At 43.7% G+C, this 67,963-nt stretch overlaps 5 protein-coding genes and 1 long non-coding RNA gene across 11 annotated transcripts in view; 5 read left to right on the plus strand and 1 right to left on the minus strand.

Moving 5' to 3' along the window:
* Window positions 1-13,724: 13,724 nt before the first annotated feature.
* LOC142959645 (cytochrome P450 2G1-like) lies at window positions 13,725-19,174 on the plus strand. Its single transcript, XM_076101022.1, has 9 exons — window positions 13,725-13,895; window positions 14,065-14,227; window positions 14,357-14,506; window positions 16,352-16,512; window positions 16,594-16,770; window positions 17,029-17,170; window positions 17,242-17,429; window positions 18,569-18,710; window positions 18,908-19,174. Exons 1-9 carry the CDS (start codon window positions 13,725-13,727, stop codon window positions 19,087-19,089), a joined length of 1,476 nt encoding a protein of 491 aa, XP_075957137.1. The 3' UTR covers window positions 19,090-19,174.
* A 1,380-nt stretch (window positions 19,175-20,554) lies between these two features.
* LOC142959644 (cytochrome P450 2F3-like) lies at window positions 20,555-26,017 on the plus strand. The gene is made up of 9 exons (XM_076101021.1): window positions 20,555-20,860; window positions 21,354-21,516; window positions 21,859-22,008; window positions 22,632-22,792; window positions 23,296-23,472; window positions 23,755-23,896; window positions 24,153-24,340; window positions 24,418-24,559; window positions 24,721-26,017. The coding sequence occupies exons 1-9, from the start codon at window positions 20,690-20,692 to the stop codon at window positions 24,903-24,905; spliced, it is 1,479 nt and encodes a 492-aa protein (XP_075957136.1). The 5' UTR covers window positions 20,555-20,689; the 3' UTR covers window positions 24,906-26,017.
* A 150-nt stretch (window positions 26,018-26,167) lies between these two features.
* On the minus strand, window positions 26,168-40,469 carry LOC142959647 (cyclin-dependent kinase-like 1). Of its 6 annotated transcripts, XM_076101025.1 has the most exons (12): window positions 34,142-40,460; window positions 32,725-32,833; window positions 32,192-32,483; window positions 31,773-31,960; window positions 31,234-31,355; window positions 30,236-30,308; window positions 28,921-29,011; window positions 28,409-28,609; window positions 27,064-27,146; window positions 26,918-26,974; window positions 26,679-26,828; window positions 26,168-26,511 (listed from the first exon to the last, which is right to left on the minus strand). In XM_076101025.1, the coding sequence occupies exons 4-12, from the start codon at window positions 31,938-31,940 to the stop codon at window positions 26,416-26,418; spliced, it is 1,041 nt and encodes a 346-aa protein (XP_075957140.1). In that variant the 5' UTR covers window positions 31,941-31,960; window positions 32,192-32,483; window positions 32,725-32,833; window positions 34,142-40,460; the 3' UTR covers window positions 26,168-26,415. The 6 variants fall into 6 exon arrangements, with proteins under 6 accessions (XP_075957140.1, XP_075957144.1, XP_075957141.1 ...); XM_076101029.1 differs by having other exon boundaries at window positions 31,234-31,352; window positions 32,192-32,833; window positions 34,142-40,469; XM_076101026.1 differs by lacking the exon at window positions 32,725-32,833.
* Window positions 36,160-46,808, plus strand: tgfb1a (transforming growth factor, beta 1a). Its single transcript, XM_076101023.1, has 6 exons — window positions 36,160-38,092; window positions 42,645-42,935; window positions 43,100-43,334; window positions 43,679-43,829; window positions 45,390-45,500; window positions 45,620-46,808. Exons 1-6 carry the CDS (start codon window positions 37,762-37,764, stop codon window positions 45,665-45,667), a joined length of 1,167 nt encoding a protein of 388 aa, XP_075957138.1. The 5' UTR covers window positions 36,160-37,761; the 3' UTR covers window positions 45,668-46,808.
* Window positions 38,100-41,930, plus strand: LOC142959649 (uncharacterized). Its single transcript, XR_012956230.1, has 2 exons — window positions 38,100-41,537; window positions 41,774-41,930. It is a non-coding gene; the product is annotated as an uncharacterized LOC142959649 (long non-coding RNA).
* A 15,854-nt stretch (window positions 46,809-62,662) lies between the features above and the next one.
* ppp5c (protein phosphatase 5, catalytic subunit) overlaps window positions 62,663-67,963 on the plus strand; it is an 8,876-nt gene continuing 3,575 nt past the window's right edge. Inside the window, exons 1-8 of the mRNA XM_076100198.1 lie at window positions 62,663-62,759; window positions 64,468-64,709; window positions 65,299-65,446; window positions 65,586-65,707; window positions 65,798-65,863; window positions 66,058-66,156; window positions 66,655-66,760; window positions 66,991-67,133. Of these exons, the coding sequence (XP_075956313.1) occupies window positions 62,663-62,759; window positions 64,468-64,709; window positions 65,299-65,446; window positions 65,586-65,707; window positions 65,798-65,863; window positions 66,058-66,156; window positions 66,655-66,760; window positions 66,991-67,133 (1,023 nt within the window). The remainder of the gene's footprint in view (window positions 62,760-64,467; window positions 64,710-65,298; window positions 65,447-65,585; window positions 65,708-65,797; window positions 65,864-66,057; window positions 66,157-66,654; window positions 66,761-66,990; window positions 67,134-67,963) is intronic.

Consider the following 67,963-nt stretch of genomic DNA (forward strand, 5'->3'; position numbering starts at 1 on the left):
CACTAAACGTCCCCCAGAAAGAAAACGCGCACAATAAAAAAAAAAAAGCGCTCCGAACTTTTCGGCCGCTGATAAACTTCACCAAATCTATTTCTAGCAAACCGAGGGAGTATTTTTTTAAACAGTGTTTCCCGCAGTCTGTCGTCCTCTCGTCTCCTGCCCCACCGACTCCCTCAGACATTCCCTCTCTCCCTTCTTCAAACAGGATTCAAATTCCTCAACTCAAAGTTCTTTCCACCCTCCTCCTCCTCCTCCTCCTACTCCTCCTCCTCCTGAGTCTCCCTCCTTTTTCTCAGGGGGTGTGAGAAACCCTGCGGCATGCTGATTGTCTCAGCACAATCCTCCCCATTCGCTTTTTTAATTACACACTGGATCTCCTGAAGTTGTGAAATAGCGCAGTTTATCACCCCGTTTTCCGCTGGAAAACAAAGTCCGTGTGTCAGTCTGCGGCAAAGACGGACCTGCGCACTGTCCGTGTGTGGATCAACAAAATAATAGGTACCATTAAGTCATGGCAGAGGAGCCATTATTCTTGAGAATAAATGAGACAAACTGAGTTAAAATCTGTCATCATATTCTTTTAAAGTGCAGTAACTTCATTTGTTTTCAGCCATGTTTAATTCATTCATCCTCACATTACACAGGTTTATTTCTGGGTCATTTGGTTTCAATACCTGTATGTTGTTAACTCTGTTTGTATTTGTGTCTTGACACTGAATTCATATTTGTGCATGATTTCCTCTGCTTTTGTCATTATTCTACATATTTGACATCCTGTTTATGCTCAAAACGGTTTGATTGATTTTAATTTTTCATGTATAAAACAAAAGATTAAATGAGTGAAATCAAATGGCTCCTCAAGTCCTTGAAAGATACTGGCTTAATACACTGGCTGATAAGAACCTCTGCCTTCCAATGAGTTTCACCCATTGGCCTAGAAACTGTCAGGTCACTTTGTTTAAAATGGTCCAACCTTTATTACAGTCTTATTTACAGTGATGGAGGCTGGGGGAAATGTATAACAGTAAAGTAATAGGAATGATAATCAAACTATTCTGTTTGCATTTGCAACCCCACATAACCAGAATGAGAATGAGTTTGAGTTAGATCTACAGTTTCAGCCATAACAGACGGAAGCATCGTCAGCTGTAGTCTAAATAAAAGCAGGCTGTCCCCAATGATTCACATCAGCAGAGGTTAGCTCGCTGTGTTGTTGTAGACTGTGATGTCTGAGGTGATTGTGTGAGTTTGGATGGAGGTGGCGCAGCGAGAGTTCACATACCATTCATGAATAATTGATTTGCTGCGTAGATTCCTGTTTTTTCCCATGAAAACGATGGGAGGTTCCGGGACTCAGGTTGCGAAGACCTGGGTCCCACTGGCCCTTTAAGAGTGGCTCTGTGGACAGTGTTGTGTTCCCAGGGTCTTTAATGGAGACAAGAGAGGGAGACTGAGAAAGACCCCATTGTACATGCTCTCTTTTCAATGGGAGCTTGAGCAATGGTGCTCTCACTGCTCCCAGATAGAAGCAGAGAGAGAGAGAGAGAGAGAGAGAGAGAGAGAGAGAGAGAGAGAGAGAGAGAGAGAGAGAGAGAGAGAGAGAGAGAGAGAGAGAGAGGGAGAGGCAGAGGCAGGGAGGGGAGGGAAGAGGGTCACCGAGGGGGTCCTGTACAAGAAAGAGGGGTGTTCTACTCTGAAACACAATGTTTTTGGGCTGGATGGGCCTGGAAGGAGTGAGTGTTTGGGTTTTGAGGGGGATGGGCATCGGCTCTGCAGCACCGCTGTGTTTAGGTTTTTAGGCCACACCGAAATCCAGCAAACCTGTTTTCACCGAACAGACGGACTTAAAGACTTAGGGACTTTTGGGTAAAGTGGATTAACAGAGTTTATTGCTTTCAGTTTTAAAACCAACAAGTCATATGGGCACCAGTTATTATGTTCTCTCACAAGGGCAGACTCTCGTCATTAGTCTGCGCCTCCTGCTGAACAAAACAACCTGTTGGTGTAGAAGACTCCCTATTGGCTGGCAGACATGGGAAACACCTTCCTCCTGCTCTCCCAGCTACACATGCTAACAATGAGCTAACACCTTCCTCTTCTTCTTCATCGTCTTCATGCTGCAGCTTCCATTCTACGGACTACAATGACACGTGACCGGCTAAACTTTACAGGGGCTCTTCTGCCCCCTGCTGGTGACACATGCAAAGCCTTCATGCTACAAATTAGACCAAACACTCCCTGGCAGAAATGACAATAACTAAGTAAATACACAGTTACATTAAAACTAATTCACTTTTGTACGGAGTTCAAAAAAATTCATATAAATATGTGTATGGATAGAAAATGGGAACATAATAACAATCATTTAGAGTATACTTTAAAGCGGGGTGGGGGGGCATATATAGAACAATACAAGTAGTCACAGACAAAAATATAGTGGATGCATGTTTTTCAAACTGTGTTTCTACACTAGAAAACCACATGTGCCATAGAAAACGACTTTTTTGTTAAAATAAATAAACAGTTTAATGTCACAGTAGTTTATTGGTGTGAGGTCACAGTGACCTTTGACCGCCAAATTCGAATCAGGTCAACATTCAGTGGAAGTGGATGTGTGTGCCAACTTTGAGGGAATTCCCTCAAGGTGTTCCCGTGATATTGCCAACATGAGGTCAGAGTGACCTTGACCTTCTACTTTGGACCAATACAAATCTGACCACTCCAGGTGGACGTTTGTGCTAAATTTGAAGGAAGTCCGTCCAGGGCGTTCCTGAGATAACTCGTTCTCAAGAATGAAGCGGGTGGACTGATGGACGACCCAAGAACATAATGCAGTCAAAAAATAAAAACATTTTAGATCATTTCTGTCCGATTTTGGACATTAGGTGTGTTTGTGAAAAAAAGGGTTTTACAGACTTTTGTGTACATTTTTTGTTGTTTTTCAAACCCTGCTCTCACCAGACATTATGTCTGGCGTGTGTGTGTACGTGTGACATGTTGATAGATATTGGGCAGCATGATGTGCCCCGTCTCCTTCTCCTATTGCAGCATTTCTCTTTTCAGAATCGGAATCAGAATCAGCTTTATTGGCCATGTATGCGTGCGCATACATGGAATTTGACTCCGGTTACACATTACTCTCATCGTACATACACACATAAAATATATACAATAAACAAGAGAAATATAAAAAACAAGGACATTAAAGACAACAAAGTAGAACAGAGAAACTAAGCAGAAACATTTAACATTTAAGATGTACAATATAAATATATATGAGCATAAAGAACATAAAGAACAACAACAATGACAATGGACAATGGATTCGGGATATTAGTGCAGAAGGTGGTAATAGTGCAAATGAAGATGCAACATGTCTGATTAATTGTTCATCAGAGTGACGGCCAGTGGAAAGAAGCTGTTCCTGTGTCTGGTGGTTTTGGCGTACAGAGCTCTGTAGCGCCTACCAGAGGGGAGGAGTTGGAACAGCTTGTGTCCAGGGTGTGAGCATCCAGGTATTCCTCATCAATGTCTTTCCACATGTCGCCATGGACCTTTTTTTCCTTCAAGGTTTGTCATAGCAATGATGACTCTTTTTAGTGACAATGGCATAAATAGCTCAAAACCTGTCTTGATGTCACTGACTCTCGTCTCAGCAAACCTTGTGATTCCAGGGGTCATTTTGATGACATTTGCAGCAGCTGCCCTGCCATGTACATCATGAGGTACTGAGCTCCAACACATCTTACCATTTTTGGACTTGAATCTTTCAGCGGGAGCAGCTTCACCACCGGTGACCTCATCAGACTCATCAGATGTGTCTGTGTCTTCTGGATGATACTCCACATTGTCTTCCTCCTCAGAAACCTGCTCATCCGTATCGCTATGCTGCTCTATGTCCTCTCCCTCATTTTCACCAAAAATATGATCCAGAACTTGTCTCACTGGAAATCTTTTTATTTTTGCATGCTGAAAATTGGAGATGTGCACTCTGCAAGTCTATACTGAATTGACCTCACATGTCTGGACATGCCCGTCTTCGTTTGTTTTGTTTTTGTGCAGGTATACTGGATAACCAGGCAAAATGAGAATCCCCTAAAGCTCACATGATTGGGAGAGGAGCTGGCTGTCAGTGTGTTGGCTGACGGTGCACTTATGATTTCAGTTTTGGCTCTAATTATTGCTTTATAATCTTATTTTTATAACTGGGTCGAAACCGACCCTAACAACACAAAGGTCATAATTTCAACCAGAGCATTTTATAATTTAGTGAAAAAAAATGTTTTTGTTTTATTTTGTTGAAATAGAGGTTCCTGACAAAGTCAAAAAGTCTTGATGCAATAAACACATTTTTTGTGGTTCTTTTAAGCATTTAAAACCTAAAACGGGTCGTTGCCGACCCTAACACAAGAGGAATGTTGTATGTTGTCTGTATTTTGGCAGTTCTTTGCTGAGGTTCGCTCTGTTGAAGTCCCCAAGAACAATGAGCAAGGAGTCCGGATGTTTGTGCTCCATGTTGGTGATCTGCTCAGCCAGGTGTTGGAGAGCCTCACTCACAGGCCTGAGGTGGGATGTAAACACCGACCAGAATGAGTGAGGAAAACTCCCGCGGGGAATAAAATGGTTTGCAGTCTATTAAAAGTGTTTCCAAGTGAGGGCTGCATGATTCCTTTAACACTGTGACATCAGTACACCAACCTTCGTTAATATAAAAGCAGATTTTTAAATTAGAGTTGAACAATGTACCTTATTTCATTGGATGTTTTACATCGTCGGGAGGAAGTGCATTTCTGTCTCAACCAGCTGACATGTTTTCTTTTGTTTCATTCATATTATTATTTTGCTACTCACCTCTCCTCTCACTTCAGATCACTTCACTTCCCGCCTTTGTGTGTGTGTGTGTGTGTGTGTGTGTTTTCCCGCCGGTTTTGATTGGCTGCCCCGCCCTGACTAGTTTCACCTGCCCCTCGTTAGCACTGCACTGTCTGGACCTCCTGCGCACCTGTTCCCACTTCCCCAGTCAGTCATTCACTTTGTTCTTTGGCCTCTGTGTTCTCCCACAGAAATTATTTTCTGCAATAAGCCAAAATCCAAAAGAAAAAGTCCATTTGCTTTCTGTCGAAGACACTTCCGGGGGGTGGCCTTGGGAAATATGTTATAATAGGCGGCACTTTTATGTCCCAAACCCTGAAGAAAATAAACTGGGTTAAAGTAAAGCTTCCATGAAATCAAGCTCCAAAGTAGACGATCTTGAGGTATGTCGCTTCTGTATCAATCCCATTCAGCGACCTCAGTGAAGATTTCCTTCTGGTCTGTTGGTGTTTCTCCTAGATCCCTCGTGTTACATAATGTTATCCTCATTGTGATGAACAAGCGCATGCCAACACAATGAGTGGCGTTTAATCCCGCTTGGATCCATGATTTAAAAAATGTGTTAATATCTTGGCGGTTGCTGCTTGTGTGAGGGCATATGTATCCCAGGTCTGAGTAGATTACAAATCTTGGTTGGGCCTATCCAGCGCACTGCAACAACAGCCCTCCAGCTGTGCAGCAATAATAATCCCTCTGTTTTAATCTGCTTGAGCAGGGAGGTGACCCTTGCCCTGGTCTGAAGGCCGTCCAAGGTCCTGTAGATATACTGGGACAAAACGGTTTGATGGCAGTTTAATGATAAGTTATTACGAATCGCCCATATGTCACACGCAAGACCGCAAACAGAGGCTTAAAGATCTGTGCATGCTTTTCCTAAGAGAGGAGCCGAATCGGGGGAAGAGTCTAGCGTGACATCTGGCGATGGCCGCCGTGAAAGTCATAGTGATCTCTGCGGTGGGATTTATCCATCTGTTATGACTAGTTTGGCTTTTACGCTCGTATGATGTTCATGTGTGCATAAGCGGGGACGGTTCCAATTCCAGTCACAACAGCACGGGTTTAAGGAAGGAAGGCCTAAATAGTGGGGATTATTATCCCTCTCTCTCTCTCTCTCTCTCTCTCTCTCTCTCTGTCTCTCCACCACCCCCCCCCCCCCCTACCCCTCTTTCTTTCTCACCCTATTTTCAGCATCAAATGCTCTGCCTGTCATTTAGTCCCTGTTGCTGCGATGAACACAAGCATGAGCGCGGCAGGCATCCATCGGGGCTTCCTCAGGAAATACGGTAAGCCTGCTTTGACTCCCTCATCGGTGTGCAGTTCTCGGCCTTCAACAACGGGCCATTGTTGTTTGCTTCATGTTTGTGCTCATTCCATAACATTCATTTTGTTTTGTTGTACCGTTAAATGTAGGTTACTGAAATGCACAGTGTTGTTGTTTTTTAATACTCTCCCTATCCGCCTATGTTTTGTTTCTATTAGACATCTGGTTCAGCTGTGTTTGCAGTGTACGCTTGTGTGTTTTTATACTGTGCAACACAAGCAGACAGCTAAAGATCAGTTGCCGTTATTTGGTCGAGAATTTTGATCAGAAATGGACATAAAGAAAAAACAACAACTTCTCTTCCAACATCGACAGCCAAAATGAAAACAAATTATGACACTTTTTGAAGGACGTCATCTTCAGTTGACAAAATTACACTTTTAGACTTGTGCTTGTTATATTTCCCCCCCATGGACTAATACATATTTGGTATTTATTCCTCGAAGAACAAACAATGAGTGAAGAGGAATACTGCCTCAGATCAACACTCCAACTGGAAGAGGAGTGATATCATCGCTCCCAGATGTGTATTTTTCTTTTTAACAGAATGACAAGATGTTCGCTTACAAAGCCAAGTCAGACTGCAGGACTCAGCCAACGTCTCATGTCTTTGTGCTTATGTCACATCTGTTTCATATCTCCATCGGTTTCATTTGATAGTGGCGTCATGGGGGCTCAGGGGACAGAGGCAGAAGATACAGCTTTCTAGCAATGTCAGCAGTTCAGATTGAAAAAACAAAAATCGTTCTCTCTTAACTGTGGACTTCTAATAGTGAAATACTAAACTCACCTGTTCATCTCTAATCCTCTGTGTGGAGGAATAAAGCAGATCTCCCCCGATCATCAACGTGCGCTGCCCATCTATTACCGTTATCACACCATGGACGGCTGTCTGGGACACTTACAGTCTAACGGCAGCGTGTGTGTCCTGTCCTGAGAACTCTCAGTATGTTTTAAAAACAGAGGCTTTTCATTTTATTGCTACAAGTTAACGTTGCCCTAAATGGTCTGGAAACAAGGAGATTTACATTATGATTATTGACATAATGCTCTGTGCTCTATACAGTTTACATTTCTGCACTTATTTTGGATTTCAGGCTGTGTAGTTGCTTTTTCCTATTCCTATTTGTCATTTTCATATTCAAGTTTACGTTCAAGCAACACTATGTTTGCTACAGATTATTTCCTGCTAAAGAAGCACCTCTTGTCCAGTGTTAAACAACTGCTATTTTATAAATGCTAAGTTCAGTTGTTGACAGAGATGGGATCATTCAGTTCTGAGGTCATGTTTTTGAGGCTGTGGTTTGTGCTGTTGTGTTTTTGTATTAATTTGCACTGTATTGAACACAATGTGTATTCATAATGATGTTTTGTCATTATAGAGTGCAGTCAAGCAGCAGGTAAACAATCACAAAGTCTCCACTATGCTATGCTGACATAGGGCAGGCTTCTGTAAAATGGGCAGTCATTTCAAAGACGACTGATCATGTTCTTGGATGGAAATGTTGCTGTGTCGCTCGGTGTCTCGGTGTAGTGAACATGGTCAAAATGATACCAAACACACTGCATGCCAGCATTAGCATCTAGCTCAAAGCACAACTGTGGAAGCCTCTGTCAAAATGTTCACATCACCTTTCATCCACAGCTTATCTTCTGTCGCTCTTACCATAAATCACCCAAGATAACACAAGCAAAAAAAACGAACAATAAAACGGCCTCTGTTTCTCTTCTGTGTCCGCAGGGGGCTTCATGTTTAAGCAGTGGAAGGAGAAGTACCTCGTGCTGACCCTGGAGGGGAGCCTGCTGGTGTGCCGCGACGCAGAGTCCCCCCCGGACCAGGTGGTCGCACTGCAGACCAACTGCGAGTCCATTGCAGAGGGCCGGGAAATCCTCGACCTGCCCAGGTTGCCTCCAGGGGGCAGGAGGGACTGCTGCTTCGCCCTCATCCTGCCGCAGAACAAGTTCCTGCTGCTTCTCACTGAAAACCCAGAGGTCTGCAAGTGAGTCTCTCTCTCTGTCATACAAACACATACACACACACACACACACACACACACACACACACACACACACACACACACACACACAGGATTCATGTCCTTTGCCCCGTTCGTCATCAGACGTTAACAACACATGGTGTCAAGCTGGAAGGTCTCCTTTGTCCCCCTCACTATCAGACATGTTTACTGCACAGGGCTATCAGATTGGGGACAATACTGCATCTTCTCTTGTGTCTCCATAAAGACTCTGCAGGTCTGGATCTGGTTCAAACATAATGACTCCCACTTTTTTTACCTTTCACAGTCTGTGGCTGAATTTGATCAGGAAAGTGAGAGAGGTGAGTCGGCAGTTTCGACTCGACTCTTGTCCTCCTGCGTGCTGTCGCCTCATTCAGCCTCGTCATTGTCCCAACACCTCACCTCTCATTTCTAGCAGTGTTTCTACATACGTTTCTAAGAATATCTGAAAAACAATGTTAACAACACATGTAATATCTACTGTTCTTATTCATATTCTCTAGGGCGTCATGTCACCCCTGACCCTGCAGAGACAGCGCAGCATCACCCCCTGCATCACCGACAGAGACCCGCTGCCCGACTCCTCCAGCGACAAAGACCCCGGGTCGCCCAGGGTCAGCGAGGGCACCCCTCCTCTGTCTCGAGTCACGGAGCGGGGAGGCTCCTTCAAAGACAGAGGCCAAAGCCAAGGTCCGCCATCAGGTCATCCAGATGTAATGACTCCCAACATAGAGCTGCATGAGGGGGTGTAGTATGGTGGCTGAGAGAGCTCAATGCACATGCGTCATTTTAGAGGGAGAAAAAAAAGCAAACGAAGAGAACAACTGAAACAACTCAAAGGTTGCATTTAGGGGGGGAAAGTGCTACATGTAAATAAAACATGAGCAAATTAAGAAACACATTCAACGATTTGGCGACATTCACGGCATAAAGAAAAACACAGAAGTGTACAAGGACTAGTAAAAGACTATTATTATTATTATTATCACCATTATACTATTATCTTTTTATTTATTTACTTTTTAACTTCTTTATTTAAAAGGCTTTTCACTCTTCACCTGCCGCTCTTAGCTCTCTGTCTCTGTCTGACAAAGAACTGCAGAGTGGGGGTTGAAATCATTTTGATGAATGATGTGATATGATGAATACAGACACTATTGGAAAGTGGCTTGTTATTTTCTGATGAACTAATATATAATGGCTGATATTAGTGTTTATGTTGAGTCCAAAGAGATAGCTTGCTGCTACTTGATCCCACACGCACATCCTTCCTTGAGGACCAAGTGTCTCAGGTTAAAGGGGAATGGCTCACAAAGTCTGGATAAATCACTAATTTGGTGTTTTTTATAATAATTTTTAAAAAATGTATCCGGTATATCCGGTAATATATATTGCTCATAATTGTTTCAAATTACTTCTACAGTGGGTGGACCCCGGCGGCCCCTGCGCAGCGTCTCCGGGGCCCCCCCTCACCGCGCGTCGGATTGCCTTCGCCACGGCAACAGCAGCGACGCCCGGGCGGTGAGGGCGGTGTGCCTGCTGATGGGAGGGGCGGCGGCCTCCTCCGCCCTGGGCTACCTCAACTCCTGCTCCCCGTCCTCCCCCCTTGCCAGCAGAGCCTCGGAGATTGCCCACGGCGCGGGGGGCTTCTCCGAGCTCCCCGCGGGAGGCTCCTTCCATGCCTGCAGCCAGGACGTCGACTCCCCCCACTTCAACAGCTTCGACTTCGAGGGGGACTCCGACTTTGATGCATTTGACTGTGGAGGATTTGCTTTTTAGTTTTAGACACGAAAGAGAGAGAGAGAGAGAGAGAGAGAGAGAGAGAGAGAGAGAGAGAGAGAGAGAGAGACTGTTTGAGAAACCCTTTCTTCTAATCCTTTTGTGGTATTACATTTTATAACACAAGGGCATCAAGTAATCACTCGTTTGTTATCGACGCCTCAAATAAATGAATGAAGGTGTTCTTCCTGGCCTTATGCCCATGCTCCTCAGGTAATCATTCATGACCTTGACTCTTGAGCACTGTCTGTGTTGTATCAGTCTTTCCATGCCACAGGACGGCTGAGGGAGCAGAGTAATGATTCCAGACACCACACAGATGTTAGTGACAGATGTTGGTGAGGCTGTGTTTCTCCGCTCATTGTCTCTCATCGCTGTGTTCATTTTCTACTGTATATTTTGTTTTGTTTTTTAAAATTTGACCTCTGTGAATATTCTCTCCTCATCATTCTCTCCATTTCATTGGCACTTTGCTTTTGCCCCGCTTTCAGAAATGACCCCCATTACCCACCGTCTGCTCATAACCTGAAATGCATTCCAAAGGTGAGCTCTAAATAAATCCTGCTGTCACCATGACCGTGCATTTTTTTTTTCTTGTGTATGTGAGTCCACTCTCGGTACCCACCGTCTGCTCATAACCTGAAATGCATTCCAAAGGTGAGCTCTAAATAAATCCTGCTGTCACCATGACCGTGCATTTTTTTTTTCTTGTGTATGTGAGTCCACTCTCGGTTTTTACACCGGGATGGGCGATATGTGCTGAGATCAACATTCTGCTCACAAACCACTGAGTGAAAGATGGAGCAAGCCTTCTTGTTGTCTTCCTTTGTCAGATACAAGAGAATATTTCCCCTCCTACAATGAATATTTCTGCTTAGAAGTCATTTTTGATCACCACGTACATCACTTGTGTATATCATATGATTCCTGTTATGCAAAGCCTTGTTGCTCAATACTTGCATGATTGCCAACAAGGCCAAACAGCCAACTACCCTGCTTGCCCCAACCCTGAAAGGAACACGTTGTGTGGGTTTGTAAATTCATGTTGGAGAATCTGCACAACTAAAGCACGGGTGGGTGTTGCGCCTCTGTCTTTAAAGCTTTAAAATGAATTCAAATCTAGTTGATATTGTGCTCAGATTCTTATATATTCTCACTTCAAATAATTAACCAAAACCTATGCTACACCTCAGTACACCTCTCACAACATGTCGTGCTCCTACCCACTTCCTGTTAAATGTATTTAGCTGTGCGTTATTGACTTATGAATTAATCACGAGATAGGCCTAAACAAACACATTTGTTCCTACTATTCAAGACATCTAATGATATTAACTTCTTCTTGCTGTTCTAACATCACAGAATACTGGAATCTCTGGTTGGTTGTTTGCTTCGATATGAATCAGCTATAATGAGCTTGGAACCGCAGCACTGTTTAATAAATCCTATTTTCTACATTAGAAACACTTGTGCAGAAGGATTTAGGGAAATAAACGCTGCAGGCACGAGTCCCAAAACTGGAAATGAGTCAGCATTTTTGCACTTAACCGTGAATTTTAAAGCTTTTATGTGTCTTAAAAGAGGCGGTTTCCAAGAAGTGTCTCAATGAGACGACAAAACATCATCATTAGAACACAAGTCCGCCTTTTAGTTTAGCGGTGGTGACGTGAAGTCATGCGACTGTGCTGTAGTTCCTTCATAGCCTTATAACATTAGCTTTTTACTTCTGAAAGTGGAGTTCATTTGTTAGGATTATTTTGCTGAAATAGCTTGTAAGTATGAAGAACTTGTGTTCGCCACAAAGCTTATTTTCTGCAATAATCCAAAATCCAATGGTAAAAATCCCATCGGCATTTTGTCGAGTAAACCAGTGCTAATCTTATTTTATATAAAACTAGAGAAATGACCCAACTAGACGTCCCCTCGCTCAGGGAATCTGTCAGTTTGGCTATTAATAATTACACTGGTTTAAGGTTTTATAATATGGAACCCTGCAGTCTTGGTCCAGTTCAGTGAAATTCATACCAACTTCCTGTCAAATATATACGAATACGTTGTTCATATACAAAGCCAGAGACTGTCGAAAAAGTAGTGCACTGCAGGAATGAGTCCCAAAACCAGGAAAGGAGTCAGCATTTTTGCACTTCCGTGAATTTTGAAGCTTTTACGCGTCTTAAAAAAGTGTCTCAACGAGACTACAAAACGTCATCACTAGAACACTCGTCGGCCTTTAGCTTACTAGATAATCATAAAAGTGGCGTTCATTTGTGACGATTATCTTGCTGAATAAACTAAGTAAGTATCATGAGCGTCTGTTTGCTACAGAGCTTATTTTCTGCAATAATCCAAAATCCTATTGGCATTTTGTCGAGGGAACCAGTGCCAGACTCCTCTTATTTAAAACCAGAGAACAGACACAATGTCTTCTCACACAGGGAACCTGTCAGAGTTTTCAATTGTAAAGTTCATACAGTATAACATCATTTTCTCTCCACAGACAACACAGTCAGGTTTTTGGGATCACAAAAGGATTATGGGATAGATGCAACGGAATGGGAGATTGGATCTGGGAGAAGATTAAACACATACATTCAAAGGTGTTTCCAGCTGTCGTTGTAAATCCACTCGCAATTCTCACAGATTTGATGCGAAATGACCAAATCCAATCAAACTCACCACATCCAAACAGGAACAAGCCAACGCCTCAGACACCTTCAGGAGAAATAAACTGTGACCTCACAAGTTAGATGCTAAGAGAGAGTAGCAGCTAAACAAAGTGCGGATCTGAATATTCAGCGAATACATAAAGCAATAGGCTTTCAGTCAAAAGAGTGCCAAAGCTTAGTTGGAGCTTTGCTCTTACACATTTATTCCTCAATCGGATCTATAAATTCTCATCTTCTGATGGCATGCTAAGTAGAATGTGTTACATAACCGTTCAACGCGCTGAAGCTCCACTCACCTGACTTACTGAGACACAGCATACCCTATGTTATGTTAAATTACATTTTTGATTTGAGTGCAGGGTGCATGGTAAATCCCAGTGATGATCAATTTATCAGTTTATTGGCTGAAAATAGGAAAAGGCTGTTTCAGTGATGACTATTTCCACTCGGCCACTTTGTATGTAGGTGTGTTTGACTGCTGTATGTGTTGTGTAATTATACGGCAAAAAGGCACCAGGCTTTATTTTGACTGGAGCTGCAGTGCAGATGTTATTTTGACTGGAGCTGCAGTGCAGATGTTGTTTGTTTCCTCACATCAAATTAATTCAACCAATATTTTGATCAAAAGCCTGTTAATCCAGCCACGACTGCTGGCCTCTTGTTGGCCTCTTGTTGGCCTCCTGGTTTCAATTTTTTTTTTTAGCATGACAAGTATACCCCAAAAGTTAACACTTCTGGGTTTTCATATGAACTTTGAAACATATACACTTTTATTCCTTCTTGTCAATTTCTTCAACATCAATTTGGGGGACGAGAGAGGAAGAAAATTACTTATTGCCCGTATAATTCAAGTCAGATGTTTGTTTGTTTCTCTCTGGCTCCAAGCCAATAAAAAGCAATAAGCAGGTGAAGGTGCACTAAAGCACACAGAGTCACGTGACTCACCTGTGTCCCAATGCAGCACCCCTGCCAACTCCCTGTTAAAAATAAACAACCATTCAGAAAGAAGAGTATAAGAGAGATCTGCCGACCAGCAAAGAGTCGAGAAGACGAGGCGAAAAAAGCATCATGGACCTTTCTGCAACAGTGATCCTGGCGGGGCTAATCTTAGCTCTGCTGTGGTCGTTTATAGTCAGAAACAGCAGGAAGTATCGGTTGCCCCCAGGACCCTTTGCACTTCCTCTCATAGGAAACCTGCCGCAACTGGACAAAAATGTCCCTTTTAAAAGCATTGTCAAGGTAAGAATTTCCTGCAACATTTACATTGATTTGATGTTGTGTAATACCTTATCCCGTAATCTGAGATGTCATTACTTTGGTCAGCCATGCTGAATTTAACTCGTTGACCTTTGCACAAAAATAGTTTATGTTTTACGTTTATGACCCTAAAAATCTTGTCTCCTTGTAGTTAAGTGAAACCCACGGTCCTGTGATGACCCTCTACCTGGGCTGGCAGCGGGTGGTTTTTCTGGTGGGATATGACGCGGTGAAGGAGGCTCTGGTGGACCAGGCAGACGACTTCACAGGCAGAGGGCCAATGCCGTTTCTGATCAAAATGACCAAGGGCTACGGTAACTTCGAGACACTTCAAATCTGTCGTCTCTGTCAAGGGATCGGTGGTTTTCTCCACTGCTTTCCGTGCACGCATGTCTCTGGCTCCAGTTGGTCAACAAGTGACACATTTCTTTTTTTTTGTTCAGGTTTGGGGATGAGCAACGGGGAGCGCTGGCGCCAACTGCGACGTTTCACACTGTCGACCCTGAGAGACTTTGGGATGGGACGCAAGGGGATGGAGGAGTGGATCCAGGAGGAGAGCACACACCTGAGGGCCCGCATAGAGTCATTCAAAGGTGTGTTTGCAGCTGTTGTTTTGAGAGCATACGTTTCACACAGGGTTGATGTGAAACAGGATTATTGCACTTATTTGTAAATGTAGTCAATTGAAGCAATGCATTCCTCAGAATGAACTGTAGTTCGTCCTTTGCCTCTAACTACGTCGCCGGGTGCAGAAAAAACAGCTGCAAACTCAGCTTTCTTGATCAATATAGCACAAACTGAAGAATTGCTTGAATTGGCTACATAACGCTGATTGCACATCCACAGAAATGGTGGCAGATTTTCCCTTTAAGTTTACTTTGTGCTGCCCTGGATCACAGCTTCAGTCCCAAAGAGTTTCTGACGCCCATGTTAAAGGACAGTAAAAGAAATGTGACCAAAAATGTGACCTTATCAATCACAATGCCTTATGCATGTCCGTCAGATGGAGCCTGAACGAAATACACAGAGCCGACAGAAAGAATAATGCATGAAATTGGTCAACAACTGAAGAGAGAGTGTGTACTGCCATGCTTTGTTGGATTGCTCAGTGTGTTTATCTCTCTTGCTTCAGCTGCTTTCATCCTTATCTCTGTCTGACGGCGGTTTGTGCAAAGTAAACACAGAATGTGTTACGTAACCCACTAAACCAGTGAAGCTTCACTGACAGCTTGAAGATTCCAACTAGAGCATTTTAAACTGCATTTAAAGGCGCTATTGTCGTGTCTTGCATGTGACAGTTCTGTTGAAGTGATGAGGAAGGATGCTCCGTGGACACTGTTCTTGCTGGTATAATAAAGTTTATTACAAACAAGCAACACATGCCATTACGGACGTCTAGATCGTCCGGAGGTCTCAAGTCGAATCCGAAAGTCCCTCCTTCTAGGGCGCTCGCTTCATCTTTATATAGGGTACATGTCATGTTTACATCTGGGCGGAACGCAAGAGAATGATATGTGGCCTCCTCATTCTACACATCCACCCTTCTGCCCCTGGTCTCCTGCACATCTGGTTTTCATCTAAGACAACTACACTTGGGGTCTTCGCTGTACTGTGTAAGACCTGAAAATATACCACACTATGTACGAGATTGACAGCATTTGTGATTGCCTCTCAATGGCTCTCAACATGGCGACAGCTGAGCCGGCGGCTGACAGTGCAAACTATGGCAAAAGTGTTTGCAGAGCTAGAAGTGTTTGGGTGCTACGCTTCCTCGACAACGCCGTTGGACGGAGCAGCGTTTTCAGTTGTAATTGAGATGAAGATGATGAGATGAGACTCAACTTTATTGTCATTGCACAGAGTAAAAGTACGAGGACAACGAAATGCAGTTTTAACATCTAACCAGAAGTGCAAAAAGAAGCAGTAAGGTGCAGTGCAATTGCTGCTGCACGCTCACATGCACTGACATGCAATGAAAAGCATGCATCCGGCCCGGTCATGCAAACAAAGAATGGAGAAGCTCGGATTACACATCAACATGAACGTCAATATTTACGTGAATTTAGATAATACTGTCAATGAATGTTTCGACATTTCATATAGATCAATAAAAGTTAATGATTGAAGAAGAGTCTAAAATGAAAAAGGTTGTGTCAGAGGAGCCATCTTGCAAACACCCAGATAACTTTGTGCCGTGTGCACAGGCCCTGTGCTTTCAAGCTCAATGCTTCAGGCAATTCAAAAACACTGACATGGCAGAACCCGAGTTGAACAAATAAATTTTCTCCCTGGTCACTGTTGACAGGTGGTTGTTAAAACGTCCAAAGTGAGCTGCACAACCCCAGCTAAGAAAAACATTTACATGGAAGTGGAAACGTCTTCTCAGTGGATTTTCCTTCAATAGATGAGTCCATTTAGGGTTTCCTCTTCTCCTCCAGACAAGCCATTTGACCCCACGTTCCTGATGAGCCTCACCGTGTCCAATGTGATCTGCTGCCTGGTGTTTGGGGAACGCTTCGTGTACGAGGACAAGAAGTTCCTGAACCTCCTCAGCATCATATCTGATATTTTAAAGTTCCTGAACAGCACTGTCGGTCAGGTAAGCGGCTGATAGTCCATTATTTTAAAGTCTGGTTTTCACATGATCTTCTATATACACATTTTTTTTATCATCCCACAGTTGTACAACATCTTTCCCTGGGTCATGGAGCGTCTGCCCGGCCCCCAGCACACTTGTTATGCCAAAGTTGAGAAGTTGAGAGAGTTCATCGAGATGAAGATCCAAGAGCACAAAGAGACACTGGACCCCAGCTCCCCGAGGGACTTTATTGACTGCTTTCTCCTCCGAATCAATCAGGTGGGAAATCGTGTTTTGTTCTCGGAACACGAGACCATAACGTTCATCCTGGACTTTCATCTTAAAACTCCTGTAAAATAACTTTTAACATATGGCTGCTAAGAATGGATCTAATTTCTGGAATAAAACTGTATGATTATTCAAATGATCCAATTCTAACAAAGCATATGCCCAAGTGGGCTTCTGCCACCTGTTGCTTAAAATGTCTTTTTAAACTGTTGCGCATCTAATGGCACTTTTAACACTTTGTTCTCTCAGGAAAAGGACAATCCCAAGACCGAGTTCCACTATGAAAACTTGGTCTGCACAGTGTTCAACCTCTTCCTGGCAGGAACGGATACCACCAGCTCCACCATCAGATATGGCCTCAGTGTGCTGATCAAATACCCGAACATACAGGGTAGGTCCCCGAATGGAGGACGCAGTCATTTTACGTTACCTGTTCTACATAAAATGTTTTTTTTTGTACAGAGAAAATGCAGAAGGAGATTGACACTGTGATTGGACAAGGCTGTGCTCCCAGCATGGAGAACAGGAAGTCCCTCCCCTTCACAGATGCAGTTGTCCATGAGGTGCAGCGCTTTCTGGACCTTGTCCCCTTCGGCCTCCCTCACTACGCACTCCAGGACATCTCTTTTCGAGGTTACACAATTCCCAAGGTATTGGCGATCCCGAGATATATTATTCATTAGAGAGGGGGAAAAAGGGCATTATTACACTAACATCATGTCTTGTCTTCTTACTTTCTTTATATTTGTTACCTTTGGGACAGATTATATAAAGTTATAATGTCGCGTATCATTTATATGCGGATGATATTCAACTCCGCCTTTCCTTCAAACCCAGTGAGGCTTTCAGCTTATCTCGGCTCCTAGACTGTCTCAATGCTATTAAAAGACAGGATGGCAGAAAATAGTTTACAACTCAATGCTAATGAGACGGAGGTTCTGGTTGTTGCACCAGATGAAGTTGTTTCAGGGTATTGGTCCACTCTCCTCTGCTGCCCCCTTTAACCTGCTTAATCTATGGGTAATATGTAACCAATCCATGTCGTTTGACCCCTATGTGAAGCAGCTGTCTAGATCTTGTTTTTTCCACCAAAGAAATAATTAGTAAACTGAGATCTGTAATACCAACAGCTGAACTAGAGATGATCATACATTCCTTTATCTCTTCTCGCATTGATTATTGTAATGCACAATCCAGAATGCTAACCCTCACATCTATCACATACCCCGTACTCAGATCTCTTCACTGGCTCCCTGTAGCGTACAGGATCCACTTTAGAATGCTCACTCTCACTTACAGAGCACCACACGGTCAGACTCCTGCATATGTGGCTGAACCAGCTCACCCTTATTTACCTGCTCATGCTCTCAGGTCAAACGTGCAATTTTCTGTCACCTGTGGTGACCGAACTTTTGAGGCAGTAGCACTAAATCTATGGAACGCTCGGCTTGCACACCAATGGGTTTGCTGATTCTGTGAATTCGTTTAAAAATCAGCTCAATACATACCTGTGTTGACTGGCGTTTGGGTAAAATTCATGCTCCAGGTCTGCTTTTAATCTATACGTTTTTATTGTGTATTTCACTGTTTATTGTGATTTCTTAAATACGTTTTATGTTTTCATGTTTTAGTGTTCGTGTAAATGAGTGGCCCTTGTATGTTCACATTGTGTTATCTATGTTGTCTATCTTTAAAATATCGCTCCCGTTAAGCACTTTGTGACTTTTGTCTGTGAAAAGCGCCGTATAAATAAATTTGACTTACTTACTTTTTTACTTTGTCTCAATAGGACACAATAATCGTTCCCATGTTGCACTCTGTGCTGAAAGAGGAAAATAAATGGGCGACTCCCCAGTCCTTCAACCCCCAGCACTTCCTGGACCAGAATGACAACTTCAAGAAAAATCCTGCATTCCTGCCTTTCGCTGCAGGTAAAACACGGTCTTCAGCTAATAAATCATGAACAACCCTGTATGGCTCTGTGCTTTACGTTAAGAGTTTTGCTTGCGAGCGCGGTTTGCCCATGACTAACGGGTACATTTTGTGTTAAATATCGTGCTCATTGCCCCTTCACTTTCACGAGCAGTAATATATTTCTAATAATGTTTGTGATTGTGTCCCTTCACAGGGAAGAGAGTCTGTGTTGGAGAGTCTCTGGCTCGTATGGAGCTTTTCATCTTCCTGGTGTCGATGCTGCAGAATTTCACCTTTTCCTGCGCCGGAGGCCCTGACAGTATAAACCTCGTTGCAGAGTACAGCAGCTTTGCCAATCTGCCTCGCACGTACCAGATCATCGCCACGCCGCGGTGAGACGAGGTGCTCCCCCTGGGCCGTCGATCATCGCTTGAAGCACCCTGAGTCCCCCATATTCAGGGTGCTATAGGTTGCTTTATTGTTTGCTGTACAGGAGATGTTTGCTGTAGCAGGCAGGCCCGTCAGCATTATTATGAATCCCCTTGTCTTTTGCTTTGGTTGTCTTTGATGTATTTTAATCACCTCTTTGTTCCTGTGTTACTTGTGAACACGCTTTCTACTGCTATTAAAATGTATTGCTACATTACTACTATAAAAGTACATACAAACAAATATATATACATACAAATGGCACTGAATCACTTCCTGCTGTGAAAGAACCAACGAGGTAATTTACTCACTTGTGTCTTGAAGACATCGAATGTATCGTCTCTGTTAAAAACTTGCCAAAAGCTCTGCCTTTAAAATAAAGTCATAACATTGAAACACTCCTTGAAAGAGAAAACATATTTTCAAACACAAAATCCTTAGAAATTTGAACATTGGATAAAGCTTGGTTCTAAATTCTTGTCTCATTTTGTTGACATTTTAGAGTCAAAGGTTTTTACAGAGGGAATCTTGGATATCTCTTTTTATCACGCAATAAATCAGAGAATACCGCCATAAAAAAATCCTTTTTACCATGTTTTTAAGAATAATGTGTTGTAAATCAGCCAAGACTGACACATGAACACACCCCTCTGTAAAAACCTTCAGAATAGGAATGAAACTGGAAAGTTTGGTGTACGTAAGAACTACTGAAGTGGAGATTTCTGGCTCAGAAAAAACTAATTTGAGAAACCAGCCTTTAAGATATGTTTTGTAAAATGCATACATTTTGAGGGCACGACAGGTGAATAGGATAAAAAACCATAACTAACAAATATCACGATGAAACTTCCCTAGTTAATTACTCATAATGAGTAAATCATTTTTTGTATTACAAGTTTTCTGAAATCGTATATTTAAATGTACAAATTATGCATTATCTAATGGTAACTTTTGGTGAGTTTTGGAGAAATCTACTGACAAAAATAGACAAAAGTAGTAAAATAAACTCCTAAATGTGTATCTGGATGTTTTATTTCCACTAGTCTGAGTAGACATGTTCTGGAAGCAAAATAACCCCAAATCTAATTTTGACCAGTGCATTTGTGCCTGTATATCTTACCATGAGTGTGCTTGTCCATTACGAACATAAAAATATTATAATATTATTAAAATATAATATTCATTCTTTAAAAAAACATAAACATACCAAGTCATAAAATGGTAGGACCAAACTGTTTAAAAACTAAAATATTTGAAACAATTGATTAAATAGAACAAGAAAAAAATATTTCTTTGCCTTTTATTAATTAATAGTAATGGAGATCAGCACTCTTGGTAGTCCCCTGATCTGATCCGCCCCGGACCGAACCAGCAGCAAAGGGAGCGCTGTGCACCCACTCATAGAACGGGGGTTACTCCATGTAACTCTGTTTCTCTTCCTGTTTACGCAGATCAAGCCCGCAAACTCGGCTAAAGTTTGACCGTCCGACCAGCAGCTCTGACACCTGCATGTATTTCTGTACTCTAAAGACCTTTAGTGCACCGCAGAGGGCAGAGTAGCACCGGTATGGAGTGGTCTGTCACGTTGCTTTTAGCGGGGCTCATCACTGCTTTGCTTTGGCTGTTCGGACTGCGGAGCCGTAGACGCGTTTGTTTACCTCCAGGACCGTCCGGTCTACCGATCATAGGAAACCTGCTCCAGCTGGACAAGAGAGCTCCGTTCAAAACTATGCTAAAGGTGAGAATGAGAAGTCGACAACTTATTGGTTTCCCAGTCTGTGATCATATATTCTCGCTGGAGTTATACATAAGTAGTTATGAAGCAACAGTCCTGTCCCCATGACGTACTTTTATTTCCATTGCTGAGCTTTTTATTATTAATTATTGTCATTGTTCAACAAAATGCAGTTTGTAGTCCCATTTTGCTACATAAGAAAAAAATCAAATAGATAAATCATATATATAATATATGCAGCAGCAAGCACCTCTTGTCACCAATATCACTGATGCTCGGTAGATGGATGTTCTGGACGGTTTAATCATGAGATATTTCATGCTTTACCTCTACTTTTGCAGATCTACATGTTTGTTGTTTTATATTATGGATGTGGTTTTGTGATTGGGAGTCCCAGGGCTTCTGTTTTGTTCTCTGCAGTGCGCCGGGTATGTTTACTTTCATTTGTTCCTTGCATGTCTGTACAAGACTCAAATGCATGCTTATTGCTCCCCAGCTCAGTAAAAGCTATGGCCCCGTGATGACTGTGTACCTGGGCTCTCAGCGCGCTGTGGTCCTGGTGGGGTATGACGCTGTGAAGGAGGCACTGGTGGACCAGGCAGATGACTTCACTGGCAGAGGACCTATTCCTTTCTTAATGAGGGTTACCAGTGGCTATGGTACTGTGGGGAATTTGTCATGATATGTACCATAGAATTATGTTTGAGTACAACATACTGTGTCCTTAACACCAGGCAGCAATCCTTGTGTTGCTGGTTTCCTCTGGCCCAAAGTTTTAAGTCTCTCTTCTCTTGTATCCACATCTAACATTAATGTTTTTATCTGAATTTCCCAGTGGCTTTTCTGAGTCTATTTTTTTTTTTTTTTTTTGAGTTTGAGTTTGGTTTCAGTCCGCTGTAAGAAGCGACAATTCTTTAGTTTCTTTCATATGTTATAGCTTGTGTTTGTAGCTTCTGACTCATTGTGAGGTTCTTCCAACTACCGTTTCTGCATCTTCAAAGGCTTGGCGATCAGCAACGGAGAGCGCTGGCGGCAGTTGCGGCGCTTCACCCTGATGACGCTGAGAGACTTCGGGATGGGACGCAAGGGGATGGAAGAGTGGATCCAGGAGGAGAGCACACACCTGTTGGCCCGCATAGATGACACCAAAGGTATGCATGTGTTTTGCCTTGTATGTTTGCTCTGATTGTGTATTTCTCATCAGTCATACACAACACAGGGTCATAACTAAAAACCCAAAATGCAAAGCTGAAGATGGAGCAGATGAAGGACAGAATAGTCCAAGTGGTGCTGGCTTTTTTTTATCAGTCAGGCAGAAAGTTTTCTGAACACCAGAGAAGCTCACAAGTCATCTTTTGCGAGTCCAAGTCGATGCATGCCATCGTTCAGCTTCCAACATATCGCAGCTATACCGAAGGTATTCATAGCATGCAGGCTACTGTTATCCTCACTCCTCTATCTACTCATTCTTTGATATGTGATCCCTTTAAACGGGCTATTGCAATGCAATATGAAAAAGGAACACGCACAATGAAAACGTTCCTTTTCAGTAAATAACTATTTTCCCCCTAAAAATGGATATAGACAAACAGTTAAGAGTTCTACCATATTGTATAATTCCACTGGGTCTCCAACTAATGACAGCAACCATCAATGAACACATTTCTCCAGACTCTCAAACCCAGAGATGCTCACAAGTCTCAAGTCACCATGTGTGTGAGACTTAAGACCAAGTCCCCATCTCTACTTTTATTTTTTTATTTTTTTCCTCCAGCTACACCTTTCGATCCCACCTACTTCATGAGCTGCACCGTGTCCAACGTGATTTGCTGCTTGGTGTTCGGCCAACGCTTCAGCTACGACGACCAGCACTTCCTGTCCCTCCTGCAGATAATCAATGAGACCCTGAGGTTCGGCAGCAGTCCCTTTGGTCAGGTAAGGGGTGGGGGGGTTTCCCCTCCCTAGCTACGCGTCTTTTTGTATACTCGCTCAGTCAGATTATTTTAGACCCTCAACAATATCCTCTATATGAGTGTACTATAAGGTGATTTGGGCTATCAGCTTTTTCTGTACAAACCATAAATCAGTGGAACATCCTACCTGATGGAAAAGGACCTAACTATTCTTATTTCGGTTTTCATCATTTTGATTGCATGGTTAAGATGTTACTGGCCATGAATCCTTTTTTGTTTTGATGAGTTTTTAGTGTGCCCTGGAAACGTCTGTGTTTTGTGTATGTTAAAGTCGTGATGATGTTTGCTTAGTTTGGTTGTGTTTTAATTTTTTTGCAGTCTCTTGGCCACGGTAAAAGCTAGACTGCGTTCAAATATTTATAAAAAACAAAAATGTGATTATATATTTTCAGTTTGTCTTTTTTTAGAGAAAGATGCAGGCTGGTTGTGAAACAAGCCATTCATAGGATTTCTCTCCCGTCGCAGCTCTACAATATCTTCCCTCGGTTGATGGAGCGGCTGCCGGGTCGACACCACAAAGTTTTCGCCAGAATTGAAAAGCTGAAGGAGTTCATAATCAAAAAGATCCAGCAGCACCAGGACACACTGGAGCCCGGATCACCCAGAGACTACATCGACTGCTTCCTCACTCGACTCAATCAGGTATGATCCGACTCAGTTCATCAAGTGGAAAAATGTGAACTGAGAGTTTGTTTCATTTAAAGTGGACATGTTAAGCATGCTGACTCGTTACACTTACGTATTCACTGATGCAAAAGCGCATAGTCCCTCTAACAACAGATGGTTCTGCAAATACTGAGCACCTCAGACCGCTAGGTGCACGGCTGAGCTCCCTCCAGTGCATCGGAACATCTCGAACTGTGATCCTGCAGCAGGTGTTTTGTATCAGTAAAAAAAAAAAGGGCTCTTGTTTCGTTTCTTTAGGAGAAAGACATTCCCACAAGCGAGTTCCACAATAACAACCTGGTGGCAACGGTGCTGAATCTCTACCTGGCAGGAACCGAAACCACCAGCTCCACTCTCAGATTTGCACTGAATGTGCTGATCAAGTACCCCAAAATACAGGGTAGGTCCCAGAAACCTGTGTAAAAAGGTAGAAGTCAGTGTGCAGATTCTACAAGCCTAATTACTTTTACATGGAATATTTAGTTTAAACACATCTCTCTACTTTACAAGATCGTCACCGGTTGCATGTAATGCTGATGAAGCTGAGCATTTTCCACCTCCTCTCCATTCATTGTACTTCACTCTATTTGCCAGTCAATGAATCGACTTAACTGTTTCAGCAGCGGTTAAATAGCTGTGTCTCCCTCATTCTGAAGAGAACATGCAGCAAGAGATCGACACTGTGATTGGACGGCAGCGTTGTCCTTACATGGAGGACAAGAAGTCCCTCCCCTTTACGGACGCAGTCCTCCATGAAATCCAGCGTCTCATGGATATCGTCCCCATGAACATCCCCCACTACGCCCTCCAGGACATCTCGTTCAGGGGTTACACAATTCCCAAGGTATCCCGATGTCGTCACATAAAGTGTTGTCGACGTTTTTTCCAGATGATATTAAAACGACTGTCTCGTCTCAACAGGCTACGTTCATCATCCCCTTGTTGCACTCTGTGCTGAAAGAGGAGAAACAGTGGGAGACCCCTTGGTCCTTCAACCCGCAGCACTTCCTGGACCAGAAAGGCAACTTTAAGCAAAACCCTGCTTTCCTGCCATTCTCTGCAGGTAAATTATTAAGCAAATGTCCTTTTTTAAATTTTTTTTAAGACTCTCAGAGAATATGGCCGCACTTTTCTGAGCGCTGATGTGATCGAGAGAACAAACCAGTCCGCCGCCATCGTCTTCCATTGATCTCGTATTCTTATTCTCACCGGTTTCTTTCTCAGGAAAGAGGGCTTGTGTTGGAGAGTCCCTGGCTCGCATGGAGCTCTTCCTCTTCCTGGCGTCACTCCTGCAGCGCTTCACCTTCTCTTGCCCCGGAGGACCCGACAGTGTGGATCTCAGCCCCGAATACAGCAGCTTCGCCAACCTGCCTCGCAGGTACGAGATCATCGCGACTCCCCGGCGCTAATGGTATTTTGATATGAGTTCTCTGTCCTGTAACTCTGAGGTTTGCCATGTACCCAGCCGGTAAATGCTGAGTTCAGTGGTCTTTAGATTGAACTCCCCCTGCACAGAGCGGTTTCAGTGGTGCCAAAGCAAAAAAAAAAAAAGGAATTATTATTATTTTTGTAATGTGAATGTAATGCTCACATCATGTTTACACATATTCTGTCAACATGTCCAGTGCTTGTATTGTAGCGTCATAATATTATTCCAAAATTATGAACATCTTTGTCATCTTCTCAAGATTCTCAGTTAATAATCTCAAATGTTTACTAAATGTTAAAAAAAATGTATACCAAAGATTTTATGTCACAGTGGTGTTTCTCTTTTGCTGGACGCCGTCAGAATACACAGTGCACATAAAGATTACTAATAATCTAAAATGATCCCAAGGAGCAGATTGTTCAGAGATGCACTCAACTCGCACCACATTGCTGCAGTAAAGTCCACTTTGCACTCTGTTCCTCGGACATGTGGCACATTTTGCCACAAGAGGGCACTTGTTCAACAGTTAACGGCCTCTCCAACAGTTATCACTGTGTTGACACATCTTGAGATCTTCCAAACTGCGTCTTCTTGTGTTGATTTAAAGAGTTGATTTGGGCCTTTTCTTTATTAGGTTTTCTCACTTTTTGCTGGGTTGCTTTTGCAGGAAACAATTATGAATCGCATTATAAAAAAGTAAAACTTATTTGTTTACAAATTGATAAACAATAAATACTGAATGTTTCGTCCACATTCCATCGATCATCCGGTGACCGACCGCGGCGTCAGCCTGTCGGTGTGTTGATGCATGTTCCAGTGGGATGGTCCATGTCATAAGTGGGGGGTCGTTGTCAAACTCTGAGGCTCCGATAACTATCATGGCAGGTTTTATTAAACGTTGATAAGACCCAGGAACTAACACATCCGGTACACAGCATTATATGTGGAACTGTATTATGTAGTTGGTACTTTTTTTAATGTTTTTTTCTAACACAAATGTACGTGTGTACTTTAACCATGAGCTAACAAATGCTTTTATTCACTCTGTATTTTTAAAAATGTATCAGGAAATAAACATTATTATAAAGTGAATTGGTGTTGACTGAGCATCTTGTTAAATGGGTTAATCCTAACATGTAGTATATATTTGTAGCCGATATAAACCTGATCATTTGTTGTCACTTACTGCGCCACAAACAAAACAAAACAAATAGTACTTTTGTCGGAGTGATGACGGCACAGTTGTGACTTTCATGAGCTGTTTAATATCATTTTTAAAGACAGGAAAACCCGACACTTACTATAAGTGTGTTGCCAACTGTAAACTATTGTTTGTTGTGTAAAGAATATTAAGCGATAACAAATGACAAATCTGAAAGTCAAATGAAAGTGAAAATACACTTTTTCACCGTCACACCAAGGATATTATTCAAATAATTGCTCAAAAACATAGCACAAGTCCATCTCTCTCTCTCTCTCTCTCGGCTTTGCTAAATGTTGGGCAGGTGATATTTATGCTTCACCTGTTTCTTAACATCCGGTGCTGGTGAGATGTTGCTGTTTGGTAACTGAGGAAGGTACTGAGCCTAGAGGGAGGAAAGGGGAAGAGAGGGAGAGAAACTGGGTGAGATGACGCTTTATCAGGATGCCTGGCGGTAAAAAGGGTGGCTGTAGCAGCGTGCACAGCGTGTACGTTTGGGAGTCACGGGACGGTTTCTTCCACCAACGAGTTCCCGCGTTTTTCCGTGCTTACCCCCGGCTGCCTGCGTCGGGAGCCCCTGTCGTGTCGTCGTCCCGGCCGCTCGCTCTCGCGGCCCCAGTTGGCTGCTTCCTCCTGGAAGTACGCCAGCTCCAGCAGCTCTTCACAGGACAGCCGGAGCGCGGGGTCCATCACCAGGCATGACTGCTCACAGGAAGACGCATAGATTTACACGGAGTCATCGGCAATGCCGGTATATAAGCCAGGCTCTGTCACTCATGAACATAACATACCTTCATAACATGGAGGGCGTGAGGAGACACGCCATGGAAGCGCTTTTCCAAGGGCTCCTGAGAGCAAAAAAATAAATGTGAAGTAAGAACATACAACCACACTTCATCGCCTCTCTGTTGAGAACATGTGGCAGCCGGATTCGTACCGTCGTGTCGGGTTCAGGAATACTGACTCCAGTGAAGAACACGTTGGAGCGGAACACCTGCTGGTGACGAGGGATCAGGTCACCTGAGGTCAGAGAGGAGATCATTACAATCAGTGTGTGTGTGTGTGTGTGTGTGTGTGTGTGTGTGGTAAACGGTTCACAAACCTTAAGACTCAAAAGAAACCTCATGTAAATGTATATATAACATCTAACTATCTCCTTAACAATAAAGGGGCAAGGCCTGCTTTCTATACTGGTTCAACAAACCCACAAGAGCAATTGGGAAAGGAAATGGGAAGTCCAAGGTTCCTGTTCAGTGAACGTTTCTTACGGTTGCTTTCACACCTAACCTGTTTGATTCAGTTCACTGGAACTCTGGAGCATGTGCCCATTTGGTTTTAGTTAGACTGGTGTGAAAGCTGTTAATGGTCAAACGACCGCACCGAGGTCGCTTGAAAAGTCTGCTTTCAAGCGACCTCGGTGCAGTTTCTTTATGGTGGGAAAGCAAACCAACCACAAGACTGAGATAGAAGATATGGTATTTTATGATTTAAAAAAAAATGAACTATTAAATCCATCTGCCGATTGTGGGAACTGGACCCTATTTTCCATGTTTCTGTTTTTGTAAATGAGTAATGGGGACAATTTTTAAACTGGTCTAGTTTTGAATGCTGCAGCTGCAATGTAATTGCTCGGGGCCACTCCTCACCGTCAAGGAAAAATATATTATTTTCTCTTTACCTTTTGCTTGATCCGGTCTGTTTGTTATTGTGTCATGTGAAAAACGGTGGAAATGTGAGTGAGAGTCGGAAAGAGGAGTGTCGGTGTTGTCGGATTTTGTTGTGTTGAAGTACAGAAAGCGTAGCTTAGTGTTATCTAGAAGATTTTCAATGTCGTGGCTGAATAATTGGCTGATTTCCACCATGTGGAAGCGACGTGAGATTTCAGAACGAGACCTCTCAGAGCCAGATGCAGATTAACCAACAAACTATATCGAGAGAAAGCCAAAAACGACGGTTTCATTTCTCTGTGGGGTTCTTTCCATAATGTTGTAAGACACTTCTAATAATAATCTGAGCTCGTCAGTGGCAAAAACGAGCACTTTTAGTGACTACATTGACGGTGAGGAGTTGTCCTGAGCGATTACATTGCAGCCTGTTTAGCGGCTGCAGCATTCTCCTTCGATACTGGACCAATGTCAAAAATCATTGTTCCCGTTAGTCCCTGTGACGCAAAAACATGGGAAAAATATCCCAGTCCATGAATCCAGGTTGAAAAGGACCAAAGAGACCCTTTAAGAGAGCAACGTCGTATGCGATCGGTATACTGTGGCCCCTCGGTGTACCTAGAGTTTTTCGGATGAGGTAGAGCTGGTCAACGTCGGACTTCCCGGGCCACAGTGGATTCCCGTGGAGCAGCTCAGCGAAGACACAGCCCAGGGCCCAAACGTCCACGGGGGGCCCGTACTGAGTATCCCCCACCAGCAGCTCAGGGGCCCGGTACCAGCGGGTCGCCACGTAGTCCGTGTAGTCATCTTCTGGTCCTGCTGAGTGTGCAGACGGAGATAACTTGTAGGGACATGCACTTAGACGTTACATATTGAACACCAAATAACACGAGCGTCGTAGAGGAAGGGATTACAACGACTACATGTTAATGTATGGAAACATAACACCCGAAACCCAAGGCAGGAAGGGTAAACAGAGACACGCTAACTGGCGGAGCGGCCCTCCTGTGCAATGCCTTCTTTATAACATTGAAAGTGAGGAGGCCATCGGCAGGAGCCCGTTCGGGTCCCATGTTGAATAAATCATTAGAGATTAACACTAAATGCACTGGCTCTCTGGATTGACCTACTCAGAATGCGGGCAAAGCCGAAGTCGCAGAGCTTGATGACTCCGGTTTTGGTGAGGAGGATGTTCTCTGGCTTTACATCACGGTGGATGCACTGCAACACAAACGCTCGGCATCAAGGATTTAGGAAACGTGATACACAATCTCTTAGTGAGAGAGAGAGAGAGAGAGAGAGAGAGATGCTTATATTGAGGCTGACGGATGAGGAAGGGACCTGGAGGAACGACAGCAAGAGATCAGAAAGCTGAGCACATTTCAATATTGAAACTGAACACTGCATTGTAGTCGCTGAGGGGGAACTGAAGCCTAAACCAAGTCAGAGTTTGCTCATTGTGATCTGGAATAACGCTCAATCTAATGTCCGACGAGTTAGAGTAGTTGTCAAATCTCACATGTCGCATGGGTACGTCAATTTGTGGGGTGAATCTATGAAATGGTTTAGATGGAGAAATGAAACGAGGTGTGAATACATTTTTCTAGAGGATGGATCAACATGTTTTTTGAGAGAATGAGGAAACGGGCCTCGTCTCTCTTAGGACCGTGATGCTTACTGCTGTTGTTGTTATTGGTTGGTTTTCTTATTTGCTGTATATGTTTACTGTTCATTTCATTGGTTCTACTTGTTAGTTTTCATAACATCACATGTTCGAAATAAATTCTATCTAAGATTGCACGATCTTTTGAAAGATTCTGGGGAAATGGCAAACTGCTATCACACAAAAAACATGATCGAAATAATGCTGTGAGCAGCCACAGTCAGCAAGTTACCTACTCTAAAATATAAATGTTGACCTGGTTAAGTAAGTAATAATAATAATAACAACTTGATATGGTACTGTATATGTAACGCAATGATACAGATACAAAGTCCTCATGTAGGTAAATGTAGAAATAAAGTAAAGCAGAGTAGTAGAGCAATATATATATAGATATATATAGATACTGTATAATGTTTGGGGAAAAATAAAATAGTCAACAGTAAAACTTCTTAAAACAATAATCGGATGTACACAAAGTTATTTGTTGCTGTAGTCATTCGTGGACAAAATACAGTCTTCATTTTTTCGCATTCTGTGAATTAAAAACAAAGTGCCTTCTTCTGTGAGGCTGTGGACTTTGTCCCCTAGCTTTTAAAGACTTGTCCCACTGTGAATGTGTGACTGTCTAACCAGCATGGAGAGAGAGAGCAGAAACAATGTGTTCAATGCACTGTTCATACGGCAAGAAAGAAAAGTTCTAATCCAGTCTTGGAAACTCCAAATGTATCCTTTCAGATAAAAAAACATGAAACAAAGATCCATATTAAAAATGTACTGACATTGTGCTTGTGGCAAAAGTTAACAGCTTGCAGAGTCTGCCACACGATGCTTTTCAGCTGAGCCTCCTGGACCCTGCAGAGGACGACACACAAAGGATTATTGATCGTCGTAAGAGGAACTCAACTAAAACCTTCTGCTAGTCTTCTTTTCCTCGTCTATTATTTAAAAAACTAAAAACAGAAGTGGTGCTTTACACAGCACCTCGTGTCACCCCGGGTAACCTTAGGCCCGTCTCTAACGGCAACAGCGCCTTTGTTTTCTGGAGCAGCTAGAGTTTCTGCTGCACAGCCATGTGGGGGAAATGGTCCGATAGCAACTGGCCATTGTGGCCTGGGCGTGCTGTGTGACATCAGATGTCAAAAAGTACAAATCTGATCTTGTGACTTTAGATGTGTCTGAGGAGTGCTCAAAGAATGGAGAGAAAAGAACCATTTTGCTCTTAAAGTAGCGTTATTGCGGCGAGGATGACCTCTGAGCGAGGCCACGCCGTCACCGAGGTTTTGAACTCGGCGGCTCACGATACCGCGGGGGGAGTGAGCGGAGGGGTATTCAGTTGGTTGCAATCTGCAACCTCGCCGCTAAATGGCACTAAATCCTACACACTGTGACTTTAAGTAAAAGGAAGTATTATCAGTCAAATGTAACCAAGATATAAAAAGTTACTAAAGTATATTTGTGTCGTTGTGTCTGAGAAGTAACTTGTATCTCACTCTCAAATATGGAGTAAAACGTACAATTTAAGATGTAGTAACGTACAAAGTAGCATAAAAGGAAAGTACTTGACTAAAGTGCCTCAAAAGTGTTTTTACATTATGAGGAAATGTAAATTCCACCACTGCAATCTTGTCATGAATTTTGAAAAGAGGTACCAGCGAAGTAGATAACAGATACGCTTCTGGAGGAGAGAGAAGCAATGTCTTCAGTTGTCTACATTTGTGGCCCTTCAGCATCCCCCACAACTCACAGACACGCCACGGCTGCGTTTCCCCAGACTTACCCTCGAGGGTGTTTGTCCAGCTCATTGAGGACCGTCTGCTCGCAGAACTCGAACACCAAGTGGAGCCGTCTTTTCCTCCTGAAGACCTCCAGCAGGTTGACCAGGTTCACGTGTTTCAGCTGCTGCGGGACCGACAGACACCGTGGACACTGTTTTTAGCGCTCGACCGGCATAAAATGTTGGACGAAATACTTAATTCAACCTATAGAGGATCTAAAGCATGCATCCTAATGCTGTCTTTATGGCTGTTATTTTTGTTTGTCTTCAGATTTTCTTCCACACATTGTATACATGTTTACACTTAGTTTTATTCTGTCTTTTTAAAAGTTTGTTTTCCAAAAACGTAAATGTTTTTCAAGCTCTTTAAAGCTGCCCTGTCTATTGTGTGTAGGCTGATTACACCTGCATGACCTCACAGTGTACAAAAGACCACACGGCCTTGCTGCGTGCATGCGCACCTGTGTGCGTGCACAGTGTCCACTCCGCGGTGTTAGATGTGGGCCCAACTTGATACTGCGGGGCTGATGCTCTGTTCTCACCTTCAGCATGCGTATTTCTCGCAATGCAATCTTCTTGATGACGGGGTCGTCTTCAGACTCCACAAACTTCTTGATGGCCACTATCTGGCCCGTGTCCCTGTGTCTGCACTTGAACACCACGCCGTACGAACCCTCGCCGATTTTGGCCAGCTTTTCATATTTCTCCATCGGCAGTTAGCGGCTGTCACCTGTCAAGAGAGAAAAGCACGCTCGGCACTTCACCAAAATCGAATGGAATCCCCGAAATAAAATGGCATTAAGTGCGCATGTCTATTTCCTTTGGGGTTTGCAGTTTTCCTACAAACCTGGTCAAATGTATTTCTGTTTGAGGGACAGTTCTACATTCAGAGGATGTGTGTTGACAAAACCAATTCACGCCAAGTTGTAAGTGTCGCAACCAGCGCGAGAGGCGCACTCACCTGCGCAGCAGAATGTGAACGGGTCTCCTCATCGACAGGTCAGCAGCGAGTCTGCGGGTAAGTCCATCGAAAGTCCGCAAAGCTATAGCTTACATGTCCTCTGGGCGTCAATGCCTAGCGTGAGTATGAAATACAGTAGCTCAGTAGTGAGAGGCGGTCTCTCTCCGTCTCCTCGTCCCGGTGCGTCGTCCCCTTGGTAACCCTCTCTGGTTGTTATCTCGCGTCGACACACAGACAGACGGTCAGTCCACTGTCTCACTCTCGAGTCCTCGTTTTCGTATCGACACGACGTCTCATTTATTCATGAACACAGAGATAATAAGGACTCATTAGGACGTTTGACACTGCGCAAGAAAAAGAGCAACAGGTAACCGATATAGAGCCAATTCACAGAGCTGGCTACGTGAGTTTACAACGCGCGCGTGGATGCACGCTCGTTTTAACCAAGGAGACTGCTGGCTCAGACGGGCCAATAGGAGAGGTGGACGGTCGTTAAAGGGACAGTTCACCCCCCAAAAATGTTTTCCTCTTACCTGTCGTGCTGTATATTTAGCTAGAATGTTTTGGTGTAAGTTGCCACGTCTTGGAGATATCGGCCGTAGAGATGTGTCTGCACTCTCTCCAGCATAACGGCTTGTGGTGCTTAAAGTGTAAAAGAATACATTTGAAAACCTCAATAGCAAAGTCTCTTCCAGAAACCATGAACTGGTTACTCAAGATATATAAGTTTCATCATGGCTCACAAGTCTGTGGATTATGAGTACTTTTGCTTTTGGTACTTAAAGTGGCAATCTCTGAATATATTCATTAAAATAAATGTACATTAAATCACTATCTATCGCTGAAGGAGGTCACACAGTGGGGATTGAGCCTATGGCCCATTGATGGAAGTATTGCGAAATTCATTTATTTACAGTATTATAAACTGGGTGTCTAGTGACATTCCCAGAAAAAGAAATGCTGTATTACAGTTTTTCTCCGTCATTTACACACAACAAAATGGAACTATATGTAGACATTTCTAAAAAACGGCAGACCAAGACCCCCAGACTGTTAAACTCTTTTCACTCAAACAGAAATGCTAACTGAACCAGGACTGAAATCTTAATGATTTACGTACATTTCGCTGATGACACCTCTGTACTTTTACTTGAGTATGATTTTAAATGCAGGTCTTTAATTTTGTCACCGTCTGTCTGTCCCTCAGTCCCTCCTCTTCCTCTTCCTCTTCCTCTTCCTCCTCCTCCTCCTCCTCCTCCTCCTCCTCCTCCTTTTCCTCCTTTTCCTGCATCCCCTGTTCCTCAGGCCCCTTTATTACCATTTTCCATTCATCCACAAGATGCCCTCAGACTTTCCTTCTTTTCCCCATCACCTGACTGCCCCACCCACCTACACACCTGTTTCCACCCTCGTCAGCCCTGTGGTATTTAACCGCTCTATTTCCACCGTTTCCCTGCAAGTTCGTCCAAGTTGCTAGGTTAATTTTTGCTTTTGAGCCTCTGATCCCTGTAGTCCTGTTACCTGGAACATTTAGTGAAAATCTTTGTATTTTTATGTTGTTTTTTTGCCACTTTTACTTGACTAAAAGATCCCTTTCACTGAAACACGTTGTGTACTTTACACGCTTGTCCATTAGTATATGAGCTGTTATCAAAAACAAAGTTCCAGAGAGCGCCTCACACCGCTGTTGAAAGAAGCTGCAGCGTCGTGTCACTCTGCCACAGACATGACCAACTCTGATGTGGTTGCATGATTTATAGACTGTTCTGTTCTCTCTGTTGACTGTGAATATTTTTTCCCCCAGCGTCCCTCCCTCGGCTCGTCTGGCCCAGAGACTTTGGGCTTTGCCGCAGCTCTATGGGATCCTCTGCAGAATCACACGAGATGTCATTTAGGGCCTCACGGCGAATGATGGGAAAGCGGACCGCGTTGTGCTCTGGAGACACTCACCTTGACACCTTGAGGTGCTGGCATCGAGGGCCTTGTGGGTGCAGGATATGAAGTGGCCCATGGCAGACTGGCGAGGCATGTCGGTTGAACGGGGTCAGTGAGGCACGTATAGGTTGTTGTCTTTAGAGGCCCGTTGCGGTACGTTAGAAAACCACCGGAGAGCAGAGAAAATACAGTAGGTGGTTTTGAATCAGGCTTTATCTATTTGCAACTTGTGTGTGTGTTCAGTGGCTTCCTCTTTTATCATACTCTCTTGGTCTAATACTCAGAGGCCCTTCATTTTTATCCCAAGATGCATCTCTGGTTAAAGGAGCTATGTTAATAACCAAAGCAAAACCGCTGAGGCCGTCGCCATCTTGGTTTTTTGCAACCAGTGAATATATTAAATATAGTAACCATATTTGGACTGCTGAGGAGTGACGCCGTGGTAGAGACACCATATACGGCTCTGGTAGCGAACTGTCAACCATAAGGTAGCCCTGCCCCTAAAGCATTTACTGAGGGAATAGACCGAGTGAGAAGTAGTCATTTTCTCATAGACTTCTATACAATCTGACATCTTTTTAGAACCAGAGGAGTCGCCCCCTGATGGCCAGTGGAGAGAATGCAGAGAACCAGAACCAGAGGCTGCCGCCTGGTTTCTCCACAAAGAATTACACAAAAGCACCACGTCTTGTGTTTGCCAAAGATGTGCTATTGGAAAAATGCCATCCAGCGTGAAAAAAAAGCATAAAAACGACTTAAGGAATGTTGGTTGACTAAGACCAAATCAACCGATTAGTCAACTAATGGACTAAGAGGGAGCAGCCCTATTTATATATATATATATATATAGTTATTTTATCTCTCAGACAAAATTATACAGAAGGAAGATGTGTAATTGACCTTTCTCTAACTCAATACTGTTATAATAGTTGTGTACATTTGTAATGGACAATTATTTTGTGAGAAAAGAACACAAGTGTGGATCAGAAAAAAATGACTAAATATTTCAGGCTTGAAGTTGACAGTCAACCCCCAAAATGCACCATCTCTGGCCACCAGGCGGCAGCATGCACCCACCAGAGCTCCCACAGACCAACACACAAGTTAGAGTAGTAGTTGTTGACTGTTGAAAGCCTCACTCGTATTAGTCTCACCCTGGTATAATTAATGGTAATCAGAGACACCGTGCTGTTGGCACTGTGGGACACACTGTAGGTGTCTTTGTCTGAGCGATCATCTTGTTCTGTTGTTATCATTGTTGGTATTTTAGGGGATTTCTGCCTTGAGTTTCCCTTTGCTAAATGTCACCGTTTGTTGCCAGTGTTTGATGAATAGCTCATTCTTCATAGCTGTGAACGGAAGACAATAAACAACAAGGGGAAACACTTTTGGGCAAAACCTAAAGGAAAATAAAAATACCAAAGCCTGAATACTATGTCCATCTACTATCTGTACTTCCCTGTTGAACCCTCCCTCAGACAGAAACAAAAGCATTACAACCATCCCCAGGTTGTTTTAGTCTAGACTTCCTTTTGAAAATACACAATCCAACCTCTAAAAAAGGCACCCAGACGTATGTCAGTGCGCCGCACGGTCCAGCCCTGTTGGCATCTCCATCCCTTCAAATTCACCCTTCTACTTTTAGACACGCCGGCCCCAAGTGGCTCAGATCCCTGGGCCTGGCAGCCCTGCCCGCCTTCACAGCCACCAGGTAAATGTGGCGGTCAGTTGGCGGGACAACAGTGCCATGCAGGGCCTGTTGACACGGTCGGCCAGTGGCAGACAGGCCAGAGAATGTTAGGGAGCCGGTGCCTCTAAAGTCAGTCATTCAGGGTGTTCGGCTCCTGGCTTCCTGATGTGGACAGAAGGCAGGCAGAGCTCTGTTGAGCAGCAGATGTTTTACACTGAGGCCGTTACCCTCATTTCCTGGGCGGAGAGCTCCTCGCTCTATTAGACGAGTAACAGGAACCAGAAAAAAAAGAGGAGTTAGAGGGAGAGAGAGAGAGAAAGGCAGAGCGAGGGAGTGCAAGAGAAAAGTTAGCTGAGCTCCCACAAATCACTTTGTCACCAGCAAGCTCTGACAAGCACCAGGGGAGAGAGAGAGGCAGCGCACGGGGAGAGAGAGAGAGAGAGAGACGGGGAGAGAGAGAGAGAGAGAGAGAGACGGGGAGAGAGAGAGAGAGAGAGAGAGACAGAGAGAGACGGGGAGTTAAATAGAGGTGCGAGTAGGGGAGTCGTGTCAGAGGAGACTCAAGGGGGAAGGTGTGAAGGAGCTGCACAGGGCATACAAGGAGGCGACACCGATGGATGGATAGACTCTCAGAACAGTGTTAAGGAACTCGATTGCTGCTGCTGTGTCTGTGGATGGTACGCTCAGTTAAAGAGAAGGTGTGTCAAACTTTCCCTACAAGAGGACAGTGTTCGGGCAACAGCGTGCTTGAGCTGCTCAGACTTGATACACCGATATCACATTATTGTGTTTGAGAATGAAGACACAGTTACAGCTGCCCTGCGTGAGTGTGTGAGTGAGTGTGTGTGTGTGAGGCATGAGGCGTTGAAAGCGTTTTCTGGTGAACTGCAGCTGTGCACAGATCACATGCTGTTATTGCTTAAAAAAAAAAGAGGTAGTCAGAGCGGGAGAGCGACACCACTTTATCAGATGGGTTTTTTTTGTCCTGCGGGGACATTTCTTGATGGCTTGACTGCATCGCTTTGTGAACTGGTCTAGAGTAAGTCAGTGAGATTCCAAAATACTGGGTTGGACATTCGTTCCCCGCGCCGAGGATATTTGATCAGCTCCGGGGTCGACGCTTAAGCCCCTGGGGTCATCGGATCAAACTTCAAAATTGGCCGTTTTTTTGTTCACTTCAAGCTCAGGAGGTCGTCGTTGCCGTTTTCCCTTCCTTCTCGACATTTAGAGAGGGCCTACTTGACATCGCGTCCATGTGCCGGGCAGCCCTGAGTGCTCTGTGAAGAAACCTTGTGGGTCAAGGAGGACAGGAAGCAGTGTCAGCTGAAACGCGTCAGACTCCGATATTAAGTACGTTGAGCTCTGCCAGAACCGTTCATTTTGCCGAGTGTTACACGGCTCCCTTCACATTCGCTCTGCTGCTCCCTGAGGACATGTAAAGAGGAGACTGGGCCGACACGTGGAGGTTTAAAATACTCAAGTAAGACAGGATTCAGAGGGTTGGTGGATTATTGTGGACTCGTTGAGGGTCTTCTGAGTCTTTGGGTGTTGCTGTCTGTGTGCACGTTTGGCTGGGCTGGGGCTCTCATAGCATTTGACAGCTCCGCTCCAGGCTTCATTTCAGCGTCTGGGACGTCATCGCGTTACCTGTGTGGCTGAGTCAGAGGGCTGGCTCATCACTAGACGTCTGTCCGCCCACTGGGAGATTCTCTCCATCCATCCCCTCAAAGAAGACACAAGTGTTTTGTTTTTTTACAGCGACAGCGGTGGCACCAGTAGTCCGGAACTTTGCGGGCTCTCCACACTGCTTTATTTGTTCTGCTGGTGTGTAAACACCTCGCGTCACTCACACCTGCCCACCGAGTGATTCACCGCTCTCTAAGCAGGCGAGAGAAAAGGTGAGGGAGGATTCGCTGAGAACCAAAGCGTGCAAACGGTCGCCACCATGAAGCTGGCGTTCCTGGCGCTCGTGGCTGTGTACGCGGTGGGCAACGTGAGCGGCATGTCCACGTGTAAGACGCTGGACCTGGAGATGGTGAAGAAGAAGCGCATCGAGGCCATCAGGAGCCAGATCCTCAGCAAACTGCGCTTGCCGAAAGAGCCCGAGGCAGACCAGGCGGGAGACGAGGAGGAGATCCCGACCACCCTGCTGTCCCTCTACAACAGCACCAAGGAGATGCTGAAGGAGCAGCAGACCGAGGTCCATACGGACATCTCCACGGAGCAGGAGGAGGAGGAGTACTTCGCCAAGGTGCTGCACAAGTTCAACATGACCGGTGAGTACCAGATACATCAGTCATCACATGTCATTGTCAAGAATGAGGGGGAACTGCTGATGGCTTAACTGCAGCACTAAGAATGTCAAGTACTAGAAGGGCTGTGATTTATGGCCCTACATTTACAGGTACTTCTTAAGAAACACACACACATGGAAGCAACGATCCTGGAGAAGATCGTTTCCATTTTCAAAAATGGTTGTTCTTCAGATCTTACATTAATAATGGCAAATCAAAATCAAACCAAAAGACCGTCTGAGGCATTTTGTCGCTCAAAGCCGATATTTCACATTGACATTTCGTTGGCCCACAACAACTCACAGGTCAGTTGGCAGGAAAAAAATTTGGCATTGTACTTTCTTGGGACTCGCAGAACAAGAGATGTAGAATATATCGAGTGACCGTTATTGAAAGTTACTCGGTATGAATAACCAGTAATAACAAGTAACAAAAAAGCAAAAGAGTCCACTGAGGGCGGATTAGAGGGCTGGGGATTTGGTCAAACACAGGACTTTTACCCAGTAGACCGCTGTTGCTGTCCCGTGCGAAACCAAAACAAAACGCTGACTTTCCGCTTGTTACGTAACCCTGTTACACTTGTTGCTTATGTTAGGTAATGTTGTTACGGTTGTTTCGTTACGTTATTATTTTAACACAAACCATGATCTTTTTTCGTAAGTAGTGCCTAAACCTAAACAACCATCTCACAACGTTAACCACGTGGCATTGTGTGTTTCTGCTAGCGCAAAAACAAGGCTGTTATGAAATGTGTAGAAATGTTTTTTTTTGGTTCAGAAAACCCCGTCATTCAACTCATCCATTGGTTTGCAGAAACATTCAATGCAAACATTCAAACATTGGTGGCTACTGGGTTGCAATTCTGCATATATTTAAACCGTAATGCAGGTGCTAGCATAAACAGATTTAGCAGCTACAGCCCAAATTAATCAGCACCCCGTGGGCTGGGGTCAGCTCCGGTCTCGTCAATAAATTCCCTCCAACATGTGTACCTCCATCTGATCTCCACCCAACATCTTCAGGAGTTCAGAGATCACAGGCGCTACCAGTTAGCAGGGCCGCGTGTTGCATCTGATCTGACGCTCCGTGTTGCCTTTCCTGCTATCTGTGGCATTTTTACTGCTTTATTAGCGCTGTTTGTTTGGCTAGCTCACATGCGCTGTTTGATTACAGCCAAATGGTATTTGGCTGTAATCAAGCAATGACTCCCAAACTGTGATGATAAACAGCCTTTTTTTCTTTGCTCCATTGTTCTCTACATGTCTATACTCCTCACCCTATCAGGCAGGCATTCACACTATCCCTCTTTTATCCACCACTTCAAAAGGAAGACTTGAGTGGATGGACCGTGCTCAGGAGTGTGCAGACCAAACGGAGAAGAAAGGAACTTTAAAAAATGAAGGGGCTTGAGTTTTGTTCTGCTTAGATGGAACCCCCCCCCCCCCCCCAAAATAAAACAGGAGAGAATCAAGGGAAAATGAGATGAGAGAAGACATCCTTCACCCTCTCTCTCTCTCTCTCTCTCTCTCTCTCTCTGTCCCTCAGGGATTGGGGGTTTCCTGTAATTTGAGCATCGGGTTCTCCTTTGCTTATCCTGTCACTTGTCCTCCATCATATCTCCTTCTCCCTGACCATTTTCCACTTCATTCCCATATCTCTCCGCCCATAATTACCAGTCTCTCTCTCTCTCTCTCTCTCTCTCTCTCTCTCTCTCTCTCTCTCTCTTTCTCTCTCTCCTCTGTTTCCTGAGCTTATTATCAGTGTGTTTGCAGCGTGTTTGTGACGGGGCAGCTTGGCAGGAAGGAAGGCAAGGCCGATGGCCACTGAGATCTCGAGTGACTCAGGTCCGGTGCAAGCGGTGCCCATGGGGAGCATGTGTTTCCTACCTCTGTGGAATGCCAGAGAACAGCCATCCACCGTCCTAACCCTCGGCACGGCTCCTTAAAAACACACTGGGAGAGCCAAGTGTGCGAGTGGACGTGTGCAGGCCCAGCGAGAAGTGTTTTGCAATTATTTTAAAAAACACACACACACAGGAGGGTGTAGGCGACAATCCAGCTTCTGTGAGTTAAAGACAGACGAATGTGTGTGAGCAAAGCCATTTAAAAAAAGTTTTTCTTTTTTATACATTCATTAACAAATCCTATTCGTCACCTCAATTTGTGGTTCTTTTTCAGTGGACGACTCACACTTTCCTGATTCCCCTAAACGGCCTACAGGGATGCATATATGTGTGCGTTTTAGAACTTAATAGTTTTAGCCTCCGTCGTGGTAATTGCGTGGCGGATTAGGCTGGATTCCCTTTGGTTAATTATCAGTCACATCCCCCCGTTGAAGGCCCACACAAGTTCACCTCTCCCAATTGTGCTCGTTAACAGAGAGAACACTCCCCCCCCCCCCCCCCCCCGTTTGGAAAGCGCCCACTTTGCGCCCCACTCGGCGGGGCAGTTAGTTTACCAAGTATTCGTTATATCCTAGAGTAAATGAAGAAGAGTGGCAAGGGGGTGTCAGGACGGCGTGGTGGGGGAAACTAGACATTGACGAGTGGGCTGTGGGAGGGTGGAGCCCAGCGTATATATATAAAGGAGGCAGGTATTTAGCCTGTTGCTGGAATCTGGTTCCTCCCACTGGTAATTACAGAGCTGTCTCCCTGCCTGTCACAACAGCTGTCCCCCGGCTTACCTGCGGATAGGCCCTGATTCAACACACAAATCCCCCCCCACACCCTTGTTAGTGCGCAGGCCAGCGTGCTGTCTTTACCCCTACCTGGCAGAGCGAGGCCTGGTTCAGAAATTCTGTTGATCAGATGGAGCAGTTTAGTGACGGGGACTTAACTGTAAAGTAGAAGTGAGGATGAAGCTGCAGCCAACTTAGGGGAAGTGACTTCATTTCCTGTTCAGTAAACACTTCTCCAACCCGTCACGCATTTATCTCGGTTTCACTAGCCGGAGACGGAGACTTTCCGTTATCTTGGCGTCGCATGGTACATCAATGCCAGTTCGCCTCTCTCTTCCCATGCTGCTGTGACGCTCTGGGTTTCAATTCGAGCACCCCCAACCAAACATTTGACTTTTGCTCTGGGTGGGGCCGGCAGAATGTCATCTCATTTCCCCCTTACCAGCACACGACAGCTCTCTCTCTTTTTCAGTTTCACTTTGGCCTCACTAGCTAAGCAACAACACAGATGGTGATATTGTGTAAGTAATACACCAGGCGGCCGTGACACGGCAGATCCCGGTACAGGCTGCGTTCTTGCTCCTGTCAAAGAGTAATTCCTGGACTTTGAGTGGAGAGAATCCCGGCTTTGGCAGGCTGAGGCAGAGTGGAAGGTTTGGGCCTGCGCCAGGTCCCAGGCTCCACTGATACACATCTCCAATTTCTCTGCACCCCCTTACACCCGCTCACACCCTTCCACCCCTTCACAACTGTGAGTTATATTCATATGAGTGCATTCTTCACTTTGCTGTTTTTCTTTCACACCCCCCCCTCTTATACACCTTCTCTCACTCTCTGTTTTTACATGGCATTTCACTCTCGATCCTCTTCCCTCCCATCCTCCGCTTATCTTTGCACGTCCCCGTCCAACTTAATCCTTTTTGTAATGTAACGCTGGTAGATTTATGGCGTTAAAGCCTTCAGTAGCTTGGCTCTGTTTTCCATCAGCCTCTGCAGGGGGAATGTTCCCGCTGTCACGATGCGGGCCGCCTCGGGGAATACAAGTTGCAAATATGGGCAGGAATACTGTAAGAAAACAAAACGCTCTCTATGGTGAACTTTACAGCAGCTGGAATAGATGAATGTTTGGCTGCAGTTAAGATTAGTGAGTACCACTGTGAGTTTGGCTTTTCCATTTTATGAGTGTTTGTGCGGAATTCTGAAGTTTGTTTATGAAGAGCAGAGTAACAAACATCCCGGGGGTTACATTTTGCAGCGCAGTGTGCAAATATAATAAAGTAAATGAATGTAGTGTAATGCAGAAAAACATATTTGTAGTTTAAGATTTATTCCAATAGATCGTACGGCACCTGGTTAGCGGCACAAAAACCACAAGCAATGGCTAACATTAACTTTTCTTTGACGCCACCCGCAAAGATAGCAGCGTTATTTTTGACCGAGTTTCAGCAGTTTTCTTGAATTGTTTATGAATTTTTGTCCTGCCGTTAGTTTGTAGTTGGTTTTCTATCTATATAACTGATGACTGTGAATTTAGATCGTAGGGATCCAGTAGTAGAAATGATCAGGTCAGGAATTACATATTGCACCTTTAAGTGGCAGATTCAAGGAAATAACTTTTGTGAAGTTATGTGAATTAAATTTCGCATTTAAATTAGGGCCCCTTCTTTGTGCATAAGATTTGTTTGAGACATTAAATTATACGACAGGGTCAGTTACTTATGAGTTTTCTCTCTAACATGATGGCATATTGTGCCTTTATGCATCCAAAAACTCGAGATGAATTCTTGCCTGAACTTGTTTGTCCAAAATATTTTTTGTGAAATCTCCTAATAAGTATTTGTTTCATATATCCCCACAGAAAAAAATGACACAGGGACCACCAAGGCCTTCAAAAGTATCCCGATGTTCTTCAACATCTCAGAGATACGGAAAAGTGTGGGAGATTACCGCCTGCTGACCAACGCCGAGCTACGGATGCTCATCAAGCAAACCACGATAGCTGATAATCAGCGGGTGGAGCTGTACCAGGGTCTCGTACCAGGGACGTCGCCCACCTACCTCGCTTCCCGCTTAGTCACCAACGAGTTGAGAGACAAATGGCTGTCCTTCGATGTCACTGAGACCCTGCAGAACTGGCTCAAAGGGACCGGTGAGATAAACACGCTTTGTTTATTGATCTGGTACCACTATGACCTCTGTCCAGTTGTTTAGTTCGGTGCAATCTAGTGCAATTTCCAGATGATATTTACCTTCACAGATAAAGTAACCAACCAGTTTCAAATGTCCCCCTGTTGTAAATTTCTGTCTCAACAGTGGATGAGCAGGGTTTCGAACTTCGGCTGTTCTGTGAATGCGGCCAGACAGGTGTCGACAGTGGCTTCAGCTTTAAGATCTCTGGGATCGAGACTGATAGGGGAGACACACGAATGTTTCAAATTATGACAAAGCAACCACCCTACATCCTGACCATGTCCATCCCTCAGAACAGCAGCAGCCACCTCACCTCGCGCAAAAAACGCTCCACGGAGACACAGGAAACCTGCACAGCGTAAGCGATCCTGCAAATATCATGTTGTTCTGTTATTTTAGGATAGTTACAGTAGGATGAAGCACTTTACAATGCCCCCCGCATTCCACTGACACAAGAGGCCGAGCTGCCGTGCAAGGCCGATGGCCTGGCCCTCAGCAGCAATTGCCCCTTTGCTAAGCCCCGCCCCCTGCAGCTACTCCACCACTCCAAGCTGTCAGAGCTACCATGGAGCCCACACTGTCACTAGCTGCACTCCCTGAAGAAATACTATCTGAAAATGTACCTTTTTAAAGGCAAATATCTTTAAGCCGTATCATCACACTATTTCCCTAAAGATAGTTCCCCCGTTTTCTCTTATGCAGCCAGACGGAGACCTGCTGCGTGCGGAGCTTGTACATCGACTTCAGGAAAGATCTGGGCTGGAAATGGATACATAAACCAACGGGCTACAATGCCAATTACTGCATGGGGTCCTGCACCTACATCTGGAATGCTGAAAACAAATATTCTCAGGTATGGGGCAACACCTCACTGTAGCGCATCTGCTTACATGGCTGAATAAGCCACAGTCATGTAAGGTTTGGCAACTCAGACCCAAAGCTTTCTGACTACTTGATTTTCTGCCCCTCTGGCAACTAAAGGACTGTTTTGATTCCCCCACCAGTAGTGTGGAACACATCAAGTGGTGAAGTCTGTGTTAGAGTCACGGCTTGTTAGGGGGTTTAAATTACTGGTGAGCTGATCGTCAATTAGTTGGTCAACAGAAAATGAATAATTCTAATAAATGATTAAACATTTCAGTCAAACATTCAGTGGTTCCAGCTTCTCAAATGTGAGATTTTTCTGCTGTTGGTCGGACAAAAACCCCACAAAACATTTGGAAGTCATTTTGTCACAATTTTCTGACATTTTATAGACTATACAATTAATCAATTAATCCAAAAAATAACATACTAATGACATACAAATTAATGACAAATGAATGTTACTGACAGTTATCATTAGTTGCAGGCCCAATACAAATAACATAGCACTTTAACTGTTGACCTCGGAGTAGAGCGACTGCTCCTTCGTGTCAAAAGGGTCCGACTGAGGTGGTTCGGGCATCTGATCAGGAACCCTAATGGACGGCTTACTTAGAGGTTTTCCAGGCACGTCCAACTGATTAAAGGCCCCGGGATACACCCAAAACATTCAGGAGAGATTATATATCTCATCTGTTCTGGGAACACCTCGGGGTTCCCCAGTTAGAGCTGGGAAATGTTGCTGTGGAGATGGACGTATAGAATTCCCTGTCAAGCCAGCTGCCCCTGCTGCACCTGCTGCCCAGCCCCCGAATAAGTGGAAAATAATGAATGGATGGACTTTGATATCAAAACCACTTTGGTCCAGACTGAAATATCTCAACAACTAATGAATGGATTACCGTAAAATATAGTATCAAACAGTCAAGAAATGTTTTTGTTTACAAACATTGAAGCTGCTAAATACGATATTCGGAGTATTTCCATTGCCACACAATGGCTTTTAAAATGTCAAAAGCTAAGCCAGCGGCTCGCAGCTAACAGTGCTCGCAGCCGACGTGTTGTGTTTTCCTGAGCGGGAACCGGAGGGTGGGTGCTAAACTACTACGACAACGCTGTATACGTCAGGACAGCGTTATCACCTGTAACCGCAGTGTTAGAGCAGAGCTGCGTCCATGAGCTAGCTAATGTGGTCTGCCCGGCTATGTACAGTAAACAAAGCAAAGAGAAGCTTGGATTACAACACACTCAGAGGGAGAGCGACTTCCTTTATCTGCTCAGGTCGACATTACTCTATATCTTTAAATGGATAATAGCTGTTTGCTGCTATATTTTTGAATATTGAATTCAACACCTTTTTAAAATTACATTTACAAAGACTGTTCAAGAAGCAACACTTTGTGAATAATAACTGGATTCTAGCTAAAAGCACTCTCGTAACTCTAACCCGTAAATCCAAGTCTATTACAGCTGCTTTCACCTCGTGTTGCTGAATTCTGAGCCGAGTTCTCTGTTTTCATGTCTTTCCCCTTCATATAATTGTTTACAGATTTTGGCCCTATACAAGCATCACAACCCAGGAGCCTCTGCCCAGCCCTGCTGTGTTCCCCAGACACTGGAGCCACTGCCAATCCTCTACTACGTGGGCAGGCAACACAAGGTATCTATGCCGCGGCCAAGTAACCGTCACTCTGGGGTGAAATGTTTACAGAACATTTTATGTGAAAGCAACACTTTAGCCGATGATTAATCACATTACTGTTGATTTTTCACCTTCAGGTGGAGCAGCTGTCCAATATGATCGTGAAGTCCTGCAAGTGTAGCTAAAAATACGGCACGGCACACCGCTCTGCCCGCCCCTCGAACACACTCTGAGATGTGTTCAAGAGCACGGAGGGGGAGCATGTGACGGAGGTAAAGGGGACGAGAATAATGTGGAACAAAATATTTGAAGTCATTGGGATCTTTGCGGTCACCACCATTCCTCCTGCAAAAACTCTACCTTTATCACACACATCACACCGTGGACTTCTTCATATAGATATTAAAGATATCATTTTCTATGTGTATAGACTTTTCCCTTGCAGTAGTAAAAAATGTCTGTCTTGAAATGAATTAATTTATTTGTTGGAGGGACAGATCTGTAAAGAAGTGTATAAAAGAGAAACATGAAAAAGGATAAAAAACATGATTAATACCCCCCCCCCCCCCCCCAAATAAAAGGTGGATAAAGGATGCCAAAGGACATGAGGACCAACATGACCTTGATGAAAGAACACTTTCTTTTTCACAGATGATTGTGTGGGACTTTTGTTATTTCCATATCGTCTTCCTTATGAGGTCACAGTTAAAGGTGCTAAAAGTCCCAGGTGTGGAAAACGGCGGTGGTTGTTGGGGACTTTCCTGGACGATAACGCCACAGGTGTTTTTGGAGAGAGTTGCGCCGTAGAGGACAGCAGACAGCCGCGGGGACAGTCCGACCTGGGGAAACTCCCTCTGACTGAGAGGCTGGAGCCTTCAGTCAACAGAGCATCGTTTCACACGAACCGTTTTACTCTTTGTTTGTTTTTTAAGCTCACGTGACTTATACAATGCTATTTTTGTCCTCGTAGCTGTAATGCCAGTTTGTCCTTATGAAGCCTCCCGTGCTGTCAGAGAACATGAGTAATATCGGGGTGTAAAGAGTGATGACGCTGTGTTTTTTTGTCCCTCTCAGGATTTACAGCTTGTTGTCTCTAGAGGGTGAGGGTCAGGGGGCTGTGGCTGTGGTGTCGGTTTTAGGGAAGCCGTTGAGACTCAATACACACATTTGCTGTTTGTTTTTCATAGTAAAGTAGGGGCAATTTTTTTTACTCATCTGAAGTGTGATGCTTTTTGCACAACTACCCAAAACTTTATAGTGCACTTACCATTTGAAATTTGCATTTGTACATATTTTAACAATTTGAAATAAACGTTGTTAAATTATCATGTCAGAGTGGAAGATTTCTGTGAGCAAAATAAAACCACATGCGGTGTTTCCACTTGTCAGAGCGCTGTGTTGTGAAGGGGTGTGTGTGTGTGCGTGTGTGTGTTGCTGCACTTGTTGGTGCATGCAAGCGCAGGGAACATTTTACGAAATGAGCCCAAACACACCTATAGTGTAATGTAGATGTGATCATCAGCAGTTTGGTCTTATTCATTACATGAAAACATGAATGAAATGTTTTATTTTGTTACTGTTAGGCATTTGTTTGGGTCTGTGAAGTGTAACTGCAACACCTCCTACACTACTCTTCTTTTCAAAGAGACAGTTCACCCCAAAATAGAAAGAACACAGTTTTTCTCTTACGTGTAGTTCCATTTATCAATCTAGATTGTTTTGGTGTGAGTTGCCTAGTTTCTGAGATATTGGCTGTAGAGATGTCTGCATTCTCTCCAGTATAATGGAACTAGATGGTACTTGGCTTGTTCCATCTAGTTCCATTGTACAATCCATAAAAGTAGTTAATGAAGGAACAATATTTTTTCTGAAGAACTTGCTAACGATATCACTGTGCAGAAGGAGACGTGCTTCTATACTCGGCTTGCTAACGTTACAGCTCGGCCAAGGAGGACGCTGTTAACGCTTACATCTTACCTCCCTCTGCGCGGTGATTCGGTTAGCTGGTTCGGTAGAAAGAAAATGGTTCCTACATGAAACTCGCAACGAGAAAATGTTTTTGAATTCAGGGTGAACTGCCCTTTAAACAACTCTCCTGTAATCCTTTGCTGATGGGGATATATACGTACCTCCCTCAGCTCGCACAAGCGCACACATCATGCTTCTTTCAGCAAATTCTATAAAACCGGATTTGTGGTCTTAGCAGCGACTGTCCAATGTCAGGAGAGAGAGATCTACCAGTGGAAAAGCGTGCCGTGTGCCAGGTGCGTGTGGTCTATTTCTGGGCGTGCGGCGGTGGCCTGTTTACTCTGGATGGAGGAGGGCCCGACGGAAGAAGAGCAGCGAGCGCTGCTGGGCTTCACCGACGCCTAACCCAGCATAGGATTTCCCGGACGCCAAGCCCCGTTCTTGGCACTACCTTTTTTACCTGTAGGGATGCAAACCATACCAACAATTTTTTATTTTTTTTTACTATCTCCAAGCACCTCGTCCACCCCCACCCTGCCAGCCCCACCCCTCTCCCTCAGTACTCAAGGGATTACTGGCAGCCCACGAGGCTGAATTGGGAATGAGGAGAGCAGGCCCAGACCCGTTGGTAAATCTAAGACTTAAGGGCAGTGACTGCATGGAAAATTAAACACACACACTGTACACATGCACATGAAAAACACTGAACCCACTGACACACACAGCCACGGCTCAAGCACATCAACGCCGAATACATAAGCTTTGCGGCGCGGGAGATGCGTGCGCTCGCTTAGAAGGTGACAGTGATCTGTGCTATCTTGTTCCAAAGGTGGTCATGTTACCCAGGGTTCCTCTGGAAAGCAAAGGAATTTTTCTCTCCGCGAGCCAACACAGAGAGGCGCTTGTTTAGGAAAGTGCTCTCCAAAGGCAGATAAACAAAGTGAAATGAAACATGATCAACATAATTGAATCCACTCTTGTCTCACCTCTCAAAATGATCCACACAGATCTCTTGCCAGGTCTTGAATTTTAATGGTGCCGAGGCACAATATGTACTGTTTTATCTTGGCAGGTGAGATGTAATTGGAATGTTAAAAGGTGTTTTTCTTTTTTCCTCAAAGAAAACAGGATCATTACCCAACCCAAACAAGCAAAACACGAGTTTTGTTGGAGTAGACAAGATCATTAAAAACGAGTTTCTAAAAAATCTCCGCTCTTCCACCTGCTTTACTTTCCCTGTAACAGCCAAACAAAGAGTACGAATGTCAAGAGGCTCATAAATCTATTGCGGTGTTAATGGAACAGTCCCGGAGGAAAGTCAAAACTCAAGCAGGCTTGTCCTCCTAACTGATGTTCATTTCTCAGCAGCTGCTTCCTCTCAAGCCCTCGGGGCTTTTTATGGGACTGAAACAAACTGCTGACACCTCCTGAAGCACATCCCAGAAACTGCTCCATCCGTCGAGAAAAGAAAGGGGGGTGCTGGAATCCATCGTACCATGTACGAGTGTTACGCAACAGGGAAGAGCAAAGAGCAAAGACGGATGCCTGCAGCATTTCAAGGTCAAGCAGGTGTTCTTTTATCACTAACATGATCCACGTGCCGTGTTTATACGAATGCATGAGTAACCGGAAAAATGTTGTTGCACTTCATCTGTGCGAGTTACTCAATTTTGACATAATTGGCCCTTAAATTGCATCCATGTGCTTGTGATTCGTTTTCTTTTATCTGCAAAAAAATGAAAGGCTCTGTTTCATGTAATGCTGCCTGAAACATTTTTTTTCTCTTTGTGGCGCTTTTACAAGCTCATGAAAAGTGATGATGCTAAATGTAAGCTGATTCGCCAAACTGCCTGTCCCGAAATGTTATTTTGGGTTTGGCCTTATTACAACATTTGTGACATTTGCAATTATATGTCCACTGCTCTGTTTCGCCACAACCGGTCATTATAAGTGGAGCACTGAAGCGACCTGGTGTTATTCCTGTGGACTCAGACGGAGCTGACTGTGACCTTAATAACACTCCGGTGTCCTGCTGCTGCTCAGCTCGGCTTCACAAACACCACAGCTGCTCAAAGCCATTGTTGCTCCAGGTGCTGAATCTCTGCATATACACACACAAATACTCACACATCAACAAACGTACCTTATGTTGAATTAAAATTGTGATTGCCGGCTGCCATTTCATTTCAATATAGTTTAGTTGTTCTTAAATGCATTTACTTAAATTAGTTTAATTCGTTTTTCGATTCTTCGACATGAGAGAAAAATGAAGTATTCTTCAAGAATTCAAGTGAATGCAGGATGAGTAATGAATATGCAAATGGTCATTGTGTAAGTTAAGTATTGCTTTAATTCATTACTTTTCTTGAAAAAACATTAATTGTAAAGTTTATATTGTCGGGTAATATATCTATTGATAGAAGAAGTCTAAACTGAAGTAAATACTTCTAATTTATAGAACTTTTTCTACTTGTTTTCTACGTTCTGTCCATTGCAGTTTTATTCATTTTTTCATTTAGATGTGCCTTATTATATTCGACCACATTCAAATTTATTTTAGTGAGTCTGGAAGCAATATAACCATTTTTAATTTTATAACAATTCAATTGTAGTCTTGAGTTTCCTTTCACAAAAAGGATTTGTGATAGTTGTAGTTTACATTTCTTTTTTTCTCTATTTTAATTTAGGTAGATATTGCAATAAGTGCCCTCCTATGCTCCTATCATTAAAGCATGCACACACACACACAGACACACACACTCATAATTCAAACAGCCCTTTGAAGAACTGGGCACCGGTGGAAAAGTCCTCACTGTCAAGTTTCTGCAAATGGTCCCCACAAAGATAGAAGTATGAGAATTCTCCCACATACACACATCATATCATATCTCACTGAATCTTTTCTTGCACTATTGTTTGATTGTGATACCCATAAACTAAAGTCTTGGATGTTCCGTGTGAAGGCTGAACTGCTGAATATGCAAAAGGTTTGCGGTGAGTTTACAGGTATTTTAGCCCTCTCCACCTGTCTTGCCCTCACCTCCGAGTCCCTCACTTCACACCTGCAGTTTAAGCCAAGATGTTTATCAAAGTCTGAGTCAGCTATTTCTCCATCTCTCCTTTTCTCTCTTTTCTCCTCTCATCTTTACGTTACCCCCCCCCCCCCCCCCCCCCCTCTCCCCCCTCCCCTCACCGGCTCTTTGAAGACTCCCGGGCCCGTTGGAGTTATCGCCTGAACTAAACAAGGCAAGTGATAGGGGAAGAAAACAGATGTAGGGGAGGGAATGAAAGACCACACACCTCTGCTCGCTCGCCATTTAGCTGAAACCTTTTAGCACGAATGTCTACAAAAGATAACATATTCACAAAATGAAAACCTCTCACTTTATTTTCACCAGATGGCTCTTTTGTCATGCACGTAACCAGTAGCTAGCATCATAGCTTAATACGCAAAGGATCAAAGACAAAGGGAAGAAACTCAAACCCTTTCAAAGTGGAAACTACAAAGGGAAAGTATGATAAACCATATGAGAGTGTCTGAGTGTGCTTATGAAGCATGTCTGACTCATTTGCTGGACCTCGGTAAGTAAGAAAGCGTTTTCTAAAAAAGGAAAGGTACCAATTACACTTCTGCAGTGGCTTCTTCTCACGGTACCGCCCCTCCGTTTCCTTCCTCCTCAGCTCTCCGTCCCTGCGGAGACGGAGGGATAAATCTGCCCCTATAAACAGCTACCATGTCCCTGGGTAACAAACAGAGGATCTGACTCTGGGGTCTGAAAAGTCAACATTAGCCATGAAGACACCCAGAGGAGACGCAGCCCCCGAAGAGCAGTTTGATCTCACGTGTGGATTTTATCAGAAAGGGTTTTCTTTCAACAGTCTTTTCTAAAAAACATATCTCTGAGGGTTTCTTTTGAACACAACAACCATTTCAAATGTGCATCAATTGTTTTTGTTTCTTTCACTTGGCGATACCAAGTAGACAGACAGATTACCTTTATATAAGTTCACTCTCCTGTTAGCTCTGTTTTTGTTCTCCACCAATTGCTGTTAAGCCAGATGTTTGACTTCAACCTTTTTCTGCTGCTCAGTAGCGTATCCAGTGGGTTCATCTAAGGTATAACCTTTTTCCCACCAAAATTAACATGTATATATGTGTTTTTTTTTAAACAGGAAAGTCTGCTAAAAATAGGCAATGGACTCCTACAGATTGCCAGTAGACGTGTATGCCTTTCTATTTTTTGGTCTGGTGCGTCATGTTCGACGTCATGAACTCGCCGGAAAACAGGGTGAGTAAACAGTGAAACTGTTACAGTGGTTACTTCTTTTTATATCTGTTTACTTATTCAGTCTTTCTTTGAAACTCAAACCAGAGTTGGTGATTGTTGGAACAGTGAAAAGACTAACAGACGGTTTTGATGAGTTGGATTTTGTTTGAATGAAGTTTGTTTTAGCAGAAATGACTGATTCTGTCAATGGAGTCTGGTAACTTTGAGGAGAGCATATAACTGCTGCGTCTTTTCCCATCCAACTCTGTGAATTGTTGGAAAGAATAACAGAAAAGGTTTTGATGAGTTTTATGTTGTTTCTGTCGCGTTTTTGAATGATCAGCAAGTATAATTACTGGACTATGGTAGCTTTTATGTAAGAATATGAATTGTATGGTTTGTATGTTACTAATTTATAGTAATTGTTCAAATCCCTGTTGATTTTATCGATCATATAGTTTCTTTAACGAGCATCACATAGCATCGCACATGAGAAGGGGCAAAAATGTGTATGTCTAGCCATGTGTCATGTTTCTATCACTGCTGATCGAAGCTGGCTACTACTGCAGAGTCAGTTGTCCCGTAAACGAATGCCAATTGTAACCTTTCCCACTGAAGACAAAAGCCAGATGTCAGTGGGTTTTTTTGTTGGGTGGTAAAGGGGCTTTAGTTTGCTGAAAACAGCTACCTGGCTCTAGTGCTGGACACAGGTTCGGTGAAACCAATACAATGAGCTAAAATCTGCTAAAAGGCTTCGTAGAGCCACAGAGATTATCCTCAGTGGGGTTTTCACTGTGAGTGACACTTTTCAAATGAGAAAGCTGAAAGGATCAGTTGATTAAACGATTAATGGCGACTACTTTGATAATCGATCAATAGTCAAGTTTCCAAGCAAAAAATGCAGAATACAATTTGTGAGGATTTGCTGATTTCTTTTCTTTTAGGTTACAGTAACGTGAATACATCTGGGTTTTTAACTCAAAACAATCATTTTGTGGAAAAAAATGAATTATTGCAATAATGAAAAATACTGTACATGACAGGTCATGCTATGATTCATTGTAATTCATTACCATTGATCGTATGTTAACGTTGCATTGTTGGATCATTATTGCCTGCTATACAATACCAACTAGACACTATACTACGGCACGCTATGTAGTTTATAGTGAAGAGTGAATGGTTTTGGACACAGCCGTGCAGTTACAGAAGCCAGTGGAACAGAGGCATGCTGGGAGACGGGGTGGGGCTTCAGCTCTTCATAAACTTCTCAGAGAGCTCGGTTGAGCTGAGGCTGTGACCCTCACCAGTGGGAGCAAACTTAAAGTTCAATCACACTCCATCACTCATCCCACTGGCTCCTTCGTCCACAAACACACACACGCACACATACACACTCACACACACACATAGTAAAGCAGGGGCAACGCTGCCGACTCCAATCAAGAGAGGTGTGACTAAAGTCACAAATCACACACACCGGCATTAAACTGACACAGCGGACAGGAAGAATGATCATCTTCCTGCTCCGTGAGTGCACACACACACAGACACACACACACGCACACACGTGTTGTCCGTATCACATGGTAACCGGACTCTGTTTATTGGATAAATGGGAGGTTAGGGAGGTGTTTGGCATCTGCTTTAGATTAGTCGGCCCCCTGTGTTGGTGGGGCTCTCGGCTGTACCGATAGGCGTGCAGAGGTTACCACAGCAGAGAGAACGGCTCGGCGGGCCTTCTCCCTCTGCTGCCTCCACTCAGAGGGACATTAGGTCAGCGTGCCCCCGCCCCTCTTTCCTCTCCACACCGGCCCTGAATTCCCCAATGAACAACACATTCCTCCTTCCCAGTCCCTCTGTTTACGACACGCCATCCTTTGAAGCAGCGTGCGAGTGTTTGCGTACGTGCATGAGCACGGGGTGCACGAATGTGTGTGTGTGTGTGTGTGTGTGTGTGTTAGCCTTAAGCAACTGGGCCTCGGTGGAAACATAAACGCTTCAGCATGACTCTACCAAAGTTGTTTCGAGTGCGTTTGTGTTCTGTGTCGGACGCACCTGAGCAGGTATGATAAGGGCACACATCTGTGTGACAGCTGTTTGTTTGTTTGTTTACGCCGCTGCATCGAAGGTGGAATCTAGGCCAGTTGAGAGAGAGAGAGGGAGAGTGCACAAGAGTGATGGGTGGAGGAGAAAGCTATGAGTCATCACCAAACTTGGGATGCACTCGTTTTGAGAGGCATGGACGGCGAGAGAGAGAGCGATAGGCTGGGTGTTGGAGACGAAGAAATAACAAACGGGTTGCTTTTTTAATTAAAGCAGCCCTGGAGGAGGGGGGGTTGGGAGGTCAAAGCAAGCTGAGTCATTCCTTTACACCCATTTCCTGTGATTGGGGCACCTTGGGAGCGGGCAGCAGGGTGAGATTATGTGTATGGTTTATGCAATCCTCCCTCATCTCCCCTCCCATTCACTGCACTCTCACACGCAATAATCACATGATACATGCATATGAGAGCATACTGAAACACACGCGCGATATGTACTGTATATGTGGCATACAAGCCTTTTCTAGTATTCACTACTTTTGAACTACATCTATTATGTTCTTTTCCTGCTATTTTGCACTTTTAATAGTGTTGGATAGTAACTTATAACCGGTACATTTATTGTATAATGTTGAGGTATCTTTACTTAAAATGGGTATTTCAGTTGTATGCGTTATTAAACTTCTACTCTAGACCACTTCATTTACATTTTTTATCATAGATAGTATAAGTTCCGGGTTACTTTAGAGATTTGACCTAAAAATCAAAGTTAAACCATCTTCATCTCATGAATGCACCAGTTCTACTGATCATCGCAATATATTATATGTATAGCACAGTATAACGTCAAATCAAGGACGACTTTAGCTTTCAATAGATCAGTTGCTGTTACAATCTGAATGCAGGACCTGTCGTGGAATCATTGTGGTTTTGCTACTTTTATTTACTGAAAGTAAATTGTCTTCATTCTTTTTCCACCACTGCTTTTCATCATGCTCATTTTCCTCATCATGTCTTGATGTTGGTCTTCTTTCTCTGCCGACACCTCCTCCGGCCTCCACTTTAAATGACCAAACAAATACAATTAGACTGGACAGCACCTTGTGGCATACTACAGTACATACTCACACATGGGCACAGCTACAGTGTACGTTAAAACACACTGACATGAAAAAGGAATATGGGTGGTCAGGTATAACAGAATCCAGACTTCAAAAGTGGGCGCTGATTCTCCACAGCCCTCTGGCACTGCTGAGTCATAATGACATATTTGACAAAATGAATTTGATCAGCTCAACTGGCGTCCAGTGAGAGTTTTGGAAGACGTTATCTGGGGCTGATTTTATTGGATCACGCCACCTGTAAACTCCTGTGGCTGCACCTCCCAGTGTGGTCCTCATTTTTTCTCTCAGATATGCCCGCTGGTCTCTGCGCCGCGGTGCCAAAGAGGCCGTCTGCTCCAGAGAGTACCTAGAATTTACGCTGCCTCCTCTGCCCGGCCACCCAAGTGTACAGGATGTGAACTAATACTTTACAGTAAGGAATCATACTCCCTAGAGATAAAATAAAGAAGAAAGGCTCAGGGATGAGTCTGGACGGCACCCAAAGGTCTGTCAGTAGTTAATGCTAACTGACAGGAAAGTCCAACAGAAAGAGCAACAGGAAGAGGAAGCTCCCCCCAACCCCCCTCAACATCCTGGATGGCTTGCCTGTATGTGTGACTGGATATTTTCAGACACGGTTTCTGAGTCTGTTTGTTCTCCGCTGCTGGTATTGACATGGCAAAGCTTTAGTGTCTCATTAGAGACTCAAGAAGCATCTGTGTTCCAGTTTGTGTGCGCCCACTATTATGCAGCGGTCGGGAAAGTAATGTCGCTCCGCCGGCTGATATTTACAGTTTGTCTTGAACACCTGTGACAAGGGTGTCTGTCTGCCGCCTGGCCACATCAGACCCTCGGCTATTCCCGCCCCTCAGGGACGATTCGGGCCCCGGTTTGCGAGAGCCTGGGGTTGGTTCTGTATTACCACCTTGCTTTGCAGAGCTCCACAGAAGCCTTCCTTTTCCTTTCAAGTCCCACAGTCATCTCATGGTCAGAGTGTGTGTGTGCGAACCAGACATCCTGAGTCACTCATGATGCGGGTTCCTCTCTGTGGGAAAGCTTGACCAGGTGTGCTGGTTGCTCATAAACAGTAGGAGTGGCGGCCCCGCGATGTAAAATAAACTAGTCGCCGCAACATGTCGTCGCTGCCGGTTTTTAACTGGTGAGGAAACAACGTGCCCGCACCGCCAGATGAGAAGGGCTCCGCTGTCGCATTTGATAGATAGATAAGGCTCTGGCTCTTTTCTTGTTTTACGAGCTCCACTACTGGAGGGTCGCCGTCTGGCACGTATACGACTGCGGGACGTGGTTGTGATGCGGGAGCTGTCGCAAAAGCTGGTGTGACCTCCAGGTGAAAGGAGCAAAGAAATGCTGCTCTGTCTGACTCCCATGTGAGTTGTCGGTGTTCTCCACAGCCCCAAATGAGCACTGAAAAGGACTGGGACGAGATCACGTGTGCAGTTAAGGAGAGACTAACACGTTCGCATTCCAACTTGTCACATACTGATGCTTTGTAGGACCCCTTGACATCACTTAGTAACGCAGTAAACACGTGGTTAACGTTGGGAATTAAACAAAAACACTTGCTTGGGTTTGGGCAACAGAACGTCCTGTTTGTTGTTTTTCTTTCAGTCCTGAGGTCAAGTCATCACGCTCCCCGAGCGTTTGCTCTGTGTCTAATAATCTAATAATGACGCAGATGGGTTTACAATGTGATTATTGAAAGCGCCGGTTCGTGTCACCGGAGGGTGTATTGTGAGCGAGTATCAGAAACCGAGGGGCGGGACAAAGCGTCGGTATTTGATGCCCTGGGAATGACAACGAGCTGGACCCAGGCAAAAAAAACATTATTTTTCATGCACTGGTCAATTTTGAGATTTTGGGCTATTTTGCCTCCATAACTTCTTTCAGACTAGTGGAAAGAAAACATCCAAAATGCATATTTAGGTGTTTATTTTATTACTTCTGTAGATTTCTCCTAAGTTCACTAGAAGTTAGCATTAGATAATGTCTCATTCGCATATTTATAAACACAATTCCGTAAATTTGTAATGCAAAAATATCATAATGTATATATTAATATAATATTAAAAGTGTCCTAACGTAATCGACTGGAGAAGTTTCATGTTGGAATACATTAGTTGTTTACCCTATCCATCTGTAGTGTCTTCAAAATGAATGTAATTTTAGGCCGTTTTCTCTGAATGACTTTTGCTCTTACATACACCAACATTTCCAGTTTTATGACGATCTATATTCTGAAGGACTTTACAGAGGGGTTTGTTCATGTATCTTTTATAGCCTGATGTATACAACATGTATTCCAATGTAAGAGTTATCCATAATTCCCTCTGTAGAAGACTTTGACCCTAACATGTCAACAAAATGAGAATTTTGAACCTGGCTTTATCCAGTGTTGAGATGTATGCAAATTGGCACATATTTCATAAGATAACGCCTCATTTGTATATTTAAATATTAAATCTCAGAAAACTTAACAAATGATTGTCTTCCTGTAAGTAATCAACTGGGGTTTCATGGCAATACCCACAGTACTAGTGAAAGCTTTTTACATTTATCACCGAGGGTGTCTCCACTTAGATGGACGTTTTCGGTATGTAACAGCCTTTTCACCTCCAACATTTACAGCCCCTTGATTCACTGTGTCTATCTCACTTCCTCCGCCGTCTGCCCTTGCTCTATCTATCTGCATTCCTTCCACGCGAGTTTCTGTCATTCTCTATTTGCTTGAATTTTCTCATTTCCTGTTTGGGGTGTGCATCTGATCCCCTTGTTCTCGTGTCCAGCGCCCATCAAACACTCAAAAGGAGACAAAAGACATATGGGTGAGGGAGTGATGGCAAAGTAGAGGTGTGTGTGTGTGTGTGTGTGTGTGTGTGTGTGTGTGTGTGTGTGTGTGTGTGTGTGTGGAGGGTTGGGTGAGGACAGTGGAAGGGAAAATCCTGAATGATGACACAGGAGCAGTGAAAACCAAAGGAAAATGAGAAAAAGGAGAGATGTTTCATTATCATGACTAGAAATGCCAAATAAGGCCTGACTCGTGCCAGACGCCGAGCTCGTACTGCAAAAATCGTTTTTCATCCAAATCTAGTTTGTTTTAAAGAATCTGCTGCTTTCACTTCCCACAGTAATTCGTTTTTATTTATTATAATTATGTTTAATCAGTAATTTTCTAAATTTCCTTTAACAAGGCTGTGGTGCCAGTCGATCCGGGGGCGACTGCTGGGTATGAGCCATAAAAAAACACACACACACAACCTCCTATAGTCTGCTTCACATTTCCATCGTCAAGAATTGATTCCATTCAGGCTGTGTGTGTGGGCTTACGCTCAGGTATGGAGCCGTGGTTTCGGTGGCTAATGCGACTCCTTATTGTGTTATAGCTCCCGAGTCAAAACTGCCTGCCGGACTAGAAACGTTTTCTAAACAGACATTCACATGCCAGTACGTACTAACAGTTGGTTCTACAAGTATGATGGGATTTTGCTATGGAAGTGCTGAAATGAAAAAAAAAGGGTGTTGATGATGAAGGATGGGGGAGACACATAGACAGATCATTTAAATATTTGTTGAATTTTTTTTAAATATAAAGGTTTTTTATGCATGGGGCAAAGAAAAAGATAAAAAATACATTATATATATATAATACATATATAAATATATGTAATTTGTTATTATAATTAATTATAATCAGGCATATAATTTAAGCCTGTTAAACTTAAATAACTTTAACCTCATCAAAGAGTCCCGGTCACTTCCTTCATAAAGCCCATTGAATAACTTAATAGTGTCTAAAATGTGTTAAATGCAAAAGTTAGAGAAGAATTCTAAGAGACAAACAAAGCAAAAACCACACATTTAGTTCATCTGGATTCAGATATTATCAGGTTCTTATAAACCATATCTGCCCACCAGGACTTTCGCTGCGGCCGACTTAATTAATTGCTGGCACTGAAGGCAACAATGTAAACAGACGCTCAACAAAATATAAACAGGATTGCGTTCAATACCCTCCTCCAGTCCTCACCACTAACCACCCTGGTTACAAGTCCAAGAAACACATGTAAACAGACGGGGGGGGGGGTTATGTGGAAAAAGGTAAGGCCAGCAGCAGACCTTTCAGGCAGGTATGCATCACACTTTTCTTTTTCCAGTTACATGACATTTCCAAAACTCCTCACTCCCCTGTAGCGCAAACAGCTTCGATGAACATAACATGTGTCATTTTCAGGATGTCGATTTTCATCAGCGGGAGGTTCCCCTGGCTCATGGAGGTAAAGGCTTTTGCAACACCACCGTGCGATGTGAGCAATCCCCCTGACTCAAAGGGACTAACGTCAAAACACGCAGGTTTACGGAGGCTCTCAACGTCTGAACCGTGCGCGGGGAATTAAGAAACAGGAGGAAGGGTGGAGCTCACGAGGATGAGCTTTTTTTCTTTCCTTCCTCAATTTATCTTTAATTCTGCTTTAAGTGTGTTTGCCCTGCCCGCTACAAAAACATATGGTTCGAATAAGTGCGCCCCCCCCCCCCCTCCCCACCACCACTCACACACACACAGACCCCCTGGAGTCAAGCTCTCATTAGTGAATTATTTGGACAGAGTGGAGCAAGAGGAGACATTTGCTTTTACAGCTTTTTACAAAACGCTGGCAAAGAATGACGCCACGGTTAACGGGGGGGGTGGAGTGGACAAAACACGCTCTGCGCAGGGGTCTTACATGCTGCAGGATAATAAATAGCACGAGGGTCTGGATCGGGCCTATGTAACATATACTCCACTCCACTCGGGAGGCCTCATCACTCATTGGCTCGTGACCCCGGAGTGTCACTCACATCCCCCCCCCCCCCCCACCACCACCCCGACCCTTCACGTATGTGTGTCTCTTTCTCCGTCGCTCGTATACATCTCCGCGCTCCTCCGCTTCGTGTTTGTTTTAACTTTCCCAGGACCCCCCCCCCCCCCCCCCACCCGTCTCTCCAAAAGCCCACGCTCATATGCATTGTACGCCCAAGAGGACAGCGATTTTCCCCCTCCCCCTCCCGGCCTTAGCCAAATTTTTACTCGACCTCTCTCTTCGCCTCCCACTCCGTCTCTCCCACTCACTGTCTGCGTTTGCTCTCATGTGAGGCTGAGGCTGTAGCGTCAGCTCATTCTCAGTCAATCTTGTGTGTGTGTGTAAGTGTGTGTCCCACCCCACTCCAGCGCTACTAGTAAAACCATCGCAGAGCTAGACGTGTTATGGCTCAGAGAGAAAACAGGGCGACTCATAGGTGCTCTCGCTGAGAGAAAGTGAACTCACTCCGTAGGGGTTTTTTCGGCGGGGGTCACGGTGAGTCACCCGACTGCTTGGCCTCTTACTCTTCACTGCAGGACGCCTCTGGTGAGTCATGGCAGAGCAGACTGGACTGGGCCGTATCCTCTGTGTCACATGCCTCTCCTGAACGTCTCTCACGCTGTTGAACTTTTAACCTTATAACCATCGAGAAAAAAGAAAAACCCAAAACACACCAAAACCACAAACCTATAAGTCAAAGGGTTGACTTTTCCTTTCTGGTGCACAAGACAGATGTCCCTGTCTCCCGACTCCGCTGGCCCCGGCTCTTTTTTTCTCACCACAGACAGTGCAGGGCAGTGTTTCCCGAACCCTTTCCCCCCAATGTGACCCGACAGAGTGGTGCAGGGATGAGGTTGTGTTTGGAGGGCCGACCCCCGGATGTTAGCATCGCACTAGTTCCCTCGACAAAGAGCCCATTGGGATTCTTCCATATCAATCCAGAAAATGTGGCAAACACAAGTTTATTATGATACAACACTTTTTGTTCAGGAAGATAATCTTCACAAAGAAACACCACTGTTTATGATTTTTTTTAATGCATTAGGGAGAAGTGAAAAGCTGATGTTAGGCTATAAATTAATACAACGCATTTAGTATACAAGGCTGTAAAGGCGGACTAGTCCGCATGATGGAGATTTGTTGTCTCATTTGGCCACTTGTTAGCGACCGCCTTTTTTAAGACACTTAAAAGCTTCAAAATGAAGGAGAGGAGTATCTACTGGCGTATTTCATATCGTAGAACAAGACATTAAAATCGATTAAGTTGTGTTAACAACAGAAGTTACTTCTGACATCTAACCCGTTGACTTTCAGACGAAGGAACAGAAAGTGCAAAAACGTTAACTTATTTCCGGGGTTTTCGGACTCATTGCTGCAGCACCCTATTCGCAATAATCCTTAACTATAAATCGTGAGTAGAGCAAATTTCTACTGCCATTTCCGCATCACCTTATGTTATTATGAATAGGTAAACCAGCCATTTCAAAGAGATACACGTTCGATAACTCACAGCTTTTTATGCATGTGTTATTGAAAACATACACACACTTTAAACACTTGAGACCAAATAAATGCATTCAGGTGGAGTTGCTATGTCACTCTTTTCATTTCCTCTCATCAGTAAAACAAACAGAATGCACGCTAGCCTTTCATATTATTTTCAATGTTGTAAATTGACTGCAATTGTGGACTATGGAAGAAATTCTGCATATTTATTTTGCGACCCTAAATAAAATCTCCTGTGACCCACCTGTGGGTCCCGACCCAGTGTTTGGGTATTTCTAGTAAAGGAAAGGTGTTTCAGCTTGGATGTGTTTCTGCTCAAGGTTGCGTGATGTTTTTGCAAACCAGTTCTCTGATGCCGGGGTGCGTCAGATGCCATGTGTCAGTGAGTAAAGTTGCGTAAACGTGCACGTATGCCCCATTTGTCCCTTCATACATCTGGTGGTTGCCCGGAGGGGCGACATTGCTGCTTTCAGATGGCAGCTAGGGAACTTCCTCTACAACATCCTCAAGCCTCGAGGTATCTGGATTACGACCAAAAGGATTGGTGACAGAAGCTGTACGTGTGTGTGTGTGTGTGTGTGTGTTACACAAGTCTGTAGATTTTAATTAATTGTAATATTATTGCAGTTCAGTCAGAGAGGGGCAGAGACTTGAGGACAGCGCATCTCTCGAAATTAAAGTAATTCCAGACAAGCCGGGGGAAATTGACTCCCACATGAATCACTTAACTAATCGGTATCTAATGATTCGGTTGTAACACATTACTCACAATCTCAACATTTTTCTGGTTAACTTCACATCAGCAGTTCGACAGTTGCCAACAAACTCAACCGGTTATGCTTTTTAATTCCATGGGCATTTTAGTGAAGGTCTATACTGACCCCTGCTGGTTAATAAACTAAAAGGAACTTTAATAGTACTTGATACATTTAGCTTTGAAACGTCATTGTCAATATCTCTGTCTCATACCTAACCACCCATACACACGCTTTTTATTTAAACTAGCATTGAAGGAAATTATTAAAATATATGTGTATGCCATCTCAGGCAAAAAATAAAGAAATAATAATAAAACTATACATGCACTGCCTGTCAATTCATTCTGTATCTTGGCGTAACACTGTTAATACTGTTCATACGGCTTATGCATAGCATATTTATACCCCTTAATGTTTATTCTATATTGTATTATTATTTGCATTACATAATATATAATCCAATTTAATTTAATTTCTAAATAAGTAATAAACATTTTAATAATTTACTAACACTAATAATTTAGTTTGAATACGATTTAATTACGACTAATTTAACGGTTTAATGTATATTTAGAAGTAATATCTATGCAGCAGTAAGGTTTCAATTTAGGTTTCAATTTCTTAGAGTACTGCGAGCAAAAGAAAATACTTTGCGACCTTTGCGACAGTGCAGTAAATGGCGCACGAATCGGAAAACGGCAGTGAGGAAAAGATGGCGGAGGGAAGTAATGATGCAGAGCTGCTGAAGGAGAAGGCGAATAAGTATTTTAAAGGTAATGTGACAGACCTGTCAAGCCAATGTATTTTAATCAGCAGTTTATAACTGATAACGATGTGACTGTTAGCTGTAGTGGCGACATCATTTTGTAGCATCACGCGCAAAACTGTAGCCGGTCGCTAATGGTAAGCTAGGCTAACATTGCTCTCAAAGCATGCTAACCGTAAACTCCATTCATTGGATTACGATGCACTGAATTGAAATTAGCTGGTTTAGCTAACGCTAGCTAGCTACAACACCAGCAGCTACAGCATCGATGTTAACACATGCCGCCACGCGTGTCGTCTATAGTGCACACCGAACTTGTTGAAATCTTTATTGTTATACTTTATATGGGTTTTCAAACGCATGCTGTGTACACTCGCTGTGTATGTTCAGTCGTGTCGTCAGGTTATCGTTAGTTTAAAGTGAGATTCAGAAATAACTCCCAGAATATTCTATTAGCCAGCGGGCGCGCGCGTGAGCAGCAGCAGAGCCTCGGTTTCACAACAATACAGTAACTGTTAAATGTAGATGTGTCCATTTCTTTCAGTATTACTGCAAAAGTATTAGCATCAGATTAGCATTTTACTCCAAGGACCCAAAGTAAAAGTGCTCGTTATGAAGAACGGCCCATTTCAGATTCATATGACTGGATTATAATTATTCACTTTAAGGTGCTGCTAATTGTAATTACTTTATATACCATCCTTTCTTGAGTGTAATTGCTCTTTAATTATATTTATTTATATTCTTTATTTATATTTTATTTACTAATAATACAGTATTTAAGTTTTTACTTTTCTCTCTGTATCTGTACTTATTTCTGTTCCGGATTTCACCTCTATGGATCAATAAAGGCTAATCTTATTCCAGCCTATAATAATAAATCATAATTTATTAGTTCATTTATATTTTGTATTATTAATCTGAATCTGCAAAGCAACTAGTGATATTTAGTGCATAAATCATACCTGAGTACAGTACTTGAGTAGAAACACATTGGTACTTTTCACCGCTTTCAGTTTGACAAAGAAAAGCACCGATAACGAAAGTCAAGTTCTCTTCCTTTTCTATTCGATTTCCAAAGGGCTGAGAGATCATGATGAGTTTGACCAGATGTAATGAAAAGGTTGTCTGATGTACGATGTGCAGGGTTGACTTTATGCCTGCTGCATAAAATCAACAGGACAGGGATTGATTTTTACTTATTTACTTATTTTAATTTTAGATTTTTTTGATCAAGTCCACCCAAATTGCATTACTTATAACTCTTCTCAGACGCGTTATCAACCACCCATACGGTTTATTAAATGTTGAAATGATCAAACCAATTCAATAAATTCCCCAATATTCTAAATAAATGTACAATCATTTCCAAATATTGTCACACTATTTATCTTGAGGTATTGAATGAAGCATATTGTTGGTATTTTATTTAGTGCGGTAAGAATTGTCTTCATTTCAGTGTATTTACTTTGGATTAGTAAAGAAGTATTTTATAGCTACACACATAGGAAACCAAAGTGATGTGTTGAACCAGCTCATCAAAAACCCAAACTTATTCGGGTTACAACAATGAGCTCATTTTATCTCGGCATCATTTTCAAAGTCTGCCATCAGTTCTAGTGGGAAAAAAGCAACACATGAACCGCCTGCCGTGGAACTTGGTAGAACCACAAGTCCAGTGTTTTCTAGTGACGATGTGACATTGTTCTTTTCAGATAAAGACTATGAGAATGCAATCAAGTACTACTCGGAGGCCTTGGAGGCCAACCCTACCAATGCCGTCTACTACAGCAATCGAAGCCTTGCGTACCTGCGCACAGAGTGCTACGGCTACGCCCTGGCTGATGCCACGAGGGCCTTGGAGATAGACAAGAACTACATCAAGGGGTACTACCGCCGCGCCACCTCCAACATGGCCCTGGGCAAGTTCAAGGCAGCGCTTAAGGATTACGAGACGGTGAGAAACATGGCGTCTTTGACTGTTAGTAGCTGCTCACTCTGAACCTAGAACGTACGAGAAATGAAATGTTTTCCCCGTGATTTTCTCAAAGTAGAGCTCTGCAGCTCCATCTGTTGACCCGTCGGCTCGAGTGAGGCTGCTCGTGTTGCTTTAACGGCCTGGAATCGGGATTATCCTTTAATCCAGACGTGAAGCCAATTAGATCCAGTTTGAAGGCACTCACACCACAGCTAATGTGGTGTCTATTGTTGTTGGTGCTGTAAGCAATATAAACATACTGTGGCTTTGGCAGCAAAGACCTCTGACAGCTTGTTGCACAAACTGGACCAAGCACCATGGCAACATAAAATGAGAGTTAATCCTGATGAAGCTAGATTTACGTGTATTAATAGATGTATCGGGCAGAACATTGTCTCAGTCTGAATAGTTTAAATACTTCTTATCCAGTTTAAACTGCAGAATTGAAACCGTAACACACTTTTAATACCCGTTTACATCCTCCAAGGTCTTTTCAGTCAATTTCCCGACGGCTTCCTTGATGCCGGTTGATGAGTAACCAGCGTTGATTTATTTGTTCTGACGATAGGTAGTGAGGGTTCGACCAAATGACAAGGATGCGAGGATGAAGTATCAGGAATGTAACAAGATTGTGAAACGGAAGGCGTTCGAGAGAGCCATCGCCAGCGACGAGATCAAGAAATCTGTTGTGGACTCCCTGGACATCGAAAGCATGAGTAAGTCTCCCGTGTTATTGAACAAAAGTGTATATATATAACTGTAATCGTAATGTGCTCTAAGACGGAGGCTAATGATAACAAAATGCACCTCTTAATATACTTGTAATATATATCAGAAGTGTGTCTTGTGTTGCAGCGATTGAGGATGACTACGACGGCCCCCAGCTGGAGGACGGGAAGGTGACGCTGAAGTTCATGAGGGAGATGATGGATTGGTTCAAAGACCAGAAGAAGCTGCACAGAAAGTGTGCTTATCAGGTCACCATGTTTGTTTCTATGAACCACACCGACTGAAGGAAACTTAAATGTACCAACAGGCATTGAACCTTTTTTTTTTAACTCTTTCAGATTTTGGTGCAAGTTAAAGACCTTCTATCGAAACTACCGAGTCTTATTGAGATCACATTAAAAGAGGTGAGGACTGCAGGTATTCACTGGTGAAGTTGCTGTTAGTTTATGACCGATGAGAGTGCAGCAGTAGGTTTATCTTCTTGATCAGCTCATAATAGCACTGCAGGAGTAAATACGACACAATGTGTTTGTTCGTGGTTGTTTACAGTTATCTTTTGGGGATTCTATTTAATGTGTTTTGTTTCTATTTGCCACAGACAGAAAAATTAACAATTTGTGGTGACACACATGGACAGTACTACGATCTCCTCAACATCTTCCAGTTGAACGGCTTACCATCAGAGACCAACCCCTATGTATCCTTTACTTTCACACCGTTCACGCTGTCTTCCTCCTCGTTTGTAGCATTCTGTGTCTGAAGGCCTTTACACACCGGGGGTGTTTTTTTTTCCTTTTTTTCGTGCGATTCATTTGCAGTTAAATAGATTTTTTTTAAACTATTGTTTTCGTCACAAATACTTGAACACATAATCTGATTATAACATGGCAAAAAAGCTTTTTTTGGGAACAAGGTGGATTTTTTTTGAGCTTTCACACCACAAAGAAAGACATCAACCAATCACGTTGTACAGAATGGGTTGAGTTGCGCTTCTATTTATGAAACAACAAATCTAAGGCTCAAACTTTATTACTCCTGTCAACCTTGACAAAGGCAGCACAGACCAGGTTCACTCCTTCTGTGCATTTAGCTTTTGGTTTCTCTTATTTGTTACGTTCCCGGTGTGTAAAGGCCTTCAAACAACGGCTAAAAGCCTCAAAACTTGTGCGTCACGTTGCTTAACCCCAGAATTCAGCTGTTCAATGGCGACTTCGTCGATCGCGGCTCTTTCTCTCTTGAGGTCATTCTTACCCTCTTTGGCTTCAAGCTGCTCTTCCCCGACAACTTCTTCTTGCTCAGAGGTGAGAGCGCCCACACTGTGCCTGTGCATGAGTCTGTGGATGCCTGTGTGCTGTATAACATGTCGTATTATATGTCACACTCTATACATGTCTATCATGAAGTTCAAAGCACAACACTGAAATTCATTTATGAGCCTTTTCTGTTATCACAATTCATTTGGTTTCTACTGTTACATTACAGACTTTTATATTACGGTATAAAATTGTTTAATCATTATTTTTACATGCAGGTAACCATGAGACAGACAACATGAACCAGATGTATGGATTTGAAGGGGAGGTGAAAGCCAAGTACACAGCCCAGATGTTCCAGCTGTTCAGCGAGGTCTTCCAGTGGCTGCCTCTTGCACAGTGTATGAACAGCAAAGTACTGGTAAGCAGTGTTCACCGGCTCCACTTTCTGTTTGGTACAACATTCTGTAGCCGGTGGAGCCAGTGTTGTTTTTATCTGCCAATTTAATTGTTCGTAATTGTAGGTGTGGCCACTGTGCTTCAAGTGGCAGTAGAGCCGGTGCAGAGTAAAATTATTCAAACTGGTTTGACGTGAAGCCACAAGACCCGACCGGTCTACCATATCTCACCACTAGGTGTCGCACTTGACTCGGCAGCTCCTCCACCAAAAGTCAAGAGAAGCAGCGTGGCATTACAATGAGAATAGCAGGTCCACCTTAAAGGTCAGCCCACCTTAAGTGAGCATTTATCCAAAGACAAACTGTACACACACTGCACTGATACGTTCACAGCTGTAACATTACTGCTTACTTCATGCTCATCAGCCACAAGCCTGCTCCCTCTCTCTCAACCCCACACTTGCTAACATTACGAGCCGCCAAACTTGTAAAACACTGGCTGGCTGAAACCTTTCTTTTCTCATCACCCCGAAAAACACAACAACTTTATAGTAAACAAACAATTAAACCTCCCCCCCCCCCTCCCAGCTCTACTTCAATTTGATCTCCTTCATGTTTCTGGCCACAGCAGTAAATTGCACATCGCCCGTCAGACATAATTGGCTCCTCTGTTAGTCCATAATATCTGACACATATGACGTATAACAGGGGTCGCCAATTGGCGGACCGCGGTCCGGATCCGGACCCAGACACCGTTGTATCCGGACCCAGGACCTAAAATCGATTTTATTTTGACAGGGTGCTTCTATTTTAACCGGCGCAGCTTTTTCAGCCTTTACGGCACTTGTTGAGC

This window comes from Anarhichas minor, unplaced genomic scaffold, assembly GCF_050575085.1.
Source record: "Anarhichas minor isolate MPS153535 unplaced genomic scaffold, ASM5057508v1 ptg000026l, whole genome shotgun sequence".
NCBI lineage: Eukaryota > Metazoa > Chordata > Actinopteri > Perciformes > Anarhichadidae > Anarhichas > Anarhichas minor.

Excerpts from the sequence above, each read along its gene's own strand:
- LOC142959645 (XM_076101022.1), top strand. The coding sequence starts at position 13,725 with ATGGACCTTTCTGCAACAGTGATCCTGGCGGGGCTAATCTTAGCTCTG. Across the intron at positions 16,771-17,028 it reads TTCTCCTCCGAATCAATCAG|GAAAAGGACAATCCCAAGAC; the intron begins GTGGGAAATCGT and ends TTGTTCTCTCAG. Across the intron at positions 17,171-17,241 it reads CAAATACCCGAACATACAGG|AGAAAATGCAGAAGGAGATT; the intron begins GTAGGTCCCCGA and ends TTTTTTGTACAG.
- LOC142959644 (XM_076101021.1), top strand. The coding sequence starts at position 20,690 with ATGGAGTGGTCTGTCACGTTGCTTTTAGCGGGGCTCATCACTGCTTTG. Across the intron at positions 21,517-21,858 it reads GAGGGTTACCAGTGGCTATG|GCTTGGCGATCAGCAACGGA; the intron begins GTACTGTGGGGA and ends GCATCTTCAAAG. Across the intron at positions 22,793-23,295 it reads GCAGCAGTCCCTTTGGTCAG|CTCTACAATATCTTCCCTCG; the intron begins GTAAGGGGTGGG and ends CTCCCGTCGCAG.
- LOC142959647 (XM_076101027.1), bottom strand. The coding sequence starts at position 31,940 with ATGGAGAAATATGAAAAGCTGGCCAAAATCGGCGAGGGTTCGTACGGC. Across the intron at positions 30,309-31,233 it reads CTGGACAAACACCCTCGAGG|GGTCCAGGAGGCTCAGCTGA; the intron begins GTAAGTCTGGGG and ends CGTCCTCTGCAG. Across the intron at positions 26,512-26,678 it reads CCCGACGCAGGCAGCCGGGG|GCTCAGTACCTTCCTCAGTT; the intron begins GTAAGCACGGAA and ends TCCTCCCTCTAG.
- tgfb1a (XM_076101023.1), top strand. The coding sequence starts at position 37,762 with ATGAAGCTGGCGTTCCTGGCGCTCGTGGCTGTGTACGCGGTGGGCAAC. Across the intron at positions 38,093-42,644 it reads GCACAAGTTCAACATGACCG|AAAAAAATGACACAGGGACC; the intron begins GTGAGTACCAGA and ends ATATCCCCACAG. Across the intron at positions 43,335-43,678 it reads ACACAGGAAACCTGCACAGC|CCAGACGGAGACCTGCTGCG; the intron begins GTAAGCGATCCT and ends TCTCTTATGCAG.